Here is a 72,089-nt window from a genome sequence, read left to right on the forward strand (position 1 = left end):
TTTCACGAAGAATCCATAAACCATAATTAGTTTACGGTTCTGATGTGTTACGTACGCCACAGAGACTCATCTCTACCGGTTACCTGATTACCACAAAAATGTGTATTGGATTTCTTGAATTATTTCTCTAACATTTTTCTTTGTGTCTTATGTGAATTGCCTTCATCCACGCTGAATCTGAATCAGTAGAATTGCATGGTGTGTAATGGCGTATGTACGTTGACCTATATATAAATATATATGAGGAAAAAAATTGGTTTAAGATGTTATATTATCTGTCAGTATGGGCGTGCCAATATATATAGATACATATATCTGAATTATGATTCATTAGTTGCACAAGTATGTCTGTCATCTAAAATAGACATTCACATGGAAATAAATGTATTTGCGATCATCCCCATGGCTATTATTTTCCATGCTTAGGAAATGATGCATTTTGCACGAGGCAGAGATGCACAATTATAGAAGAATTACATACATGCAGACACGGCATGCGGACCAGAGCCTGACGTGTTACGTGCGTGTAGGCTCGGGCTACGGAGGTCTCATTTGGGTAACCCTTAAAGTAACGCAGGCTGCCATTTTCCCCTTTGGGTTCGAATCGGCAGCTGAATCCTAGATGCCATTAATGCCCAATCCTCGGCAGTCATTTATCGACCTCGGGAGGATGAAGGGCTACCAGGTTTTGACCAGACCCTGCCGTCAGGGTAGCTGCCAACCAGCTCGAGATCATAGGCCACTTCTTAAAGTATCTTTGTGTTTCTAGCATAACAAATGTAGCATTTACACTCCGACTGGATCCTTACTTTTGACTTTGTGAATCCTCTATGGGATTTCTGGGATGTTCTTTTTTAGGGTCTCAGCTCTCACGCGTCATGGACCACCTAGTGGGATTTACCGCCAGGGCGATGCCATTCATTATGTCTTTTCTTGACGTACCGATACTTTTCATACTTTTCATGTAGCAAATTGATGATTGAACCGCCAATATAAATAATGAACCCCAGCGTTTAGTAATGGGAAATCATTCAGATGTGAACTATATTAGCAGAAATAATAAGTGCGGAAGCAGGAGGGGATATCAAGATTGTTCAATACATGAACTAGTACCCAAAATTGAAAAAAATAAATAAAAAAAACCCACTAAAAGTGCAAACAGACAAGGATTTATTATGTTCCCAGAGCAGCAACAAATATATATATATATATATATACACACAATTATTTAAATGCTTGAATGTTCCTGATCTAGTCACAGTATATATGTATGTATATATATATCTATATATATAGATATATATAGATATATAGATATATATATATCATTATTTAATTTAATACATGAACTAGTATCCAAAATTGAAAAAAAATGAATAAATAAATAAAAACCCTAAAAGTGCAAACAGACAAGGATTTATTATGTTCCCGCAGCAGCAACATATAAATATCATTATTTAATTTGATTTGTTTTAAACTTTTTTTATATATATATATACGCTGTATAATATATGTTCTCATAGCTGTTTTATATATAGCACTAGATGGGTTCAACTACACTAACTCGGACCCTTTGCATAGATGACCCGAGGCACTTTCTCACTTATTTTATCATTTATTTTATAATATTGCTTATTTCTTCATACCCTGTTTGGGTTCTTCTATTTAAATTCACAATATGTTTTTTTTTTTCTTCTATAAAGAAAGTTTTGATAAATTTCTAATAAATTTCCTTCCCCCCCCCCAAGCATTTTTATAAACAGAAAAGCGTAGTAGGATTTTTGACGATGACGATGTATGTAAAACAAGGGAGAGTTCCCCGGTGTCTCGCACACCGCACAACCTAAAGGGTGCAAACGTGGGCAGCTTTTAGCTAAATGGAAGACTTTCTGTTCTACAGATAGAATTACGGTAAAGTAAGAAAAAGAAAAAAACACACATAACGCGTTCCTTTCCTTTTGTCATAATTGTAGATTCCATAAAGCAGAAGTAAGCGATGGTGATTCCCCTGGTGTTTGGCTCAGCTTTCTAAAACATCGCGTTCAGGTGCCCGTCGGGTGAATGAGTTGAAGGTGAAACCAGGGTATTTCCATCAGCAGCAAATAACTATATCCGAGCTGAAACCGAAATTCTGATACATACCGCAAACTAAGAGTTTGATTAAAATCATCCCACAAGCCATTAGAAACAACCCAAAGTGATTTTCTTTTTAATTCTGAAACATAACAGTAATTTCGGGTCATATCGAAATAAAATGCTTATCGACCCCCGGGCGTTAATGCAGACGCATACTGATAATACGTTGAATGGTAACCATTGAGCTGTTGGGTTCCCACGAAGCTTGTCAAAACAGGCTGCTCAGAGAAAGCACTGAAGGAGCATATCAAGGATCCACCCAGAATCAACCTTAGGTTACTGCACATTTAACTGCAAGGCTGTCTGTGGCTGTCTACATACAGAGTGTAGATAGATAGATAGATAGATAGATAGATAGATAGATAGATAGATAGATAGATAGATAGATAGATAGATAGATAGATAGATAGATAGATAGATGGATAGATAGACAGATGGATGGATAGATAGTTGGATGGGTAGATAGATAGATAGATAGATAGATGGATAGATAGATAGATGGATGGATAGATAGTTGGATGGGTAGATAGATAGATGGATAGATAATAGATAGATAGATGGATTGATAGATGTAGATGATAGAGAGATAGATAGATAGATAGATAGATAGATAGATAGATAGATAGATAGATAGATAGATAGATAGATAGATAGATAATAGATAGATAGATAGATAGATAGATAGATAGATAGATAGATAGATAGATAGATAGATAAAAGATAGATGGATAGATAGATAGATAGATAGATAGATAGATAGATAGATAGATAGATAGATAGTTGGATGGGTAGATAGATAGATAGATAGATAGATAGATAGATAGATAGATAGATAGATAGACGGATAGATGGATGGATGGATAGATAGATAGATAGATAGATAGATAGATAGATAGATAGATAGACGGATAGATGGATGGATGGATAGATAGATAGATAGATGGATGGATAGATGGATAGATAGATAGATAGATAGATAGATAGATAGATAGATAGATAGATAGATAGATAGATAGATAGACGGATAGATGGATGGATAGATGGATGGATAGATGGATAGATAGATAGATAGATAGATAGATAGATAGATAGATAGATAGATAGATAGATAGATAGATAGATAGATAGATGTAGATAATAGATAGATAGATGATAGATGTAGATGATGATAGATAGATAGATAGATAGATAGATAGATAATAGATAGATAGATAGATAGATAGATAGATAGATAGATAGATAATAGATAGATAGATAGATAGATAGATAGATAGATAGATAATAGATAGATAGATAGATAGATAGATAGATAGATAGATAGATAGATATATAGATGTAGATAATAGATAGATAGATGATAGATGGATGGATAGATGGATAGATGGATAGACCATTCCATGTGTTTTTAAGTGTAGAGTTATCAATTTATCTAAATTACCTGTTTTTCCCCTCTTTTTATTTCATTCATTCTAGATGAATAGGTGATTACAATAAAAAAAATAAGCACCCACTTAAATTATATACCGAGCCAAGAATGATCAGAATTCTGCCTGCTTTGAGCGAATTGCGCCTGTTTGAACCCGTACAGATGTGGTGCGTTTACCTTTTTGTATTTTTCTTTCTGTGTTGCACATTTAAAGGTCAGAGCGGCGGGGTCAGAACGTAAAGTACAATACACTTTAATAGAATATTGATTCACAAATACCAATTTTAAATAAATTAAATGCGGGGTTCCCGTGAGATTCGAAACGCGACCAATTTCAGCCGAAAAGCTTCTATCTACAAAATACTTTTGCTGACGCTGAGATTCAAAGTTGACAGAGCGCTCGGGTTAATCTAAAGGGAATCTCTGTCAACTCTGAGTTAAACGTCGCTTTCTGTACGTCCAATGTGTAATAGAATTGTCAAATATCAACTGTTTGGGGTGTAAACTGTTTCTCTTGAAGTTATGAAGAATTTTCGGGTCAGGACAAATATATTCCATCCTTTACTTAAAGTCTGACTCCGACTTTTGTTTATGGCCATTGGAAAACCTAAACATATTGAAAATTGCCTTTTATTAACCCCTTAATGGCAAAGCCCGTACATGTACGGGCTCAAAAGGCATTGTTTTCAGTGGGTTTAGGGACCGCCCATTGTCCTTAAGGGGTTAAAGATGGGGCCAAATCAACATGGTATCCATGCTAGCGTATCCAACAATGTCACCGGCCACCGGTTCTGTATCATGTAGTTTACCTGACATTTGCAACAACGCGCGCTATGTACTTACAACCCACATTTTTTTTAGCCTAAAGATCTAATCGCGGTATAATGCCAGTAACATCGGCTCAAGGATATTACACTGTCTATCAACCAATTATATTCAAAACAGTGTTTTTTACTTTGGCATTTTGCCGTTAATTTAGCTTTAAAAAGTCGTCAATGAGCTGTTCTGTTTGAAAGCAATGCGATGACATACCTCGTTACTTAGTGACCCAAGTCTCTCTTATTGTCTCTGAACTCATCGTTCATATGAGTATTCTGAAGATACCAGCTGATGAACCCCTTTAGGAGGTGTAGAGTTTGTGACTATGGGCACCGGGGATGCTAGGTCCTGCTACCGCCCAAAATATCTAAGAAGCACTCTACAAAGGTATGATTTAGGTTCTACTGAACATAGAAACATGGAATTAGACACCATTTTTAACCAGTATACATCAGTGTTTGATTTTTTAAGGCTGTGGTACCACTAGTTGGTTATATTTCAAGAGATAAGGCGCCACCTTTGAATTGAATGCTTAAGATGGTTCACCTGGAGCCCGACGGTATCTTTCAGGGAAAGCTAAAGCTTTGTTGTGCCTGTGGAGTGTCAGTGTTTTAAACCATTCTGGGTCTCATAGTCTGCAAACCAAGTCATAATGATGCATCCGATGATATTCAGATGAAGTGTAACAACGTTTTGCTTTATTTAGACGGTGGTAGATAAGTGGAACAGCCTCCCAGCAGAAGTGGTAGATGTCAATACAGCGAGGGGATTTAAACATGCATGGGATAGGCATATGGCTCCTGAATCTAAGACGAGACCAACGACTGATTAAAGTTATTTATATCAGGAAAAAACTGTCAGAATGCGTTATCTGCCATCAAATTCTGTGTTTCTATTCCTGACAACTGCTTCACCCAACCAGCTGTATTAATATCAGTCAACGGGATTCAGCATGCGCGACCACCCTGGGAAACTGCTGTGCTTTCACACTAACAGCATATAGACAATATATTGTTTGGACTGTCATGCTGTCCCTCTCCCTGCTCCATGGGTAATTTGCTATCCTGTTTGATACGTATCAGGCATCTGAAAAATGCTGTTAAAAAAAACAGCAAAAACTATGAAAAATTCCCCAAAATTCTGAGCTTTAGATTTTGTAACAGTGCCTTTAAATTACTCATGTTATCTGACGCACATTTTCCCTAATTGTTAGAAACACGAGGAGATGTTGCATGTTATCCAAACGTAAAAAAATACATTTTTGGGTGGTGGATTAAATCAACACATTAGACCTAAAAAAACAAAGGTTTTCATGCAGAGTTTTATGCCTGTTGTTAGAAATATGTATGATAAACATATGCATTGTCGCTTAATTGGGGGTTGGGATTACTTGTTACAAGGCATGGAGATTAAGGCATTAATTAGGGGCAGTTTCATGGGTCACAGTATGGATGATAGGACCATGCATGGTCCTTGTGGCTCCTATATATTAAAGCTAGTAGAAGATGTGGAGGCCAGAGCCTGCTTTCTACAGTAGATTCTTCTTGGTGAGGATTTCATTAACAGATTACTCATAGAGTGAATTCAGCCAGCAGTGTTATACCACACGTGACACCCCGGCAGCGGAGAATCGGTAACATCCTAGTGCGTGACATATACAATCTTCACAAGTCAACCACCACATTCACATTCACCCACAATATTGGTTTTACACTACACAAATCTTTATCACACTTGAGATTTACAGTAAACACCATAAAAAAAAAGTATAATAAGGTGTAGGCATCGGTCACCAAGAACCCAACGCCAATGGAAAGTCTTCCATGTCAGGACGAGTCCCAATTTTTATGGTCCTCCATACCGTGAAAGAATACTTTGAATACAGTGATTATCAAAATCCCAATTTCTTTAGTGATAAAGAGGGTTAGACGTTGAATCATTTAAAGAGACAATCCATTGTCCCATACAGCCTTGCCAATGAGTACTTTGTACTCTCCGTGTTCCCATTTTTCTGCCATTGATGTGTCTGCTTGAAGTTATGGGAAAGTACTGCCATTGAAATCCATGTGAGTGCTTTTTGGGCCCGTTCTTGTTAGATCCCTCCACCCGGGCTCACGTTGAGTCAACGCTAGAATCGTCTGGTGGTGAGTATGCCGCGTGGGTACGGGCAGCAGGAGGCCTGAGGCATCTCCTCCAAGCTTTGGCCTGGGGACAAGGAAAAAAGGCAAATTCATATGGAAGGATAACACAGAATCCCACCAATTTGTAAAGGGGACCTCATGAAGACTTTACGTTAGGGAGCAGAACAGAAAGGTAACATCAATACAGTTTTTCCCCAAAAACCTCAGGGTGAAAGAACATAGTGGACAGGAGAGGGTTGGCATTCACAAAACAGAGTCTCCGTCAACATCAGGGCTTTCAGAACGCTTGTGGTGACCCATCAGGGGTCTGTTGAACAAGCGATTCGACTGTAGGAAGCAGCCTATGGTCCCGTGCTTGACTTTGAGTGATAGAAGTGCTATCATTTGTCAAGATCATACCCAAAATATTTCCATCTCTCCCTCTTTTGTACGTGATGGCATGCTACTTGTCCACTGCAGGGGTAAGTGGTCCATAACTGCACTTACTTTAAAACCCCATAGGGGAAAAAAAGGTAAATTTCTGCCACTCAACCGCAAATCCCTAATAATGCTTTGAAGTTCTGGCTTGTCAAAAACCAATGAGAGATTCAGGTATGCATCAAGTGTGTCCAGAGGTGACGGCACAAAGATGGACCTCTATGACTCGGTACAACGTAGGAGTTAATTGCAACTATGTCTAAACTCCCCAGCTGCAGAAGAGTTAAACATTCGGTAGCTCTGCATGTTTCAAATTAAATATGTTACTGGGTGACTGCCAGCAAACCAATTAAGCATTTCAGGAGGTATGATCAATGACTGTATGAATTATTAACAACCTATTTTAGCTGTCTCCAGAAGAAGCGGAAAAGTCAGCTCGTGACACGTGAAAGGCTGTAAGATGGTTTATCGTAGAGCGCGTTTGAAAAATGAGCACACACTGCTACTTTCTGCCAGAGCTCAATACTCCAAGACGGGCAAGCAGACGACGGCAGGTTCCGACTCGCACGAACAGCTGAACGGACGCTTCGCTTTATACCGTGAGGAGAAAAAATATGTGACCTCGCGTGCTCTTTCCAAACGCAATCACGTACGCCCCGGTATCAGAGCAATTAGAAGAGACGTTCATCAGGGAGGCAAATCCTAACGCAGAAAATTATTAAGGGCCGCGGGGCGAATGGGTCGAGGCGGAAAGCGTCTCGGAATGATAAGATTACATGCAATCCATGGAAATGAACATCATGTTAGAATTATCCAATCAATTCTTAGAAGGCCTTCCTTGTTTTTATTTTCAGAACAATAAAATTTTACTAAGAGGGTACTTACAAAGGCTATGTTGGCCAAGGCATAACCAAAATTGAATTATTGGGGTCATCGGGGACCCTCTTGGGGTCAGTAATTAATTCTCAGACGGCCTTCTGAATGTCCAAGTCTCACAATCCATATTACCTGTTTAATATCTCCCTCCCGCATTCTGACAAAATGTATAGAGCAAAACATGCTCCATACATTGATATATTTTATATTTTTTATTCATAAAAATATTTACTTTTAGGGAGGCAAAATCAAATAGAAAATTTAAGGTTTGGAAAGGGGAATGAGAATGTTCCATTTTGGGTCCCGTAACATCCTTAAATCATAAAAAAAATCTATGTGTTTTTTTTCCCCAAATTCAAGACACTTACATTAATATAGTTATGGTATTTTGGTCAACTGAACTGTTTTTTTTAATGTTTTTATTATTTTAATAAATTATTCAACCTGTCCTTGAAAAAAAAAAAAAAATATATAGTTTGTGTGGGTGCGTGAAAAAAATAAAAAAAAAATAGTTAAGAATATATAAAAAATGCTGAAAAATGTACAGATTTTTGGGAAGAAAACACAGTAAAGAAGATCTTATATATTTTTTAAATGTGCACTATGCTTACTAATCACCTAATACGTATCTTAATATGTTATACATATATATATATATATATATATATATATATATATATATATATATACACACACATATTTATATATATATATATATATATATATATATATATATATATATATATATATATATATATATATATGGTTTTCTCTTTTTAAAGTCTATACTGAGAATAATTTGGGAAAATGTAACATTTCAGGGAAGAAGACATGGTAAAGGTGAAAGTACAAAAGAGGTAGGAGCCTGGAACACCATCCGGCAGGAGTGATAAGGTACATTAAAGCAAATAAAAAATGCTTTAGATACACATATGTCTCTCGCTAAGAACAAATATATTATGAGCTTTTAGATAGATGGGGGAAATGTGCCAAATCTATTTTTGTACTAACCTAGTGAATTTTGTTCTCCTGATGCTGCCAACTGTACGCCGGCCAGGAAATAAGCGAAAAAGAGATGGTTTCCAAAATAGAAGCAAGACTATAAAAAATCCCTGAAAAAAGTAAAACAGAGTAAGAAGTGTGATCAGGTCTAGAACGGGTACTTGGCGTGCCAAGCAAATGCCTGGTTGGCCGTGGCCGATGGGGCCACACATTTTCCTCTGACTTGGACCGGCATCGGGCAGGATACATAAGTGTATGAGTATATAATGCGGCCATGTCTATTCAGACAGCAGATGCATGCATGTATGTTTTAAAGTGGCTGCTGGGCCCAGTGACTTATCCCGGCCTAAGCCAACTACAGCCCCTCCGGTGGGTGCAAAACATGAGGGCAGATCGCCCTCTTGGGCTACCAGCCCCCCCAGTGTCATGCTGCTCAATGGGCCAGTGACAGGGCAGATCTGAGTGAAGTTTTACCCTGGCGCTCTGTGTCTGTACAAGGCTAGGCTTCCAACTTTGGAGAAACAGCTTGGGGAAGATCCTTTTCTATTCCAGCACACAAAGAAGGTCAATAAAGAAGAAGCTGACCAGCCGTACAGCGCCCTAACCTGGAACAGAGATTTGGACCCAGAACTTCTCGTCCAACATCAGTGCCTGAATTCCCAGAGAAACTCCCCAAAATCTTGAGGAAATCCTTCCCAGAAGAGTGGAAGCTGTTAGGGGGTGGGGGGGCACTGCATATTAATATCTATGTATTCAGAATGTGATGTCATAAAAGTGGTCAGGTGTCCCAATACTATTGTCCATTTAACATATAACAGCATCTACATTGCGGGTCTTTCTGTAAAAAAACAAACAAAAAAAAAAACATGCTTTCCAAAATCTTACAGGTTTAGCAGGTTGGTGAACTTGTTTAGTGTTAGCAAAGTCTTTAGCAAATTACTGTCCGTTTGACAGGATTATGCAAACAAAATGGTCCTTCTGATACTGCGAGGAGATATCTGTAAGGTTCCAGGTGACAAATCCCCGACCTTAAGGCCAACTCCAGTGATGTTATCCTTCAGGAAGCGAGAAGCGCAGTTATCTTTTTCCGCAAGTAGGGCAGAGCTGCCCCTGCATTAATTATAGGTGAAATGCGGAGACGTCTTAAAAGTCTTCTGATTGATTTAACGATACATAATGCATCCTCCTTTACATAAGACCATTAAACTATTTGTAAAGGGACAGTTTAACGTCCCTGGCAACTCTACTATAGAAGAATGCATGTGAGTTACCCTAAAACCCTCCGCGAGTGCTTTAATTAGCTTTATTCCAAACCAAAAAGTTCCCGACAGTGAAGATTCACTGAAAGTCCCCCATGATTTGGAAAAAAACGTATTTTATTAAAGTATTAAAAAGTGCATATGATGGCGGACGTGTCCCTTTAATGGTCAACCCTATAATTATGAGAAGCCAATAGAGGTCAGTTCTTGTTTGTTACAATGTAGCAAGATAAGGTCTGATATGTAGACATGGTGTAAGTAATTGCTGTAACATGAGCCCAAGTGAATGATGGCAACCAGTACAGACCAATTAGGATGGAATGTAGGGTGGGAAATATATTTAAATAATTGTTTTTAAGTATCAATAATCAAAAGATATAAATTAGCAAAAACAAATCAAATATAAACATCGATCTGAAATCAGTATTCTAAAAATAATGTTCTAAAAGGAGATATTTGTTGTAACGATCGGGTCCCTTTAAATGTGGATAACAACATGAAACTACTATTTATTGTTAAAAAAATAACAATCTAGGAACTCCATATTTAAGTATATTGTTCTAAATCAGTACTATTTTACAGGCTTTTGTATACAATGATTTGTTAACAGAGGAGTTAAGTACATTTCTGTCAAAAAACCTTCATTCTTTACTTCAAGGCTATCATTACCATAAAGATATTGTAGTTGAAATCATAGGTTTCCAGACTCTAAGGGGTTGTAAATTCCTACCTGAAAACCTTGTTTATGCCATAAACATTCTTTTTTTTAAATTAACTGATTTTAAGAAAAATGCTTTTAAAAAGTATTTGTTTAAATTTTAAATTTAAATTACTTGAACTTCATTCATTCGCTTATAATAATTAAGCCGATTTTTTTGTTGTTGTATTTCTGTCTCTCCACGATTGACGTGAAAAATTGTTATAACCTGTATAATTAGTACTTGTCAGACATTTGACTTAATTTTTTTTTAGGCAGGACGATGTGAGCTTAATACCACCTAGCTGTAGGGGAAGAGCTTCATTAGAGACATAGGATAAGGCTGAAGACACGATTAACCCCCAGGTAGGATTATCTAGTCTTTCAAAGGAATTCTTGCTGTCTAATTCCTTTTTGTTCTCCCCGTTGGAGCCCTGTTTGACCTTTCGGTATCATATGGTTTAACCTTTATTATTAGTCATAAATATAAACAGATGTAAAAAGTGGTTTTACTTGTTTAGACAGAAATATGGTATTTTACCGCTCAGTAATGGCCTGTCAAGGAGAATCCCAGCTGACGAGATTTTACCTGTTGCCGTAAAATGGTACTTAGCCAAGGAATTATATCCTTTTTAAAGTGTTTTGTGAATTATTTCCTTATTGTGTATTAGAGGAAGATGGACTCTACTGGAAAACATCATATGTCCGTTACATATTATCTAATACAGACGTAGACTACTTAAATTTGGGGGGGGGGGGTAATAATTTTACTTTAGGTTAAATCAGATTGTTTTAAAAGAAATATGATTCCGAAAGAGAATTTAAAGGGCATCTTATCACCTCTTCAAAACATAACTGTAGAATATGAGATGATGTCATTATATATGAGAATCGTGTCACAGGTGAATAACTAGGTAGAAACATCCATAAAACATCTCTCCCTGAAAGTATCAGATTTTTAGCCAAACATAAGAAATTTCCATCTATTTTTGTTATTGAATGAATACACCGATAATATAATTGGAGGGCTCCGCTTATAACATGCTACATTTGACCCGCGAGAGCCATGCTAGAAGCCCCTGAATATCTCAATTGCATTATAAAACAGAATAACGTTCATTCATTTACCACAATTGAGCAAATTTCATTGAATCGTCACAATATTAACAGTTTTGGTTGGAAGAACAGGTGAATTGGGTGTTTTAAGGGAATTTCTCCATAGCTCGACATATAATCCTTGTTCCATTCTGTGTAATACTATTTTGGTCCATGTCATCTTATTATTTATTTGCCGTGTTTGTAACAACGCTAGTCTACATAAAGCAGAAAACAAAGTATGAGATGGCATATTCAAACTCCATATGGCAAACTTGGATGCTATGAGAAGTAAAGATTATTGAGGCTTAAATCCCCTTCTTCCTGGTGTAGATTTGGTATTGGTGTTGGTATTTGGTGTTGTATATAAGCTTCTCACTTTTCAAAGAGGAATTCATCCCAAAAGCATTTTACCTCTTCTTCGGAATATTGACATTCCATGGAGATGTTGGCCAAACAGACCCTACCATGGGATAGGAGCATATTGAGGATGAGAAATATCGAGGGCCATTGTCCAACTTTGGATCCATGGCGTCTATCCAAGACATACTTGGGGGGTATTGATTGAGCAGAAGCCTTGGAATTATCAGAGAAAGCCTCAATTTAGAAGGTTATTATAAACCCTGCATGACCGATGGAGACGACCTAAACACAAGGTTGATATAATGCGATTCTCAAGAAGAACAACTACTATCCGTTAATACTGGATCTCTTACATTGTTTTGAGAATAGTAAAATTCTTTTTTTTTTCTTAGAAAAATTTAACGAACAATGAAAATAGATAGAGAAGAAACCGGTCATTTTAAGTGAAAAGTGGCAAGCTTCTTCTGTGAAGCTTAAAAATATACAATATGAGAGGAAGGGGATGGGCATGGTTGGAAATATGTAATACGCTCTAAAAAAAAGTGTTAAAGTTAACAAATACAAACTTTTATTTCCAAATAAGCCACAAAATATAAAGAACTTTTTATGACCTGCTGATTAATAAAGTGAAGCCCCGGCATATTACTTTTTTTTTCGTGTAGTGTCTTTCCTCCTTTTTTCAGTTTGTTGCTGTGTAATATAGTGACTGCGGTACACGTTATGTGGCTCTTGGTTGGTTAAAGTGAATTATATTTTGAAACTCTAATAAAATAACAGTTGTCGATTCTGACTAATCTCTTGTGAAACTGTCTTAAACGGTTTTAATATCTTTTATGGGGCTGCTTCTGATATGACAGCATCCTTTCCACCGCTAGTCTGTGCGAAACCCTTCAATCATTTATCTGTTACAATCAGAGGCGCTGGCGCTCAAAGAAAGCAAACCAGCGCTGTATACAATAATATAACCCCCCAGCGCTGTATACAGTAATATAACCCCCAGCGCTGTATACAGTAATATAACCCCCAGCGCTGTATACAGTAATATACCCCCAGCGCTGTATACAGTAATATAACCCCCAGCGCTGTATACAGTAATATAACCCCCAGCGCTGTATACAGTAATATAACCCCCAGCGCTGTATACAGTAATATAACCCCCAGCGCTGTATACAGTAATATAACCCCCAGCGCTGTATACAGTAATATAACCCCCAGCGCTGTATACAGTAATATAACCCCCAGCGCTGTATACAGTAATATAAACCCCAGCGCTATATACAGTAATATAACCCCCAACGCTGTATACAGTAATATAACCCCCAGCGCTGTATACAGTAATATAACCCCCCAGCGCTGTATACAGTAATATAACCCCCCAGCGCTGTATACAGTAATATAACCCCCAGCGCTGTATACAGTAATATAACCCCATCGCTGTATACAGTAATATAACCCCCCCGTGCTGTATACAGTAATATACCCCCCCAGCGCTGTATACAGTAATATAACCCCCAGCGCTGTATACAGTAATATAACCCCCCAGCGCTGTATACAATAATATAACCCCCCAGCGCTGTATACAGTAATATAACCCCCCAGCGCTGTATACAGTAATATAACCCCCAGCGCTGTATACAGTAATATAACCCCCAGCGCTGTATACAGTAATATAACCCCCCAGCACTGTATTCAATAATATAACCCCCAGCGCTGTATACAGTAATATAACCCCCAGCGCTGTATACAATAATATAACCCCCAGCGCTGTATACAGTAATATAACCCCCAGCGCTGTATACAATAATATAACCCCCAGCGCTGTATACAGTAATATAACCCCCAGCGCTGTATACAATAATATAACCCCCCAGCGCTGTATACAGTAATATAACCCCCAGCGCTGTATACAGTAATATAACCCCCCAGCACTGTATACAGTAATATAACCCCCCAGCGCTGTATACAATAATATAACCCCCCAGCGCTGTATACAGTAATATAACCCCCAGCGCTGTATACAGTAATATAACCCCCAGCGCTATATACAGTAATATAACCCCCAGAGCTGTATACAGTAATATAATCACCCAGCACTGTATACAGTAATATAACCCCAGCACTGTATACAGTAATATAACCCCCAGCGCTGTATACAGTAATATAACCCCCCAGCGCTGTATACAGTAATATAACCCCCCAGCGCTGTATACAGTAATAAAACCCCCAGCGCTGTATACAGTAATATAACCCCCCAGCGCTATATACAGTAATATAACCCCCAGCGCTGTATACAGTAATATAACCCCCCAGCGCTGTATACAGTAATATAACCCCCCAGCGCTGTATAAAGTAATATAACCCCCAGTGATGTATACAGTAATATATCCCCCAGCGCTGTATACAGTAATATAACCCCCAGCGCTGTATACAGTAATATAACCCCCCAGCGCTGTATACAGTAATATAACCCCCCAGCGCTATATACAGTAATATAACCCCCAGCGCTGTATACAGTAATATAACCCCCCAGCGCTGTGTACAGTAATATAACCCCCCAGCGCTGTATACAGTAATATAACCCCCAGCGCTGTATACAGTAATATAACCCCCAGCGCTGTATACAGTAATATAACCCCCCAGCGCTGTATACAGTAATATAACCCCCAGCGCTGTATACAGTAATATAATCACCCAGCACTGTATACAGTAATATAACCCCCAGCGCTGTATACAGTAATATAACCCCCAGCGCTGTATACAGTAATATAACCCCCCAGCGCTGTATACAGTAATATAACCCCCAGAGCTGTATACAGTAATATAATCACCCAGCACTGTATACAGTAATATAACCCCCAGCGCTGTATACAGTAATATAACCCCCAGAGCTGTATACAGTAATATAACCCCCAGCGCTGTATACAGTAATATAACAACCAGCGCTGTATACAGTAATATAACCCCCAGCGCTGTATACAATAATATAACCCACAGCGCTGTATACAATAATATAACCCCCAGCGCTGTATACAGTAATATAACCCCCAGCGCTGTATACAGTAATATAACCCCCAGCGCTGTATACAGTAATATAACCCCCAGCGCTGTATACAATAATATAACCCACAGCGCTGTATACAATAATATAACCCCCAGCACTGTATACAGTAATATAACCCCCAGCGCTGTATACAGTAATATAACCCCCAGCGCTGTATACAGTAATATAACCCCCAGCGCTGTATACAATAATATAACCCCCAGCGCTGTATACAGTAATATAACCCCCAGCGCTGTATACAATAATATAACCCCCCAGCGCTGTATACAGTAATATAACCCCCAGCGCTGTATACAGTAATATAACCCCCCAGCACTGTATACAGTAATATAACCCCCCAGCGCTGTATACAATAATATAACCCCCCAGCGCTGTATACAGTAATATAACCCCCAGCGCTGTATACAGTAATATAACCCCCAGCGCTGTATACAGTACTATAACCCCCAGCGCTATATACAGTAATATAACCCCCAGCGCTGTATACAGTAATATAACCCAACAGCGCTGTATACAGTAATATAACCCCCCAGCGCTGTATACAGTAATATAACCCCCAGCGCTGTATACAGTAATATAACCCCCCAGCGCTATATACAGTAATATAACCCCCAGCGCTGTATACAGTAATATAACCCCCCAGCGCTGTATACAGTAATATAACCCCCCAGCGCTGTATACAGTAATATAACCCCCAGCGCTGTATACAGTAATATAACCCCCAGCGCTGTATACAGTAATATAACCCCCCAGCGCTGTATACAGTAATATAACCCCCCAGCGCTATATACAGTAATATAACCCCCAGCGCTGTATACAGTAATATAACCCCCAGCGCTGTATACAGTAATATAACCCCCCAGCGCTGTATACAGTAATATAACCCCCAGCGCTGTATACAGTAATATAACCCCCAGCGCTGTATACAGTAATATAACCCCCCAGCGCTGTATACAGTAATATAACCCCCAGCGCTGTATACAGTAATATAACCCCCAGCGCTGTATACAGTAATATAATCACCCAGCGCTGTATACAGTAATATAACCCCCAGCGCTGTATACAGTAATATAACCCCCAACGCTGTATACAGTAATATAACCCCCCAGCGCTGTATACAGTAATATAACCCCCAGCGCTGTATACAGTAATATAACCCCCAGAGCTGTATACTGTAATATAATCACCCAGCGCTGTATACAGTAATATAACCCCCAGCGCTGTATACAGTAATATAACCCCCAGCACTGTATACAGTAATAACCCCCAGCACTGTATACAGTAATATAACCCCCAGCGCTGTATACAGTAATATAACCCCCAGCGCTGTATACAGTAATATAACCCCCCACCGCTGTATACAGTAATATAACCCCCCAGCGCTGTATACAGTAATATAACCCCCACCGCTGTATACAGTAATATAACCCCCCAGTGCTGTATACAGTAATATAACCCCCGGGCGCTGTATACAGTAATATAACCCCCAGCGCTGTATACAGTAACCCCCCAGCACTGGATACAGTAATATAACCCCCGGGCGCTGTATACAGTAATATAACCCCCAGGCGCTGTATACAGTAATATACCCCCCAGCGCTGTATACAGTAATATAACCCCCGGGCGCTGTATACAGTAATATAACCCCCAGCGCTGTATACAGTAATATAACCCCCAGCGCTGTATACAGTAATATAACCCCTGGGCGCTGTATACAGTAATGTATCCCCCAGTGCTGTATACAGTAATATAACCCCCAGCGCTGTATACAGTAATGTAACCCCCAGTGCTGTATACAGTAATATAACCCCCAGCGCTGTATACAGTAATATAACCCCCGGGCGCTGTATACAGTAATATAACCCCTAGCGCTGTATACAGTAACCCCCCAGCACTGTATACAGTAATATAACCCCCAGCACTGGATACAGTAATATAATCCCCGGGCACTGTATACAGTAATATACCCCCAGCACTGTATACAGTAATATAAAACCACAGCGCTGTATACAGTAACATAACCCCCCAGCGCTGTATACAGTAATATAACCCCTGGGCGCTGTATACAGTAATGTAACCCCCAGTGCTGTATACTGTAATATAACCCCCAGCACTGTATACAGTAATATAACCCCCAGCGCTGTATACAGTAATGTAACCCCCAGTGCTGTATACAGTAATATAACCCCCAGCGCTGTATACAGTAATATAACCCCCAGCGCTGTATACAGTAATATAACCCCCAGCGCTGTATACAATAATATAACACCCAGCGCTGTATACAGTAATATAACCCCCAGCGCTGTATACAGTAATAACCCCCCAGCGCTGTATACAGTAATATAACACCCAGCGCTGTATACAGTAATATAACCCCCAGCGCTGTATACAGTAATATAACCCCCAACGCTGTATACAGTAATATAACCCCCCAGCGCTGTATACAGTAATATAACCCCCAGCGCTGTATACAGTAATATAACCCCCAGAGCTGTATACTGTAATATAATCACCCAGCGCTGTATACAGTAATATAACCCCCAGCGCTGTATACAGTAATATAACCCCCAGCACTGTATACAGTAATAACCCCCAGCACTGTATACAGTAATATAACCCCCAGCGCTGTATACAGTAATATAACCCCCAGCGCTGTATACAGTAATATAACCCCCCACCGCTGTATACAGTAATATAACCCCCCAGCGCTGTATACAGTAATATAACCCCCACCGCTGTATACAGTAATATAACCCCCCAGTGCTGTATACAGTAATATAACCCCCGGGCGCTGTATACAGTAATATAACCCCCAGCGCTGTATACAGTAACCCCCCAGCACTGGATACAGTAATATAACCCCCGGGCGCTGTATACAGTAATATAAAACCACAGCGCTGTATACAGTAACATAACCCCCCAGCGCTGTATACAGTAATATAACCCCTGGGCGCTGTATACAGTAATGTAACCCCCAGTGCTGTTTGCAGTAATATAACCCCCAGCACTGTATACAGTAATATAACCCCCAGCGCTGTATACAGTAATATAACCCCCAGCACTGTATACAGTAATATAACCCCCAGCGCTGTATACAGTAATATAACCCCCAGGCGCTGTATACAGTAATATACCCCCCAGCGCTGTATACAGTAATATAACCCCCGGGCGCTGTATACAGTAATATAACCCCCAGCGCTGTATACAGTAATATAACCCCCAGCGCTGTATACAGTAATATAACCCCTGGGCGCTGTATACAGTAATGTAACCCCCAGTGCTGTATACAGTAATATAACCCCCAGCGCTGTATACAGTAATGTAACCCCCAGTGCTGTATACAGTAATATAACCCCCAGCGCTGTATACAGTAATATAACCCCCGGGCGCTGTATACAGTAATATAACCCCTAGCGCTGTATACAGTAACCCCCCAGCACTGTATACAGTAATATAACCCCCAGCACTGGATACAGTAATATAATCCCCGGGCACTGTATACAGTAATATACCCCCAGCACTGTATACAGTAATATAAAACCACAGCGCTGTATACAGTAACATAACCCCCCAGCGCTGTATACAGTAATATAACCCCTGGGCGCTGTATACAGTAATGTAACCCCCAGTGCTGTATACTGTAATATAACCCCCAGCACTGTATACAGTAATATAACCCCCAGCGCTGTATACAGTAATGTAACCCCCAGTGCTGTATACAGTAATATAACCCCCAGCGCTGTATACAGTAATATAACCCCCAGCGCTGTATACAGTAATATAACCCCCAGCGCTGTATACAATAATATAACACCCAGCGCTGTATACAGTAATATAACACCCAGCGCTGTATACAGTAATAACCCCCCAGCGCTGTATACAGTAATATAACACCCAGCGCTGTATACAGTAATATAACCCCCCAGCGCTGTATACAGTAATATAACCCCCAGCGCTGTATACAATAATATAACACCCAGCGCTGTATACAGTAATATAACCCCCAGCGCTGTATACAGTAATATAACCCCCAGCGCTGTATACAGTAATATAACACCCAGCGCTGTATACAGTAATATAACCCCCCAGCGCTGTATACAGTAATATAACACCCAGCGCTGTATACAGTAATATAACCCCCCAGCGCTGTATACAGTAATATAACACCCAGCGCTGTATGCCCTATTGTATGATATATTTAAACCAACTAAAACAGAATATGCCTAGAGCCCCGATGGTGGACTCTGTGAGACATTTTGATTTGCATTTATTTAGAATTGTATGTACGTTTACATTATATTAGAAGATATTGAATCTCATATAAAATTCTAGGGGGTAATTATTCACTTATTAGCTGCAAAAACAAAAATTACACATACAAATACTGAAATAAACCAAAGAAGCCCGTCACTGGAATTATTGGATATACTGTGTATGCGATCTATTCTCCGGACTACAATCTGGCTCAAGTCTTAACATTATCTCCTCTAAATATTAGCAGCGATGGAATGGCGCGTATCCCCCATCTCCGTGTACCGGGGGGCCCCCGGCTAAAAGGCGGCTTTTAACATTTTCCCAAAGCTCTCTTGTGACCCATTGAATTAACGTATTGTTGGCTTCTGAGCCGTTGCATACCAAAGTCTCACGCAGTTAATGTATACACAACGCCGACTCCCAACAAACAAGCTAAACCCTTCAACGTGTACAGACTGTTTAAAAAAATACAAGGAAGAAAAAAAACCCATTGGAAAAACACATCTCATGTAAGGATGCAAAGTTGGAATTATGAATCATTAGTCCTCTTATGCAGAAAGTTACAGAAGGAAACTTTACTTCACCTCCATTGACCCTATTCAAAAAGCCTTTCATGAAGGGTACATGGAAGAAGAACACGCCGCGATAGAAAGCAAGCGGAGTATCGCTCCACGTCTAACGCTTCTTTATATGCAGTGAAAGGGGAATTATTGGGACGCGCGTTCACCCGCATCGCTCATTAGCCGACGATGTTCCACCGCAACGAAAATATTGGCATAAAGCTTTCTTTGCTGGAGGATTAAGTGGCTGCAGAGTCCGCAAAATACTGGGGGGGGGGGTATTCACGTATCAAATAGCTGCGCGATTGAAGACAAGAGATATTGGATGGTTAATATGATGTAAGATTACAGGAAACCTCGAGTGTTCGTATGATATCAGGAGTAATAGGAGATGTCTCAATTACAATATCTACTGGAATCGTCTGATTCTCCATAAAACCCCTCCCCCGTCTAGTTTCCTAATGTAAAGAATCAAACATTAATCAGTCGTTGGTCTCGTCTTAGATTCAGGAGCCGTATGCCTTTCCTATGCCTTCATTGTATTAATATCAACCACTTCTGCTGAGATGCTGTTCCACTTATCTGCCACTCTGTTAGCAAAGTAAACCTTCCGTACATTGTGTACTTATGTTACATAAAGAAAATATTTCATTGACCTGCTTGTAAAAGATTAAAAGGGGAAGCATTTAATAATAACCGCACTCACTACAGCTCGTACTCTCTTCAGTGTCTGACCTGTTCCACCATAGGTGGGCACACAGTACTCATCGTTAAGCACGTTCTAGCTTATGTCCTTACAAAAAGAGAGATGTATCGAATATCGTGCTCATACCGTAGGATTTTTTATATATTGATTAACTATTTGATACTTCCCACCAGAGGCATAACTAGAAACTACAGGGCCCTGGTGCAAAAATTGTCCCGGGGCCCCGAACTTGAACAGCTGGTCTGTGCTATCATTGCCTCTTGACCTCCCCCCCTCCAACATACACTCTGGCACACATATGTAAACACACACAAAATACACACACTTATTCATACTCATTAACACACACACACACACACACATTCATTCTAACACACACTCCATCTCACTCACTTACACACACACACACAATTATACATCCATTGTCACACACACACAATTACACATCTATGCTCTCACACACACACACAATTATACATCCATTGTCACACACACGCAATTACACATTCATGCACACACACACAATTTCTCATCCATGCTCACACACAATTACACATTCATGCTCACATACATACATATATACAAACACATATACATATATACCTCTCCCCTCTCCGGCAGCTTTTTGTCCGACTGCTCATGCGAGCAGCCTTGGTTTCACCTCGGGGTCAAATGACCCTAATATGTTCCTGTATCCCCTTTCTAAACCATTTTGAAGCACTAAGTGGAGACAGGAACAAGGGGTCGTAGGGGTCGTACTGTCATCAAATTCAGTGTTTCGATCATTCTAGTGGCCGTTGAAGCGAAACAAACACCTTCGCTGCTCTTAGCATAATAAACTAAACTAAATAATTGTGTCAAATCTACCTATAACTTGTTCTTTTGAAGATAAAATAATTTAAATATATTGGATATTAGGAAAATAAGATCTCCCCTTTTCGCATTTATAAAGCCCCTGGAAGACAAATAGACCTGTGTGATTCTAAGCTCAGCTTTGGAAGAATCTCTGGAATTTCTTAAAAATTCACCTTGCCTCAGCATGAAAACGTATAATTCACGATCAGACTTTTAAAGAAATATTATCCCTCGGCAGATTACATCAAGAGGTTAGATGGATCTGGGTCGGCTGAAGTCATCGGTGGTTCTAGAACCTGAAACACGCTTTCGATTGTTACGGGTATAGTGCGGACAAATTTATCGGGAAAAAAAGTATATTTTCCATATGCAAGTAACATGGTCTGTATTCTACCAGGAACGTGGTCCATCGCTTCCGGAAAATCAAGTAACAAGACAAGTCTCTTGTCTGAAGAATGTAACCGAGAATTCTATCAATAGAATCTAGTTCCTAGGGGATAATCCTCGCCGTAAACTGAGAACTTCACATATTTTAACAGTTTCTACAATCTTCAGGGAATGCAGAAAATAGAAATTCCAGGCCTGGAGCGGTTTTTTTTTTCCACTCTGGAGCTTCTCTACAACCCTCTGCTGATGTTCTGAGAAATGTTCTAGAACTTCCAAGAGATGAATCTTCTCCTATGGAATCAAATACGTATGATATTGGTAGAGCGATGAAGCGATGCCTCGGAAAATAGAACAAAGCCTTTTCCATTTCTGTTTTTTGAAACGATTTCATAGAGTCGCTTTACATTATCGATCTTTTAGCTCCTGTTGTGGTTTCAGACGCTACTTGTTTATTTCCAAGCCGCCGAGGTGAGTCGCAATGAGGTAAAACCACTTGAAAAAGAATGAAGGATGTGCAAAACGCGTGGGGGGGGGGGCCTCCGGGTTATTCAAATGAAAAAAAGGTTACAAAGTGTAATTCATTAACTGGCATAACCCCCGATTTAAGGTTTCGGATTTTCCAATTGTTCATTTTCACCGTTTTGAAAAATACCCATTCAAGGTGATTCACTTCACAAAACTTTTCAACATTTTTATACTCCAACGAGGATATTTTTTCTCACGTATCACACCGAAAACAGATGTTTTTTTTTATTAAATAAGCGAATTTTCCATACATCGTTCCATTAGATATATTTGAATCGTAACCTCTCTTTTCTGAGAGAATGTGTAATGCGCATTTTGCCAGCGCTACGGAATTTAATGGCGCCATATAAAACAATAAATAATAATAATAATAATTTACTGATACGGCCCCGCATAGTTTGTTAAATAAAATGTTTTCGGATGAAAATAATACTAGAAATATCATACATTTTAACAAAACACAGGAACAATGGCTTTGTTGCCATAGTAACAGATAAAGCTTCTATCTAGACCCAGCTCTGCATACGTAAGCACTAGTCCTATGGGGGCCATGGTACCATTATAGTGCCCAAGAGGCTCGATCCAGAGAAGACATTTGGCTAACGTGACCATCAATATTATAGATTAGAATTTGATATTTCTTTTTTTAAGGCATTTTTCTGTTTACCAGAATGTAGCGTGGCCAGACTTACATTTTATCTAGCAGACAAAGATAAGATTAGAACTTTATACACGTATCTAAAAAACAAAGATACCTCAGACATAAACAATGCAATTAATGATAATTAATTCTATTATTAAGTCAAAAATAGGAACAATATTTATAAAATGTGTTGCTTTTTTTTCTGGCCCCCATCAATGTTTTTTTGGGGGCGAGTTTATTTTGAAATGTTGTGGAACTTTTAATTCATAGAAATCCTCTTAAATGAAAATATTTACTTGGGTTGTATGTTGTTGGAATGGCCAACTGTTGAGACTATATCATTGAAAACTGGGAGTCATACCTACCATCGTTTAAGGAACCACATCGTGATACAGATGTTGGGGTGTGGCAAAAGTTGATGAGGGGTGGGGCCAGCCCAGGAAGCAGGTGGAGCTGTAGGCATGTTAACCCTCCCACCATACCTGGGAACTCACTTGCTCTGGCTATCTGGGCCCCCCTTGCGGGTTTCAGGTAGGAGGTCATCCTGACGTCAGTGGGTGGTCCCACCAACATCGCAGGACACGCGCCATTTTTGGAGAGGAAGTGGGCAGACACGCCGCACCCTCTGCCTTCCCTGCAGTGACCTGGAGCCCCGGAGAAGGGGTGCTTCACCTGGAATCTCCGGGCAAAACCCGGAGAGTTCCCAGGAATGCCACCTTGTCCTAAGGCGGCCACCTGGGAACTGCGATGGAGGTCTGTGCTACAACATCAAAGACGTCCATTGACTTTACAGATTCCTGGGCCATTTGAGGGAAATTCCCAGCCCATGATCCCCATTATCTTTAAAAAGAGAGCAGCTACCTGGAACAGCAGGATAGTACCTGAAAATCGAGATGGTCCTGTGAGCAGCAGGACAGTTGGTTGGTATGAGAAGGGTTATCTGACTTGTTTAGGCAATGAGTAGGTGAAAAGCAGCTATTATAAAACGCTCCAGGCATCCAGCAGGTTACAAAGGAAGACATTCCAGAGGTGTAACTGTGATGGGATATAACTGGGAGAAAGTGGCTTATTTGGATGTAATTAGAAACAGAATAGTGTAGTGGATTCAGCTACCGGTCGTCTTACATTTTCAGAAACATTAAAAGCACGAGGAAGAACACTTCCAAAACTACCAAACTTCAAAAAACAACTTTTTACTAATATTGTACTTTTAGGTAGAGGTCTAAGTGAAGGAGGGCTCCGTTTCAAAACTATTTTGGGGCCCCTCAACATTGCTGTTGGTTTTTCTTCATCCGTATTCTTTCCATAACAACTGCACCTCCTAAATAGCTTCATCCCTCTACATGTCATACCAGGGCCGGAGGTGGCAATTGGGCACACACACAAACAATACACATCCATTTTCACACACACACATACACACGTACACATCCATGCTCACACACACGTACACATCCATGCTCACATACATACACATGTACACATCCATGCTCACACACACGTACACATCCATGCTCACATACATACACACGTACACATCCATGCTCACACATACACACAATTACACATCCATGCCCTCACACACACACACAGAAGTACACATTCATGATTACATACATTTTATATATCTATATATATATATATATCTATATATATATATATACACACATTAACACATGTACATATATCACGCTTACCTCTCACCGCTCCTGTAGCCTTCCCTCTGGCTGCTTGCGGAGGGGTCGCACCGGTCGCAACCCCCTGTAGTTACGCCAGTGATTGTAGTCAATTAACCTGTATTCCTAATTTCTGTGAGCCATTTCATTCAGGCCGTACGGCGGTCTAGTTAGGACTTGTTACACTTTATAAACCATTGATACAAGCTTTTCTTGCAATCATTTACCTAATCGTTTGTTTTCATGGCCTTGTTGTGTCTTCTGTAGGAATGTTTTTGATGTCTTACAGAATGATGTCATAGAAAATAAGGGGAAGCATCTGCTGTCAATATTTTCCTTTAGCGCAGACAGCAAACACAGAAGCCTTGAGCTATGTAAAAATTCTTAGAATCGATTGAGGATAGAGTGTTTACAAACACGATTCCGTTGGTGTTCCGGCTATAAGCCAAATAGAAGTGTGATGTATCTATTAAACAGGAAAAATGCGCGTCATTACTAGATTACAGGAAACGGGATAATTGTCTACCTAGATAGGTTTACATACTTTTACAACTTAACTGAGGTAGAAGCTGCAGGCCTGCAGTTGCCCTCCCCCACCATGGCCTGACAATTCATGCCACTGAATGGTGGCTTCAAGCATATTTAGGGTAATGTGTTCGGCCAAACACATCTCCTGCGCAGAAAATAACTGGGGGGTGGAGAAAGGGGTAAATGCATATGGGGGGATTCTGCAGAATAAGGGGGATATCACAAACATTTAAAGGGACCACGCAGGTGCGGCTTAAAATAGATATTCAATATATACAAAACCCCTAAACTTCCCACAGGATCCAGCCATCTCAACAGGCAGTTTGCGCCTTGGTAGGAATTTTCTCTAAAATATATGGAAACAAAATATCCTAAAGCAGGGAATAGCAGTCACTACCTAAGTACTGTCTTAAGTGTAGGGCCTTCTTGCCCCTTCCCAAGGGGGGCCGCTAGCGTATTTATCTTAATGCTTACGTCTAACTCAGAGCAGTGCCATCAGCTGCCCCCTCTGTGCCGCCATCTTTGCGGCTGGGCATTGGTATCCGGTATTATATTATATATATATATATATATATATATATATATATATATTATAATGCTGTGTCTGCTCACAGTCCTCCATAGTGTTAACAGGACGGTTGAGGAGATCAGTGATGTCCCTTTTGGTGGTACAGGGAGCCTTATGTATTAAAGGACAGACAAGAGACACATTACCCTGCACTGAGCATTAAGGAGAGTACATTATTATTATTATTATTATTTATTGATTTATATAGCACCATCATATTTCGTAGCGCTGTACAATGGGTAAACAGGACCTAACAAGTAGTGCATCGCATCACAATTTGGATTTACAGAAACAAAAGGTGAGAAGGGCTCTGCTCAAGAGCTTACAATCTAGAAAGACACGACTGGCCCACTAGCTTTACAAGCTCGGGATCTGTATACAGGAGGGGTTCCTTCTCCTTTTCTCAGGTTCCTCGAGGTTTTCATTTGCAGGATGACTGTGGTGTTAATTGCCCTATGGCATTGACATACTCTATATGTACATTTAAATCACCGTAATAGCTGTTTGTTTTTTGTAGTTCTGGGTGTTGGAATTTCTTCATTTTTCTTTTTTCACATCGCCCGCCGAGATTAATGTGTTCTTTTACTTTGTAAACACATATTACAGAGGTCTGCAGCTTCCAAGGTTATTTTTATCCGTCTTCTGGATTTTCTCCGAAGCATTATGAATACTGTTTTCATGCGATGTTTACGGCTCGTGGCCGCTTCGCGATGACCAAGCTTTCAGGACAAAAACACTTTATATTTCATGGTTCTTTTCACTTGTTTAAGTGTAGTCTCGGATTAAAGAGAGAAAAAAGCATTTTATTCAAATTATGGGGTCCGGTATGATTGCGGAGAAGTAATGTTATACTGGGAGCAGTCATCATTACTTACTGTTCTTATAATCTGTACGATTCTTCCTCCCCGTTTTGTTAGGTTTCTGTCCCGGTGTCTTGGGGACATCTGGTCACCCTAGTTTTTGATACATTCTGCGTTGAACTTTATGCTTCCAATGAGTTCTCCTCTGGTGGTTTTCGCCAAGAATCATCACTTCTCAAGTATACTGAATATTGTTTATTATCACTCATAGAGGTGGAGTATATGCCACAAACACAAGTCCAGTAATATGAAATCTAATCTCTTGCCCTTTCTGTATTACACTAATGACTAAAGATCTCTTCTCCAATCCCTTTGAAGTCAAATCATCTTTGTTGGTCATCAACAAAGAATAACGGAAGGAGAAGTTTGTGGGTAAACCAAAAGCCTGTTTGGGGCAACTCAGGAGAACTATAATCACTAATGAAGACATGTCATATATACATATATATACAGAGAGAGAGGGAGAGAGAGGGAGAGAGAGAGGAGAGAGATAGAGAGAGAGAGAGAGAGAGAGAGAGAAGAAAAGAGAGAGAGAAAGGGAGAGAAAGAGACAAGGAGAGAGACAGCAAGAGAGAAGGAGACAGACAGAGAGAAGGAGAGAGAGAGGAGGGGGAGATAGAGAGAGAAAGAAGGAGAGGGAGAGAGAGAAGGAGAGAGACAGACAGAGAAAGAGGAGAGTGAAAGAGAGGCAGAGAAGGAGAGGGAGAGAGAGAAGTAGAGAGATAGACAGAGAGAGAAGAAGAGAGAGGAGGGGGAGAGAGAGAAGGAGAAAGGGAACGAGAAATAATTTAAACACTTTTATGTTCTTTTACACCGTTGCAGTTCATGAAATGTCACAAAGCAGGAATAATGCCCCAGATGGTGTATTGCAGCGCAATAAGGAATCTGTTCAGTTTTCAGTTTTATCAGAGAAAACGTGATTGGGTTTTTTTTAACTGATTTTGACAGTTTGGCAACCTAAATGATTGATCTTTTGCAATAATGTGTACTTTGGTTATGGGACTTAATACACAGGTTCTAGTAGCGTTAATGTTATGGAGGCTGGCGCTTGAAACCATTGATAGCTTTAAATGTAACAGAGGGCCGTAGGTATGTAACGGAGTCCTGCCGTATGGTTTCTAGAAGTACCAACGAAACAATCCTGTTGATTTCACCCCACGTAACACTTTATACAATAGAAACATGGAGTTTGCTGGCATATAAGCCACGTTCTCTCCATTTAGTCTGCCGACTCAGCCGTTGGTCTCGCCTTAGATTCAGTAGCCATATCCCTATCTCATGAATGTTTATCTTCTCTTAATGTAGCCACCGTGGTCCCATTTTATAAACATGGCGTTGTATGTTTTTCTTTATAGCTTTTATCATCCCTACAATGAAAGGAACAAAATGAAGGTGGTCCAGGTGGGCAGGCAACATGGGGCGACTGGTTCTTATCTGCCGTCAAAACACAAAGTCTCTCTGTGTGCAATCGTGGCAAAGCTGTATAAACACCAAATATTACGCGAGTCACATTATAGATTTCTTCCTTTTTAGGATTTATTTGATTAATATGGTCTATACGTTGAGTCTTGTTTTTCTAGCTAATCCCGCTGACATAACACAAGCCCCAAACCATGTCAGGCTTGCCATGTTAGGGTTGGAAGGCATGTTTTACAGATGCCCAAATGTTATTAAAGTGATTTCATCCAAGATTCTATATGACCAAGAATTTGGCTGTAGAACAGGTTCCACCGGCTTTCCCCTGCAATTCCCACAGCAATGACTATTATAAGTGAGGCTCTGCAGAGAGACCACGCACGTCACGTGTCATCACGATGAGGTCATTATTTGACCAATATTGCTGGATACGCCGAGGCTGCCAGGAACAAATTAAATCACGTAAGGCTCATTAGGTTCTCGGCAACATGCAGCCTGTGGGAAGCCTGTTAAGACCAATGGTGGCTTTTTATAACTGCACCTGGAACTTATTTATAGTCCATGAGTTGTAGCAGGTAATGGAACAAGGGAAGCCAATAGAATTTATAATATAAGACATGTCAGCCATTGCGTTGCAGATTCAAATGATAAACCTTCTGAAATCCGGGGCGGCACTTTCTAGAACATGCTATATTTGTTTGGTGAAAACAGGAGTTACAATTTCTACGGGTAGAGAAATTATTTATGGGGAAACTCACATTTAAATTAGATCGCAAGCTCATGAGCGGAGCCCCTTGGAAGCTCATGGACAGGGTCCTTAGCGTGTGTTGTATCTGTATGTGTACATGTATCTTCGTTATGTTAACCCCTATATTTGAATTGAACAGCTCTGTGGAATATGTTGGAGCTCAATAAAGCCACCCATGATCTTCTAGCGCTCTCCCACCTCTTTTGTAAGCGCCTGTCGATGACAACAGCCAGTGCGGTAATGGTTAGGCACAATATAATGCTTACTCACCCTCGGTTGGATGACCTCGGGATGTGACCTTTCTGGACTCCTATAACGAGAGGTCCTATTGGCAGGCCCCGTAGTTGTCCAATGCACAGCTCCACTTGTACACGGCATGCAGTGTGGTCAGTGGGATTTGGAGTCATCCTGGGGTGCTTTCGTGTGCGGACAGGTGGCCGGACTCATGGCGAGACCCAACCATGTCTTTATGGACCTTCCTTTGTGCAGCACTATATGGAAAAAGTATTGGGAAGCACCTCTTAATTATTAAAATCAGGGGTTGGCCCCCATCTTAATGCTTCAGCATACGAAGCCTTTTCGACAATGCTCGTTTTCCAACTTTGTGGGAACAGTTTGGGGAAGACCCTTTCCTATTCCAGCATGACTGTGGCTCCAGAGCACAAAGCGAGCTCCATAAAGCCATGGTTGGATGAGTTTGGGGTGGAAGAACTTGACCGGCCCCACAGAGCCCTGACCTCAACCCCATCTAACACCTTTGGGATGAACTGGAATGGAGATTGTGAGCCGGACGTCGGGTCCAATATCAGTGTCTGACCTCACAAACGCTCTACTGGATGAACGGACAAAAATTCCTACAGAAACTCCCCAAAAACATACAGTATGTCTATGTATTTAGAGTGCAATGTTATAAGTCCCTGTTGGTGTAATGGACAGGTGTCCCAATTCCTTTGTCCATATAGTGTATATCTGTGGAAATGTTATTGTAGAAATCATGTTTTTGGGGGGGAAGTTTCCAAGGTAAAAAAATTGTGTTTTTTTCTTTTTTTCACTTGCTTTGCTCGCAAGCACTCACATTACCTTAAATATTAATCAATATTTGAGGGTTTTTTTGTATTGTATTGTAGTCCACTTGAATTAACCCTTTTAGTGTATTGGCCTCAGATGGGTTTATTCACTAAAGCCACACATTATCTCAGCAAGTCTATGCCTGAAAGCAATCAAAGCAAGCAATCTCTTTAGTGCTGAAACACTGAATCTCTCTGTTCTATGGAAATTTCACTAATTTGTGATTATTATTTTTGGATCCATATGAGTTCCCCTTTTTGGGGGGATTTTTGCCTGTCTTGGGTGCTAGCTTGGGTTATTAATAATAAATATGTAATCATGTTAGCACAGAATGCATTTAAATGCCTGCCCTTGGTATATCTTGTGATAATGCGTAACACTGCATTCTAAAAACAGACACGATAGCCGTCTCAGAATCTCCTGAGTCATCTTCGTACGTTCTGGCGCTGAGTGACTTACAGGAACAATATGTTGGCAGCACCGAGCGGTGACTTCTCTGGCCGATGATCCCTTTGTAACTTCGCCAACCGGAAAACAAAACCACTTTTTATCTTTCCTTGGTTATCAAATCCTTTAATGTCTGATCTGTACAACTATGTTCATTGTCACATTTACTTTTAAAATAACTACGGAAACAAGAGGAGAGGTATGTTAGAAAAGTTAGAAATTGCTTAATTTTTACCAGATTAAAAGAATTATGGAATTAAAAAAATAATTTTTCCTTAAAGAAAATAATGGTTTAATAGTTAAGTCCAGAGGGAAACATTATTTCTTACGTTAATGTAGCAGAACACACGAGTAGCAGCTCATCTATCAAGAACAATAAAAGTATCAATATGTCATCATTTGTGATGATGTCATAAATAGGGCACTATATAAACCAATTGAAAACCCATTTTCTTATGAGGCTGTTGCAATGAACAGATCCCCTTATGAGCTTCACACTCACCGCAAGGACTGTTAAAGCGGCAGTCCCTTTATATCCCTTGGACAATTATTACCCTTGGTCACATAAGGCCTGGAATGAAAATACATTATCCCGCCATTGTTTCTCCATTATCTTGTGCTGAGTGACTTACAGAAACAATATGTTGGCAGAACTTCCCTGGCTGGTTATTTCTCTGTACCTTTGCCAGTTGGAAAACAAGACTATTTCTCATATACCAGGGGTTGTGTCAAATGCTTTGAAGTGTGAGCGCTGTAACCTAGCTCACTGTGAACTTTGTCACGTTTTCTGTCATGATAACCACTGGAATGGAAGAAAGTTGCAACTTTTCCTTCTGATGTTACCTAAACTAACAACGCTTTGTTTTAAACATAATTCATACTCAAAGGTTAGAGAGTGTATTATACCTGCCAAGTCTACGTGATTTGGAAAGATAGTCCCTTTTCCAATAACAAGTTCTGTCCGTCCATCTTGAACCCTAATAGCACTAAAACACACACTAACCATGTGTAAATTGTACCAGCTGGGGAAATGAGTTTAAATTGTGTTCTATTTTATTATTTGTTAGTCCAACTGTCCCATGTTCTTCTTCTTAATGCTGAATTCAGTTACATAAATACCCAAACAACACCTGAAAGCTCTTGGATAAACCTTGCTCCTTCCCAAAGGAAATTTGCATTCTAACCACCACTAAGCACAAGGGCCATTGGCGCTCCTAGTGGTCTTTCTTTGAAGAGTATTCGGAGGAGAGGCATATTCATTCATGGCAGTGCTACGACTAAACCTCACCTCGACCTAGAACAAAGAAAAAAGATTGAAGGAGAAAAAACATTGTCTATCCTCCTCTGGAAAATAGTCTACAGTATACCTGCCTTACCCTACTCTTTTAAGAGCTAAGGTAATGGGCACTGCTCATCATTTTAGGATTTAGGTCAGTTATCGGCCATGGCCAATAAACATTTTATGAGTTACGAGTACAGCTAGAGGAGATAAATCATCATTATGCTAAGAACAGATTATGAATCTCAGAAGGTAACATTGTATCCCGGTAGACTCCTGTCTTAAAGCCTGAGTCATACATTCTGGTACATTTTTTAGATTAGGCTGGAGTCCGATAATGTTTTTTTCAGCACAATCAATGTAAGAGTATCCAGGAACAGCTATAGAACAAATACAGAAAGCTCATTAAAATTGAAGCCACACTGACGTTGACACAATAATTACATTATCCATGCACGTTGTCCACTCTGCATGCTTTGGCCAGCAATTCCTTCAAACCACTAATGCTTTTATCATTAATATAATTTAATGGAGCTTTCGGTATTGGCATTAAAGAGAAGCTGATTAGGAAGTAAAAGCATATCACATGCACTAGTTGGATCCTCACTGTCATACTTGCTATCACACATCAAGATTGTTAAATTGTTGTACGCTTTTTTTTTATTTTTTTTTTATGTAGGAAGATGTTTTTGGAATGTATCCCTGCATTTCAACTCAGCTAACAGAAAAAAGTAGAATAGTAGAAATCGAGGTTTTCGCTAGAAAGCTACGACGGGATAAAAACAAACTGAAGAGTACTTTTGGAGATGCGGCAATAGTGGAAGGCAGAGAAGAAGTCAAGGGAAATATGACCAAGCCAGAAGGATCTATACTGGAGTCTACAAGAAGAAGTTTGTCATCACCTTATGTTTAATGTTCTACCAATAAATAAGAGAAGAAAGGAGTCCTGTAGACAGGATTCAGAAGATATAATGGTTAATAAAGTTAATAAAACTCTAATCAAAACTGATTGATAACCAGGTATCTTTAAATTTTAGCATTACTGGCGGAAAGGACAATATTCACATGAGTGTCCCCACCAGCTCAAAGGGCATTTGTTTCGGAGGATCCAAAATCAGACCTGATCACAGACTCATCACAGGTAATTTAAATAACATTCCCACCGTTGTGGAGGCTCTGAATTGGTGGACGATCGTGGTCCTTGTATCAGTATGCAATGCAATCTCTGAACGCACAGGTCAGCAAGAAATGATCACGGATAAAAAGGCATATTGACTCACCGCAATAAAAACATGCATTCCTCTTTATGAATAAGTAATAAGACAGTACTTGAAAATTCAGTGCAATTTTGATCGATAGTTCATAAAAAAGACATTATGAAATTGAAAAAGGTGACATAAATATCGTTTTTGCCATGTTTTATATTTACCTTCATTTTGCTTTGAACTTCAGTTACAACGTTACTAATATTCATCTTGCGACCCATTATGTCACACAATTGCCTGTGCGGATTACGTGTTACAAAGACGAAAGAGATATGACAGGCTCCTCCGTCAATAAAACCTTTTACTACTAAGAGAAAAGAAAACAATAATTAGTTGGCTTTCTTGACAATGTCAGAATAAGTATATATAGTCAGGAACACCAATATGAGGATGCTATACGAAGCAAACTGCTTACGAATTTCACATGGAAACCATAGCAGACGAGGAAGACACCACACACGTCAAAAAGTGGATGCCACATTCAAGGTTTTCTTTGTGCTACTGGCTGTTAATTACATGTCTTCATATATGTGTATCCAAGGAAACTAATTGGTAAGCCAGGTATATGAGATCAGGTTCGTCCACTCCTACATTTAATGACGCTATATGAGCTATCAAAGTCTTCCATTGTTAGTGTTTCCCTGAAAATGATACACTCAAAAAGCAGTTAGGTATAATTACTTTTATGAAATGTGTAGTGCGTTCCCACCACCAGCCTTTTGATGTCCACGGTTGTCTCTTGTTCATGTATATAAATGTATCAAACTACGTCCACCACGACTACAAGGAGACATCTTGCTTTGTAACCCTTAATATATTATAGGTTAGAAGGAAACCAGTTGACATTTATGGCGAGGATCATGGCTTTGCTCCTGGTTTGCTTTTCTTTGGATACTTGGTTTTTAATCCTTGGCTTGACTCTTGGCTTCCAGCAGACTTGGCATCACATCGATCTGCCTCACTGGTCCTGATCCCAAGCCTGCTTCTGTCTTCCACTTGCTTTATCCAGGTTTCTGACCCCTGACTCAGCTCCTGACCTTACCCCCTGCATTCAAACTCTCATCACACTGGTGCTCAGTCCTCTACTTGTTTTGGTTCCATCCAACTTGTCTCCTCGGGCTGGTAAAAAGAGACTCCCACCGTACCTGTTGTCAATGAACATTATTACTTCAAGATTTTAATCACCTACTCTGAAAATTGCTCTGATTTAGATATTTATGGGATATATATATATATATATATATATATATATATATTATAATATAAAGCAAATATGTTCAGCTGAGATGAGACAAGACAATACTCTAAACCTTGACTTAGAATGTTGACCTTGAAACCCTTTTAAGAGTATCCTAAACAGCCCCATCTGTACTATAACATATTATAGGTGCCATTGTTTATGTGGGGTAACTAATTTCCCTAGGTTTCAATGCCTTTTGCTTTTCTGTACACAAGAGCAAAGTTGGATTACGAAGGCATTACATTTAGTTTTACATTCTACTTTTACTTTTATTCGCAGGGTTAGGCAGATTTAAAATATTTATGAGTAAAAAAAAAAAAAAACACATTAATTCTGCCATATCAGCATATCCCGGGCCTGAGATTTTCCTTCGCTCTGTTTTTTACAGGTCAGTGCAACCTGCCCTTTTTTCCTCTGGCTGGAAGATCAAGGAAGTGAAGCGTCGAGACCGGAATAGCAGAGCATTCATTCACTTTCCACATTCTGCATTCCTTCTACACAACCGAGAAACATCACTCTTACTGATTAAACTGCAGGTTGCTCAATGTGACATGAATACACCATATCTTTCAATGTTCTTTGGTACTCAGCTGAGATAAACAGCGTTTTTCCTTTATTTTTTGCGACAAAGGTAACTGCCAAATGACAATAAATGCACAATAATAGGCATGGATCCTTCAGGCGTCACATGCCATTTGGACATAATTGGCTGATGTTTGTTGCAGAACACCACTGCGTAATAATGTTTCTAATAAAACAAACAAAAATTATATATATATATATATATATATAGTATATGCAATATTAAATATAAAATATATTTTATTAATATTTTATTATTTATTAATATATATGTATATATTATGGTATAGAAAATATATCATATAATATTATTAATACTATATGTGCGTGTATATATATATGTATATATAAAAATATAATGTTCTAGCAAGATCCTCTTATTTTATGTATCATTTTAAGATTAAATGTGGTCGCCAATATTATCCACATTTTGTGTCTTTATTCTTGAAAACTTTATTCTTCGCTGCAGGCGCTCATTGAAATAAATAGAATTATACTATTCTGCAGTTTTGTAATTACAGGATAGCATTATCTCTTTAGAATTATCCCTGATTACATGTAAACATGAAAACTTATGTTTAGAGGCATTTTCTTTTTTTTTTTCACAAATAGCAATTATACAAGATTACTGGGGTGATGTTTAAAACTGACCGTGGCAAAGGTATGATGTCATTATCATCCGCGCATATGTATTAGGTTAGCTCTTGCTATATAAAAGCGATTTACTATTCGTACAGTTTAAAATTTTTGTTGTGTGCAATATATCCAAAAAATTATCTCTCTTCATGTGGGAGCGGCTTCATCTGGGGGCAGGGCTAGGTGCACAGGGAGGTGGGGCTAGCGACAGTTTACTTTAAGTTAACTGTAAGTGGGAGGGAAAGTGGGCGTGGAAGTGGGCATGGCCATTCACCGCTACCATGCTTGGAGAAAAAGGAAAGGGACCTGGAGACCATAGGAAGCAGAGCTTCCCCAGGAGACTCTGGGTCAAACTATGAGAGTTCCCAGGTATGATGTTAAGTGATTGGGGTGGGCATTTCACTGTATGATCTACACAAACCACAGAGTTCCCTAAAATGTGTCTGGAACATCCACAATTCCCATTTTGGGGTTTACTCACCACGGGCAGCTGTTATCCATCCAAGAAGGAAAAAAAGTCAACCTTTCAATCCCGCTTACCTTAACCTGCAAGGAAAACTAAGCTTTCCCAGTATAATGCATAGTAATATCACTGGTGGAACCAGGGCTTTACTGGGTAAGACTTGGCAGTAAATATGGTGCCCTGTTGGCCCACTGGTACACCAGATGGCCAGCAGAGTCACCTTGGATGTTCATGCAGGAGAAGCGCCATGTACACTGAAATCAGGGAGATGAAATGTTTAACTCCCATGCAATCTCCCATTCTGGTGCCTTGGATGTACACTGAGGGATGCTGTTTATCTAGCATCAGATTATACAGGATCCCTGCTGTGGTTAATTCCTAAAAATCACACCTCTGCTTTTGTGAAGCCTGCAAGAAGTTGTACCTGCAGAAAATTAAAACATAGGTCACCCGAGTTGCTACTGGCGTGATCACTGACATTGTCTCCTTCTTCATGCTACGGTCTAATGTCACATTGTATCTGCATATCTTCCTCTACTTTGCCACCCCTGATCTAGAATGAATGTACTGGGTCTTAACCCAGGCTAACCCAGGCTAACCATGGCAGCAGGTGCTCTGGTCTAAACTGCCAATGGCCATGATGGGACTTTTAGTCCATAGCTGAGCTGATGGTGTTTGCTAACGCATGACCATTGGCCTAAGAGAACAGTTAATGAGTTAGGGTTAATAGTCTCAATGTCACACAAAAGTGTCCCGTGCATGGTTGACCCTTCCATTGTTTGGCCAGAACCTTCCTACATTTACTTATTTCCTTTTGATGTCTGGCAGTGTTTGTTTATAAGCGCCAGTGGGTTTGTGTTAACTCCAAACGACTAAATTGCTTTCTCCTCCCTAGTCCTTGCACAGACCTTTGAGCTGATAAATCTCCTTTTTCTACTCTTTCGGGCCTGTGTGGTTAAACATGAACTTCCCTGAGTTCTCAATTCTTTTATTTGCTTCCCTCGATTAATAGAAGAGTGGTTAAGCCAAAGGCAAGACCTCTCACAAACAAAAATACACAAGACAGGATTTTTTTTTTCTCTTTGTTCTTTTGATATGATTGTGTTCTGAAACATGACAGCGCTGCTCCCTCTTTGAGGTTTATTCTTGTGGGGGGGAAAAAAAGCTGTGGTCTCATGTTTTGCACTTAAGGGTACAAGAATTAATTTTCATTCACATACGTTCACACGATAGAACAAACAACACTTTTAATGACTTTTAGTTGTACTTTCTGATTATAGTTAATTGAAGAAGCACAAATTTAATAAGTAATAAAAAAAGCTTTTTAATAATTTTCCTGCTTATTGATTCTATATATGAGAAAAATATTCTGCTAAGTGATAAGTCATGTCAAACGATACAATAAAACATATAAAAAGTGTCATTAGGACATGTTTTACATCATTTTCATGTTTTTTTTGTCTCTTCTACCAGTGGAAGATAAATAGCTCAGTTTCTTGGGGGAGACTCTTGTTTATTTTAAACTTTCCTATGAACGTGTAATGTTCTTAAATTAAAAATGACTGCTTAGTAGAAATAATGGAGTTTAACATAAGTGATGCGAGTAAAATTATTTATTTTTTTAGCATATTTTTCTGTGAGTTTTTCTGTAATTTCAAGCTTTTTTTTGTTTGGTATCATTTGAAAAATATGTTTTACTACAGGCAAGAAAATTATAGAATTCTAATCATCTGTCAGACCCTGCGGCCGGTCCACATACAGGGCCGCGCAGCAGCATCCTATGACGAAATAGGCTGCACCCCCGGGGAGTGCGGTGTGACTCCTCTCCTACCAGCAGGGGGCGTGTCTTCCTGCCTCCCTATTGGTCTCTGAGGTCGTGGGAGGTGGAGCCCTCCTCTCCTGACCCTATAAAACCCCATCAACTGCAGTAGTCTACGCTTGAGTGTTACCAGCTCTGGCGTCTGACCTAGTGCAGACGCCATTTTCCATTATGCTAGCTTACTATTTTGTTGTCCCTGCTTGACTCTCACCTTCGCTGCTCGACTTCCCTGTTGCTGACCTTGGCCTTATGACTATCCCAGCTGTCTCCTGCCCCTCGACTGTGGCTTGTTCCTCGACTACGGCTACCTGTTCTACCAGCCTCGTCCTACAGTTTGCCTGGTTTAGCCCACATGACATCCTCGGGCTATCTGCAAGGGCCCAGTGCCCAGACCTAACTCTTCCAGCCGTGCCCTGATATTATGATGTTGTTCTATTAATGTTATTTATTAATATGTGCCACAATATCTACTCTATCAATTTTATAAACCATACATTTACCCAGTTTTAAGATGTTGTGTCAAATTCTCATGTACCGCTGACCAACGCATTTCTTTTTTTAAATTCATTTCTAGCACACCTCCCAAGTGTCCCACTTCAGCAGTGGCAGTCTCTCCTTCCTCCCCTGATGGCCCTCTTTACCAGGAGCTCAGAATGTTTTCTGGATATAATTGTATCGCAAGGCTCTGTGGTCCTAAAAACCACACCAACATGCATAAAAATAAAAACATGATGTGTCTATCAATGGAAAAGTGTAAAGAAATCAAATAATTATTTTCCTAATTCCTTTTTTCAGTTTCATAAATAGAGGTGACTAAGACGTTATGTTTAATAGGGTATTCAGGATCTTTGAGTCATTCTATATTATACCAATACTCCAAAAAGCCGTACTAGGCCCTCAACCCAACTGCTCTAATGGAATGGTCAAATGTATACATTGTTTCACGGGTGGTGATGTTGAGCTTATGTCATCACTACACAGGAAGAATAAGAATCAGATAGTTCACCATATCTTGTGCCTGACAGGTCATGCTGCCTTTATGATATACTATCTTCATGGATCATTCTACATGGTTTAACTGACAATATGTTAAACAAATTAATTAGTTACATCAAAGAGCTCTGCAGACAGGGACATGACTTAATGTATATTTAAGATGTAGGATTTTCGCAATTAGTAACATGGATGTTCTCTGACCACCGTGAGATTCACTCAGCTACACTATCCTAAAACGAATGAAAGATAAACCATACAAGATTAACTTCATACAAGTGGGCAGATACCTTGGTGTCTTTCACCGCCATTGTCTAGTGGGAAAGAGGTAAGCCTCTCTACGTAATCCATGCACACCTGAAACAAAGTTGCAGGCAACCCGGCAATGAAGAAACTGCTGGCATGTCCTTAGAAGCCCACCTTTCCTATTGGCCCATTTGCTTCTTTCACATACACTTTTTATAATTTTATATTATGAGAGTGCCCATGAACTCATAGAATAAGATTTAGGTCTCCATGAGTATACAAATCCTGGTCCCTTACCCATTGTAAATCTGGCACCACTTAGCTCTTTGGACCTGCGGGGATCTAATGATGACCCATTACACAATCTGAAAAATCTTTAATAATATCTTTAAAAAATATAAGCTAAAACACCACATTTTAATAGCGATGTGGAAAGATATGGAAGAAAAAAATCTCAGAGATTCTGTGGACCTCAAGCTACTTCTGTTTATCAGCCACCCTTTGTAAAGTAAATCTTCCTTACATTAATTAAAACTTTCTTACATTAAACAACAGTACAAATGTACAAAAGTAATAAAAGTACATTAGTACAATAATAGTACATCTTAGATTATAACAGAGGATAATTAATATGCAAACTGCAATTAAACATTTCAGTGCCTGTAAGGAAAGCTGCACATTAATTTACCTCTACAGACAAGCAAGGGTCATATTATAATTTAAGACAGCTTCTATTGCAGGCACTGTGTTTGTGTGTGCACTACTCCCGTCATTTTTTCTCTGCAGCAGCATAATCTTTCACGTACTGACCCTCCTCCTCCCCTCTCATGCTCGCCCTCGCCTTTCCTGTCAGTATGGTCTCTGCAGCAGCATTGAGAGATCAGAGGAGACCAGACAACAGTCGGAGAAGGTAAGTAATCAGGTGGGGGTGGACACAAGGCAAGGGGGGTCTGCAGAAGGCTTATACAGGACTGAGGAGAGTGCGGAGGGCACAGAGAGAGAGAGAGAGAGATATAGTTTTGGGCAACAAATTTAGATTCTGAATTTAAAAAAAAGGTCCCTCGATTTTGTCTGAACCAAAAACAAAAAGAAGATTATTCCAGGCCATGTGCACAAGTCTAGTACTTTTCACAGTTCTGTAGATCAAGATGGAAAATTAGTATAAACACTACCAAAACTTATTCACATAGGAGCTGAGACATCTTGGCAGGGTGCAGATGTATGGTTATCCTAAGCTCTTTCCTTGGACATACTTCTCTCTTCATTTGATGAGATATTTGGCTAATTCCAGTTTACTGACCCTATATTCTGTCTGCTATTTCGTGTCACTTTGTAGCTCCCGTGTTGTGTATTTTAAGACCTCTTATCAGAGACGCACACTGCCCAGGTATCAAAAATGTATTTTTGGAAAAATGAATTTCCAACACCTCAGATCTAGGTAAAAAATAGATATTTTCCTTATGCAAGGGATTGCTGTGAAAAAGTCCCACAAATAAATATTGAAGTCTCTTGTCCTTCATGGGGTGTATTATAATTGGATTTCATATTTTTGCCTTACACAGCTTTCTGACTCTTTGGAAACACTGGTCACTGCAGAAAAAAGTATTTTTGTGATGCATGTTAGATTGTATTTTGCATGGACTCAAATATATTTAAATTGGAACAGGCACTCTTTAGTTACCACGTAGGTCATCACTGGCCCCTACCGAAACCCGGATGCATTAGTATGTAAGCTTCTTGCACATGCTCAGAAGCGCCCCACGTTGAAGTCATACCTGCACAGCAGCTAATCACACATATGCTAGCAAAACATCAGTATACAGATACAATCAATATGATTGGTTAATGGCTGCTACTACGCCTTTTAATTTCAATGGCTGTTATACGGAGCATTTGGAAGAAGCATACTGAGGTATTCTCCATGTCTTTAGTAAAGGCAGCTGGGGGCAGAACCCTCGTTACCTAATGAATCGGTTTGAATCGGACCCTTTGAATGTAGGGACCGGAAATTGTTAGCGCTATATAAATAAAAGATAATAGTAATAAAAATCAGCACATTTCCTAAATATTGGGAAACGCTCTTACTTGGACTAAGTGAGGGAAAGCCTACTATTCCATTTTCTCAAAAAGGTCACCGTGTCTGTCATTAAAGCATATATTTACTGTCATAAAGACCAAGTACAGGCCCTGGTCACCATTGCGGACACCATGTCTGACACCAAAGACTATCCTCCTTGGAGACGCCCACTGGGGGTGTGGCTTGCCTCACTTTGGGCTGCGGCGCACTATTTTAACGAGCCAGTGTGTTCCTGAGGCGATCCCGTTCCTTGGGACTCCTGAGATTCTTGTCTTGACCTCACTCTTGTTTTGTGCTTTGAAGTTGCGGCTTGTGAGACTATTGACCTCGGCTTGTCCGACCCGTGCTTTCAGACCAGACCTTCATTTTTTTGGGTTGGACCTTGCCTGACTTCCTCAACAGCTCTTAGGGGCCCCAATGCTTCTTTGTGCAGAAGGGAATCTTTGAAACCGACCTAATGAGGTCATATATTTTATTGCGAGGCCATTTGTTAACATAGCATTGGCTCATATTTTTGAGCGTAATATGTTGATCTACTCTATAATATATGTGCACATAAATGAGCGATAAATTCACGTTTCCAAAACACAATCATTTGGATCCAAAGCAGGATCAGTGCTTGGGGAAGAGCTTGCACGGGGCCCCAGGATTTTGTGTCATACCCAAAATGATACCTTAGCATCGCGAAATGTGGCTTTGATCAACATGTGGGGAAGCCGAGGCCGTCTCTACGTTTGATTCATCGGATCTACCGGGTAGTTTAATTCTCCTCAATTTCTGAAAAATAAAAACTTGTTTGCTTTTGTGGCTTAGACGACTTGGCTTTCAACTACTGTTTATTATTCATCCCAATAATTAATGGGTTCTTCTTAGAACAGAATATGTTTCCACTGGTACATCAAATAGTTTAAAGCCACAAGTAAAGCACGGCGGCCATCGTGATGCATATACAAGTAATTCCTTATGTATTTTTACGCCATTGGCAACGGGTACACTGGTGCTGTGTGAGTCCGTAAACTGTGAGTTTGTTTAGGATAATTTAAGACCTTCGTTGTTGGCACAAAAGTAATTCGGCCTATTTGTCATTACTCAAGGTTTTGGATCGTTTTCATACATTGATACCTTGCAGCTGCCTGCGCGTCTTGACACAAAATATCTTTTTTGCAAATGAAAGCTAATATTAATAATACTAATAATAATAATATTAGTGATTGGCTACATCGGGGCTCACACCTCAACTTTATATGCCCATTCAGTTAGAAAAATGTGATTTGGGTCGTTCTTTCCTGATGCCCCTTTTTTTTTAGGACTTCCCCCCCTAAAAAGATTTGAAATAAATGGTATCAATACAATTTTTGAGTGTTTTATTTTATTTTATTTGTTCATGTAATAAGTCAATTATCTACTTTGATGTACAAATATAATTATGAATTTTAACAAAAACCATAACGCGCTAGCTGCCGGCCAAACCACACAGCTAGAAAAAGAGGGAGACGATCTTTGCGTACGATGTTTCGAGTAATGTTGCTTGCGAGTCCTGCTGAGTAATCCGTGCTGAGAGCGTTCGCCGCTAAGTATTATGTAATGCACTGTATCAATCAGACCTTTCTTCAAGTTTCACAAGAATTCTTTGGTAGTACAGTCGGTCTTTAAGGCACCAAAACGCGTGGGGGTTACTGAGGCGCTGGAACACTGTGTGTGAATTCCAGAGCAAAGAACATCTGGTGAATATTACTGGATGGTTTCAAATGGCTGTTACATATTTTGCGGCTGCTTTATGACGACTTAGGAGAGACAAAAATAGAGGCAGGCAGGCAGACAGGCAGGCAGGCAGGCAGGCTTACACTCTGCTAGGGGCAAAGGGGGATGTAATATGAAATATGTGAATGAGTTAAGAGAATATTCGACTCATAAAACAGAGTAGATGCAATTATATTTCTGAATATGTTTTGTACTATTCCATACCTCCCAAATGCCCCGGAATCAACAAGACAGTCCTGATTAAGGAACAAGTGTGTGCTTACAATGAACTATCACACTCCCGACGAGATGCCCATTATTGTAAATGCCCTTGTATGGAGGTATACAATATTACAGCGCTGTGGAATATGATGGCGCTATATAAAACAATAAATAATAATAAGAATAAGAATAATTAATATGAACAAAAATCAGACATGTTTAAAATAAGGGGGTGTATTTAATGCCCATAAAAAATATAAGTTATAGGCATACCTGGGAACTTCTGAGCTCCGGCTACCCGGAGCCTTCCCTTGCGGCCAGGACTGCCCGATGAAGTCAATGGGCGGTCCTGCTGATGTCGGTGGGAGGTCCCGTGATGTTGGTGAGCGTTCCCACTGACATCAGTGGGCGGTTCCCACTGACAGGAATGAACCCCATTTAAAGGGAAAATGGGCGGGGGGGGCGGGGCGTGTCAAGACCCCGCTCCCGTGATGCGGAGGATTCGGGTCTTGACCTGGAGAACCGGAGAAGTGATGCTTCCCCCGGAGATCTCCGGGTCAAACCCGGAGAGTTCTCAGGTACGGTTATGGGGACCTAATGCTGTGTCTATTCTGGCCATATAAACGATAATATCTCTTTCTGAAAGCAGTGTAATTGTAGTTGACCCCAATTACCGAGCAATTTAGGGTCACTCTGGATGTGCTGCGTGTTCCCTAAAGTGAGAGATTGTGGGGAGAGTAATGGGGAGGGTTGAATGTTTTGATCTCATGACTTTTCAAGGCATTATGAAGGGCTAGTGAGCTTGCAGGAAAGGACGACCCTGTATTATGTATAGTTCAATGTAAGGAACATAGCGGGTATCACTGGCCAAGAAACTCAAAAAATGATGGTGATCTGGGTGGAAAGGGCGAATTTTAGATTACGGACGGATGTTTTCTGTGCCTCCATTATTGCGTAATAACAGGTTGCTTCTTGCCGTACTCTGTATTTATTGACTTTATAAAAGTTGATATTCCACAATCGGTGAACGTTCTACATTCGTTTTATCAGCTTTGTCTCCGTAGGGCCGTTAATCAAGCAAATAAATGTTATAATTATTCTACAAACAGATAAGTACATTCTAAACATGGGAAATGAACTAGTTCAATAAACCTTTTGTTCTTCGCGTTCTTTCACCATTGACAGCCGTGCCTTAAGTTTTTCGAGGTCATTTACAATAGTTTTCATCTCTTTTAAATGTGCCGTTCCGCCTGGACAAAACAGTAACTATTTTCATGCGGCATGTAGAGCAAATAAACTTTAGCAAATCTGCCATTTTACTCTTTTTCCCTTAAGTTTAATCACATAAGAACATTTAAGATAATTTTTTAAAGTTTCTATGCTAAGAACCAATCAGTTCTTATTTGTATACCATGTGACGATTAAGTATTCCCTAAAAAAAAAAAAAAAAAAAAAAATGTATTCATTAAAGAATTATTTCTGGGGTGTGGACGGGTTATTCAACATAACCAGGAATGATTCTTCCAGTGCTGCATTTAGTTATAAAAGTGTTCAATTAAGTAAGTGGAACAGCACCTTTATTACATCTCCTGCTCACCTTAGTATATTTTATGATGTCATCTAAAAGGTAAGAGAGTTAAACGATGAAGCGTATTGCACTGCTTACCTCTCTGGCACTGAAATGGTTACGCAATGCCACGCCGCTTTCCGCTAATAAACAAAAGTTATATATTTATAAGTCCTTACAGTGTTTGTTAATAAAATATTAAAATATTTTGAATACAAAAACATTCTGTTTTTGTTTACTGGAATGACATCACACATTGTCACATGTTCCTGCTTCTTCTTACCTCGTCCAGCGTGCGTTTTTATTGATGGGGGAGGGAATGTTAATTCGACTGGCATGTTCGACGGTGACAATTAATGTGTTCTGTCTGGCTTCCGTCCTGGGCATGGTGTCCTGAAATCCCTGAACAAAAGCACAGACAGTGAGGTCATACGATTGTATGAAATAAATGAAACCAATTACAGACCAGTCCCACTCTATTGTTTTTAGATCTCGTTAGAGCTTTGAATGTGTTGATACAATGTATGTGTTGTAATGTGTTGATACAATGTTTTACCAAGAGGGTGGTGGATAAATGGAACAGCCTCACAGCAGAAGTGGTAGAGGCTAAAACAAAATGGAAATTCTGACTTGATTAAGGTTAGATATAATGTAAAGACGGGAAAAAGAGGCAGACTAGACGGGCCGAATGGTTCTTATTTGCCATCAAATTCTATGTTTCTGTGCAAACATGTTTTGGGAAATATTACCATGCAAACACAATTAATAAATGAAAATTATGTAAAAAAATGTAAACAAAGCTTTTAAAAAAATACATTTTTATTTATTTTTATTTATTCCTATGTATTTGTTGGGAAATTCAGCAAAACAATTAAGATAATTTTATAATAATTTTTAGATTAATTGAGTAATAATAATAATAATAATTATTATTATATTACTATTCTTACTATTATTACCCAATTAATCTAAAATAATAATAATAATTATTATTACTATTATTACTCAATTAATCTAAAAATAAATTGTTTGTTGCCAGTTATTAACAGCACAAATGATCAAATGGCATGACTTTGTTAAATATCAGCGTAGTTTAATGTAATCAGGTGAAGTAATCCGAACCATTGGAAGAGGCGAGATAAGCCCTGTCACCTGTGTAAAAGAATGTTGAGAGAAAATCCCCCGATTTGGGAATTTATAGAGAGGCATTACCTATTATTTGTTCATATTTCCATTGTATTTGCTGAAGGTCAGTTTCTTACAAAGAACATTAACTAGACTAAAAAAAAAAAGTTGCCCTTTGTTTCTTTAGTAAACAGGTCAGGAGTCCAGACCACCCACTCTATAAACACACATTTCACCAAAATTATCAGGGCAAAGGAAAGCCTGACAGGGACGTCGATTCACGGGAGATGGATGGATCTGGGAGTGGAGCAGGACATTGTCTGAACAACCTGCCTTCTACACAAACCTGTTCTACCTGTTCCCATCATGGGAAGATTGGCTCCACCAATCGCTCGCCCCAATAAGTGACCCAACGAGATGCCACTGATACGCAAACACTCTACAATGCTATCTCGCTTAGATTACCAACAACCTCTTGGACAAGCACACGTGGAGACAAAGGTCAGTAGACATTCAGGCAGACGGCTTCATTCAAGATGGAAAACACCTTCCACAACCTCTTAGCCCAGAAGCTTCCGTGGACTAAGCACACCGTGGACTGTAGGAGGAGGTGTAATATCAAAAATGGCACCTATTAATCCCTGAATGTATTTAAAACCGTGTTGAAAGAATTAAACATTATTATTAAATAAAATAAAAAATTGGCGTGGAATTCAAATAGAATATGGAGACGTTGGATTTTTTTTTTTTTTGACCAATACAGCATACAACTAATAGAAGTAAGTATATCATTAAATATAAGGTAAGATGTGTGGCTAAATGGGCCAAATTGCTCTCATCTGACCCTGATAAGATAAAAAATATTTTTATTCTCACATGGTCCAAAACAAAAAACTCCTCTCTTCTCTCGTCCTAAAAAGTGGCCAACACAGCAGGTGTTTTCGTCTAAAAATCAAATTATAAATAGAATTTGCAGTCAAAACAATGTGAAATCATTAAAAGCACTCAGTGGCAGTGGTGTATTTAGGGTTGGCACTGGCCGTTGTCTGACCCAGGGCAGCACTCCAATCTTTATAGTCTGGGTCATTCAGGAAGCCCCTTACTCTAGGGTTTACCCCGTTTTATCCAGGAGCTCCGTGTCTCTATGGTTCTGGCTCGGCACAGCCTCCTTAGTATAAATGGGCCAGATGGAGAGATCAGAGATCTGTCCTGTATCCGGCCCATTGAGGAGCAGCACACCACGGAGCCTGATTACCCCTAACTGCCGCAATCAACCCCCTGGTTTTGCAGCCCCCCCCCCCAGACCGGCAGTCCTAGGCCAGGATACATCACTGCTCATTGGGGATTCTTTATAAAGAATGATTCTGGCAAAATTTGAAAAATGCCATTATCACCATAATAATGCCCTGAACGGTACAATCAGCAGGGGCATTTGGCTTGAAGGCATGAAGGGTTACTATGTCTTTAATATATCTTAATACCAGATTTATTCTCCGTGAGTCTATGGATCAGAAAGAGGGTTACGCATTCCATTTTTTACCTAATGCTGAAGAACGTATTCACCGCAGTCCAGATTATTGTAACCCTGTAGTGTCTTTACTTACGTTCTGTCTTGGAATGTTCAGTTAGATAATTTACATCACGGAATTCACTTAATAATAATCCCTTTATTGCTCAAAGACTCCTTCTGATTCCGATCAGGCAGCGCACGATTACATTTTAAAGAATTCTCAATAACGGAAATATTTTCCAGCTAACTGCAGGGAAATCATCTTAAACCAGGCGTGACTCAGAAATTCAAGGGAAGCATTGTGAAACGTTATTCTGTGGTTGTTATCTCGATAACAGCGATGCGATACAAGAAATACACGCATGGTGGAAGGGTTAAGGGTTTTATGAGCCCTGAGAAAAATACATATTACCAAACGAAATCTCCACTTCTCAGAAATTGCTGAGTTGCTCTGTCGTCCTGCCAAGTTTAGTTGAGTCAAGACACCGTTGACCTCAGTTTTTTGGGTTAAACTTGGCCGCGAGCTTGTTAACGGGTGTTGGCTGTTGGACCTTCAATCATAGGGGGGAAATTCCCAATAATAAAGCCTCCCAAAAAACATTTAACATACACAGACTACCCAATGCATCAGAACTGCTGGCTTGGACTGGCCAATGCCCGGTGGGCCGCTGGACGGCATCTCTCCATATGCACCAGCTTTGAAAGGAAATTGCTTTCTTTCTATTAGACTTGGGTGCCGGCCAACTCCTCGTGTTCATCGCATTCGCATTCCACGAATATTCGCCCGTTCCTATGTTTGGTTCGGGTGAATATTCGTGTACATTCTTCGTGTTCGTGGCTTTTTTTCTTTGTTTTTTGCCTTTTGTAGAAGAGGTTAATTTGGGATTAAAGTGGTACTCACTTCACAGCAGCTTTGGTGCCAGGATTTTAAATGTCCGTACGAGCAACTCTGTTGGTCGCCTGCAGGGGCCTCCATCAACCAATGAGTCACTCGTACAGACTTTTAAAATCCTGGTGCCCCAACTTTGCAGTTTGGCAGGGAGAGACCACTGTGTAACAATCCGACAAGAGACAGGTCCCGTTTGCAGAATGGTGAGCTATCAGGACGAGTAGTTGTAGGAGGAATAGTGGGACAACAGCAGGAAAGTCCCAATAGCATAAAGTTCTAAAGCAATCCGAAGTCAATCCAGGCGGCGATCAGAGAGTAGTCAGGAACAAAGCAGGAGTCAGAAAACCAGTAAATCAGAATATAACACACTGAGACAGTGATAACGTTTATACCACACAAGGGCTCAGATTAGAGTGAGCAGGGGGTTTAAATTTGGTGGCAAACAGCTGCATCAAATAATTAGCCAATCAGATAAATAGTGGGAGGACCCGCCCCCTAGCGTGACGTACACTGTTGCCGGGTATGGGATTCCCGGCCGCCATGACGGCGTGCACGTGTGCACACTTCCAGCACATCGAGGACAGTAGAAGAACCTCTCCAGGACCCCCGCCGCAGATGCCAGGGGAGGTCCCTGCTGGCGACCAATAGAGTCGCTTGCATGGCCCTTTAACGGCACAACTTGGCCTGTCTCCCCTCTACAAGAATTAAATGTCTTTAACTCCTGACAGCGGACTTACGGATTTCCGCTCTTGTTATCTACGGAGCATCGCAGGGGTTAATAGGAGCGGAAATCCGTAGGTTGGCATGTTTCTACGCGCCTTCAATAGTTTCCTAATTTGCCCTTGAAGAGAGCCTTTCTGTTGCCATCTCTTTCCGTTCTGATAGAGCTCTCACACTTCGGAATATACTGGTCAAAATCCAACTCAATTACCGCAGGACTCAGAAATGACACCAGAAAACAGGTTTTCGATCTCTGTTAAGTTACCATATTTCCACGCAAGCATTTTTATAATAACTGGAAGAGATTAAAAGGATACGCTCTTCTATAGATTATTGGATTTCTCTAGATTTGTGTGAAGTTACTTAAATTTCATATTCATTGCTTTGCATTAAAGCACATTCCGTTTAAAAATATCCCACAAGACAAATTGTCCAGGCAGCGTTTCCTTGCAGAATCTGGTTTAACCCTCAAAAGCATTTTTAATCACGGACAATGCTTCTCGTTAAATTATATATGAAATGAGATTTTAGCGTCTGTTAACTAAATTGTCAAGGCGTTACAAAAAACTCATTTGCCCCTATAGTGGTTACAGTTTAGATTCCATAACATTGGTGATTCCGTCATACTATATGGCCATATATTGCTTAGCCCCCCACTACGTCAAAGTACCCCAATTCTGACCTTTACATATATATCCTTCTGAACGAATGGCTGATCTCACCCTATATAATGTATCATCATACCTGGTAACTTTCCGGGTTTGACCCGGAGATTTCCGGGTGAGCGCTGCTCCTCCGGTTCTCCGGGTCAAGACCCGAATCCTCCGGGTCGCGGGAGCGGGGTCTTGACACGCACCGATCCCCGCCCATTTTCCATTTAAATGGGGGTGTTTCCCGCTGACATCAGCGGGAACGCCTCCGATGTCAGCGGGAACACCCCCAATGTCAATGGGACCGCCCACCGATGTCATCAGGACCACCCCCGGCATCAGCAGCACCGCCCACCGACACCGGTTTCTTTTTGATCTTCCCTTCCCACATTACCCACCATTTCATTTCCATCCGGTGTCTCTCTCTCCTCTACACCTCTTAGCTCCTTTTTTTTAATTAAGTTCTTTCAAGATCTCCTTTTATCATTCCACTCCCAGCATATTTCCGCTGAAACCCGCTTTTCTCCCCTCTCTCTCTTTATCACAAAACATTACGAAATGTGCCAGTTCAGCTGACGCTCTATTGAGTGAATGTTGCCGTCGCGCGTGTCTCAGAATGAAAATAATCCTGGAACGCATACGGAGAATGAATGGCATTCGAAGCATGCCACATATTCAATGTGAATTTAATTTATCAACTTTCATCAGTTCAAACAAATTCATATTTGTTTTTAGGTGGTAAATCATGCAAAATAGGCGAAAACGTTTACTCATAACTAACTTTCACGTTAAACAAGCAACGGTAGAGCTATGACACAACAGCTGCTTGGGAATCGCTTCATAGCTCCTTTCAAAGCCTTACAAGCTTGACAGTGTTGTATCAATGCAATGTTTGATCCGATATAGTAACGACATAATGGCTGCTTTCTCTAGACGTAAATTGGTGAATCACCTTGTTTGTATGAACTAGTAAGCTGTAGAGCCATTGAAGAACCTGTCACTTCCCCAAACGTTGACACTTCATGGATTAACATACTTCGTGGAGCCATAGAATGTGTCGCAAAGATTCAAATAACAAAGACATGCTCATTAAAATGAAACTTTCCAGTTTGACGGGGAGAGTAGCCATGAGAGAGAATTCTAATGATTATTCATTTGTTGATTACCTCTCCAGTTGGTTGACGTTGAGTAAGAACCCGAGTAGAATTTTGAGGTCTTCTAGACTGATCAGAGAGCAACAATGTGCAAGTCAATGATGAAAGAAGATCAGAAGAAAGTTTGAGAGCAAAAAGAATTGTATTCTATTAAAGAAGCAAAAATAAAACACAAATCGGAAGTCTTGAAGGAAAAGGTAAGTCATGAGCCTGAAAGAAAGGAGAGTTTGGGAGTCCACCTTGACAATCTACTCATTCTTACAGATGTCTTCTGGTAAGTGACAAGATAAATGGACCTATCAACCCTTCAAAGAGGACAACACGCACATGCAAGCAAATAAAGCAAAATCAATGGTTGATGAAGAACACCAACTGGTTGAGCCACCGTCTTGATTGGAGAGATGTACTAAGAAAATAAGGTGCAGATGAAACCTTTATCCTGGGATCTATGGTTGTTGATGATACAAAACAGCAAATCACTCATGGTATTGGACAAAAGTATGTGGATGTTTATGTAGAGCGTAACTACGACTTTGCAGAGAAGAATGCGGTGTTTCGGACCGGTACGAACGATAACGATCAGAATTCTCATCTGCTGTTATTTAAGGAGGTATATGAGGGTGAAAACGTACAACTTGTCAACAAGCACACAACCGAGCAGTGAAGCAATGAGTTCCTAATGACCGAGGGAACAAAAAACAATAACCTCATGTTCTTAAAACATCGCTCAGCGCGATGGCACGGAACACGGAGTTATTATCTTTGTCATTCGTAACGTGTCAGATTGGAAAGGAGATTATCAGGGTTTGGAATGAAGACCCACATATTCAGGAACTCTTAACGCAAGCTTATCTTTCTACTGAGTTTTCTAGTTACTACTGCATAATGACCATCATTACTTCATGATGATTACATCATGATGACATTTTGTATATGACGGAAAGCTTGTGGTGTTGAAAATTGCTGTAATCAGGGAGGGTTTTCTAAAATAAAAAATAATTATAAAGTACCAGGTCACTTCTTTTTGGGCTATCCCGGCCTATACGTAAGTGTTGTACTTATTGATGTCCCAGGACGATATGGTATAATCGACGCTGTAGGCCACACATTCATCTTAAAACGGGTCTTGGGGAAAGCTGGACCTAGAATAGTGGGGCGCAGAGGTTTAGTCTACATAATAACCACCGTCCCAAAGATTATATGGCTTTAGGTACAGTAAACGCAGCAGTCCCTGCTCATGAATGAATAGTCAAGCATGAGGACATGTGCACCTCCACGCAGAACATTTAAATCCAGGCTAGCAGAAGACAATACACACTGGCACAGTTCATGGCAATATATTATACTAAGGCTAATCATCTCAAAATATGTTAAAAAAAAATAACAAAAAAACATATAGAAAAATATTCTTATTCTAAAAATAGCCTAATTTATTCATGATATTCCACCTAAAATTTGGCAAAATCCCATAGTTTCAACATTAGAAGTTTCTTTTTTTTATCCCTACAAAAAAAAGTTGATGTTTTACCAGTTTGTAGACGTTCACGTCTGTACAGATACAAAATTATTGAAATAGAAACATAATTTCAATTATTTTTTTCACCTGGATAATTATTTGCCCTTTATATAGGCTTACGGAATTTTATATGGTTATTTTATTTTATGTTTTTGGGGGTTTTTTATATATTGTTATTCCGCAATTTTTTTTTCCTACAGTCAAGTTTCAACCAAGAATTTGCTAGAAATATGTCTTTTTTACTCAAATAATAATAATGAAAAAAAAAAAATCAGATGTGAAAGGTTAGCTGTTGGTGGCAATGGTAAAGTGTTGAAGGATGTCAAACAGGTTTTACTTATTTCACTTCCCAGCAAGACACAAAGGATTTCCTTGGCCCGCTTCAAAGGAGATTCGATCGTAACGATATAAGAGCATTTGCTGAACTTGAATGAGCAAATACCTGCTTGACAAGCGATAGTATTACCATATTACCATAACGCTCACATCCCACCCCATCTGTCTTAAAGATTTTGCAGAACCAGAAATTAATTTAAAGTTGACATGTTTTTAATGAGGAATTTTACTTTTTGTCGCAGCTGGAATTTTTTTTGGGGGGGGGGTAAAAAATTGGTAAGTTCTGCACGAATTTGGTTCTATACTAGTGGTTTTCTGTTGCTAGCGGAAAGAGTTAAACCGTTACAGAATTTTAAAAGGCCTTTTTTTTATTTCAGGAGTCCTGGGGTTCTACTCTTAGTCGACAGATCTAATAGATCGTAAGCTTCCAGGCACAGGGTCTCATCTCCACCTGAACGTGTGTTAACATTATTGTCCATTTTTTTATATTTTTTATGTTAATGTTGTCTTTAACAGCGTTACGGAATCAGCTGCTGTGTAATTAAGGGCAAAATGTTCCTTCTCAATACAAAAAAACCCCAAAACACAGAATAAAACAAAGCGTGACGTATTATTATTTATTGATTTATATAGCGCCGTCATATTCTGCAGCGATGTAATATGGGAAAATTAGACATTTAATGCAACGTATCACATAAAAATGTGCACTTACGGAAAGAAAAGTGCCTTGGTCAACTAAGCGTAAAATCTCGAAATGTTCTCAATAAGTAATATTGTGCAATGGTTCCAATGAATAAATAAGTACTAGTATTGTGAACATTATAAAGCTACTGAAATAGGAAAACAAAGAGGAAATGGTGTATTAAAACTCAAACCGGGAAGAATCCCCTAAAAAACATACAATATTAATGCATTGCTTTTGCTATGATTGGGACCACATTTTGTTGACTTAAACAAGTCTCGCCTAATAGCCTGTCCTAGGATATGTTTTTTCCGCTTCTTTAAGACTGATATCCCCTAGTCGGCTGCAGCGCCTTAAACTTTTTTATTAAAGTGCAAGTTCCAGTAGCCACAGTTTGATGGCACAGCAACTATAGAGAGCTGACATCTTGGACAATATGTTTCCAGACAGGACAATGGGCGGTCCCTAAACCCATTGAAAACAATGCATTTTGAGCCCGTACATGTACGGGCTTCGTCATTAAGGGGTTAAAATATATATATATATATATATATATATATATATGTCCTCCTATATATACACATATACAGTAGAGATTTGTGCCAATGTAGATTTCTCTTACCTGCTCCCTCACTCCTGGAGGGTGGCAGGTTGGACACCTTTGCTCTAAATGAAGCATTGGGAGAACATGCATATGTCATGCAACGTACACCCTGGCCACTAGAGGGGGCTATTAAGCATCAGAAGGGGAGTCCACCTTAGCAAGGTAAAAGTGGGGGGTCATCATGGGACCTTGGGGGAGCACATTTAGTTTGGAGGGGGCAACTTTGTTATGTGTTGTATGTTAAGCCTAAGGCAGCACCCCTCATAAATGCATCGCTGTATGTAAAATGAAAGACTAACCACTCTGGTGGGTTTCTCTTGTGAGAAGAGCCAGTTTCGGATTTTGGTGTCACAGCTTTGCCCTTGAAAAAAAGCGTGATGTCATCAAAAGGTCCAGCTGCAGAACAGGCCCATTTCCTTGAAGGAGGCGAGACCTTGCAGTGTCCTGATCAAAGATACAATAAAGCATTAAGGACCGTGTGGGTAGACATCAAAGAGTTAAATCTTTGGAGTTCTGAGGGTTACAGATTACCATATAATGCATTTGCTCACCGTGTTGCCTCACAAAAAGCTTTAGAGAATTCCTGGGGTGAAATAAATGTATAGGCATATCTGAAGTACTGCTTCTTTTTCTGCGAAGAACGTCGTATTCTCATGTTACCCGTACTATAATATTTCAGTGCCTTCTCCCTAAAGATTTATTATCGATAATGATACGTACATATTAAGTATAAGCTATCATAAGCCAAAAATAACTCATATTTCAAATGTTTTCTGGGAAATCCGTTCACTTAATAAAAAAGAGCAGATAACCATCGCATATCCTGATTTCCTTTTTTGAAATTTCCTTGTATTAAAGAGCACAGAATGGATCCAGCCATTGCGTAAAGGCTGTTTGACGGATTTGCTACTCTAGTGTCCCTGTTGGCTGTTTGCGGTATTACAGGTAAAGTACACAGAAAAGGTTTTCAGGCAGTGGCCCTAATGCTTTAATTTAAAGATCATGATTTTATTCAATCATCACCCAACTACTTATGAAATCATTAAAAATAATTACGCAGATCCCGAGAACAGAAAGTTACAATCGCCGCTCCTCAGGTGTGTTTCTAGTGCATTTTTTTTTAATTATTATTATTTTAGTGGCATTTTGATTCCAATGTATTTGAATTCTAGATTTTGCAAGATTTTCCCACACCCCTGGCCTCTGTAACATATGGCAACATCTGGAAATGTGAAAAAAAAAACACTTTTCTTTCCCCTCTCATTATTGGAATTTGGTGCATTTTGCATCACTTTCAGTAAATCTGTTAGAAACATCAAAATCGTTCGTTCTTTCGGAGCTGTGTAAGGGCAGTCGGGGCTGAGGCGGCTCCAGATCTGGCTGCGTTTCCAAATGCCCAATAAAATGTAGATTGAAAAATATAAAAGTATTAAAACTGAGTTTGTCCCATTTGGGTTACATTCCTGCCAAATTCCTTCAGGGGGCTACAAAGTCTATTAGTATAACACATGATCACTTTTTTTTTTCCAAGGGTACCTATGCGAAAAATCACTAAAGTAGCCGACAGAAAAATCTAACCAAATGACGTCAGTTCCATAAATATAACTTACTGGACATTTAAACATCCAGGGTGGATACAGAATTTCAATGATCATTTTAAAAGTTATCCAAAGGAAGCTCAGATTTCTGTTCTCCGCCCCCACCCTCACAAAGGCTGCCTGAATCAATCAACAGCAATCAGCAACTTCACAGCAGGGTGAGGGAGATAACAATGGGGGGGAATAATCATGGACGTCCTGAAAGCAGGAAGTTCAAATGCTTCCTCGGTAAACACATTAGGTGTGTTTATAATATACATCTTGTTGTATCTCCCTCCACCTTCTGCTTACCTATTTCCCCCTCGCTCTTTAACATATAGTTTATTTTTAATTGTTAACACCATCACATAAAGTCACCGCACAACCCTATTGGGTGACCGGGCTCCCGGGCACACCGGTGCTCCATGGTCCAGTCAGGGACCATCACAGCACATCGCCATAGGGCAGCCCTAGGCCGGCCGCTTATCACGATGGGGATTCCGCTTGGGACAGTTTTGGGAATATTGAAGCTGCACGGTAAATAGCAAATTAGCTTAACGCTTTCTCTTTGAGGGGGCATCGACCCCCCCCAGCTATTCTCAGTCTTGGTTTCTACTACTGACCATAAACAGCCTCAATTCCCCCCAAACTAAAAAGGCATGTTACAAAAATGTGAAGTCTCTAAAACAGCTCCCAGATAGAGCTGAAACGTACCTACTCTTACAGTAAGCAGTCGCCGTTCTATACCACGCGTGATGTACAACGTGTAACGTGTCATAATGCTGATGGATGGTATCACTCGCTATGTAAAAACGAGCTGAACTCAACTGAAAAAAAAATTATCATATATGCACTCACTTCACCCACCATGAGAAAAAGGAGACAGAGGAAGACAGTAAAGCTAAAATTACGTAATGACAAAACTATACAAATCATTGTTTTTTCTATATTTTGGTATCGACTAACCCAGCAGTGATGAGAGTGTAGAATGACACGTTCCGTGATAATGGTCGGTGACATCGCTTGGTGTTAGTCTGCGATTTTGTACACGTTAATTTTCCCATAGTATTTCACCAGCCGGCGCATTCCGCTTGTTTTATCAAGCATGGATAATTGACTCTGTAAAGTGTATGGTGGTAGATTGCTTTACAGGGCAATTCACAACCTCTTCCGTGAAACTAATCCAGTGTGAAGACACTTCTAAAAAAAAAAAAGAAAAGAAAACCCGCGTGTGAGCGAGGTGTGAAAAAACCCAACGCTTTGCAAGACTAATTCTCAGAAGGTTAAACTCTTCTGAACTCGGACACCGAAGTCATGAAGCAAAAAGCTGGCGGAAATCTGTGAAGTAGAAGGACATGATACCTAAAGCATGAAAAGCTCCCGACATCAAACCACAAATTCATATTCCAATTCAACTGGGGTTTCCAAAATACTGGAAACAGAAAGGTCAGATAAGCAAGGAAAAGCTTTACCCGAAAAATAAAAACAACTCATTCCTACACTTTGGGTAACTTGAGGTGTCCCAGATATTTCTTTCTGCCCCCACCATGACCCAATAAAAAATATCCAATAATTAAAAAAAAGAATCTTTTGGTCGTCATAATAAAAGTCAGATGATAAAACTGAAGGATCATAGTTTTGCCTTGAAAAGTCTCAGAATCCCCAGATGAGGAGGGCACTCTGACCACAATTATTGGGATCTTCTGAATTTTGGCCACCAGGTCTGCAAGATTTCCAGCGATGTGATGATTTTCTTAATTAAAGAAAACTCTCAAAACACAAAATTATCCTACTTTTATTTTCAAAATATTCCAGTTCATCCATGAGAGCCTGGATTGTGGTGGCCTACGTCAACATTTCCCACTGCAATTGTTGCTCATCTCTGTCTTTGCTCCGTAAGTGTATGATTAACAATATTGTTTGCTTCTGATGTTATCACTTTTGGTTTAACTCATTAATGGTCAGTGTTAAAACAGTATGCTGGAATCAGGAGCACAAACTGGCAAAGAGCAGGCAACCAGCACCTGTCTAACCCAGAACCAGGACAATAAAGGAGACTTCCCGGGTTGTATGATCTTAGTAGGTGGGTTTGCAAATATTAAAAAAATGAAGAAAACATTCTGCCCCATGGACAATTTTGTGGCGAAAACTCTTTCTGCCCATAGCTTTGGTGGGCTGTCTTGTTAACATTTGCCATGGTTCTTCCATCCCAACACTAAGTAGAATTGCCGTATGATATGCAAAGTTGGCTACTTTTCGCAGTGGAGGTTTCATGAAAAGTAAAAAGTGATGAAGTAATCGTGAATTGTCCCACGGGAAAAAACTCCTCCTTCTAACTCTAGCCTTAGGCAAGACACCACGGTTCAACTGATGGCAATACTCAAAAAACAAACTCAAAACAAAACTCTGATGTAGTGGCTTGAAAGCAAAAAGTTACATCAAACGCTCAGGGCCTCATGTCATTTTTTCTGGGCACAAAAATAAAAGTTTTTCAAGTTCACACTGCCCAGAATGCGGTTGTACCTTCAACAACATTACTACAACTGGTGAGTAACCTGAATTTGTACTACGCAGGCATAGACAACAATAAAGATGCAGCGACCTCACATAATACCGACAGAAACATCACAAAGCACAGACAGACGCTTTACGGAGACAGCACAAAGCACAGACAGCTTACAGCTGATGCAAAGTCTCACTTGGAAACTCTCTGGGTCTCCGGGTGAAGAACTGTTTTTCGTTGTGCCCACTTCTTGACCTCTCCTCCCTCTCCCAACCCAATTAATATTATCTATCAGACATGTGTAAATGGGCCAAAAAATATTTGGTACATTTTTGGCCCATTCACTTTTGGGCTACAAACTACATTCCCTGCCCATTCAGTTCGGACGAAAATCAGGGGGCATTTTTTATATGAGAATGAAATTTATTGACCGGTGTCTCATTCATTCTCTCACACTTTCACTCACTATCTCACATTCTCGTTTTCTCTCTCTCTCATGCTCTCCAGATGTTTCCCTACCTTCTCCGTTGACCACTTCTGCTGGAGGATTGGGGACAGGGCATGACTGAAAGCGCAACCATTTTGATGGAAGTTCGCGGCAGTTATGTCAGTGGAGATGCAGATGAAGATAGAAGACAGACGATGAATGAGCGAATATAGAAGATAGAAGATGAAGAACAAGAAGATGCGCTAACGGAAGTGGTCAGCAGACGCGGAAGTGGTCGGCAGAGAAGGTAGGGAAACAATGAGAAAGCGTAAGAGAATGTGAATAAGGAATGAGAGTGAATGAGAGTGTGAGAGTGTGTAAGTGAATGGGCCCACAAATTTTGGATGAAAATTCTAAGCTTTTTGCTTCACTTTCCACTTTTTTATTTATTTCCCCAAATAATTCAGATGTTACAATTCAATTTGTTCTATGATTTATAAATGTGGATTTTTTATTCTTTTTTTTTTTCTCTCTCTCTTTGAACAGATGACAAAAAAAAGACTCATTCATGACACACTAGCTTTTACTCACAATCCAGCGTCGGAATTGTGGCGATACTTCAGACGAAATCCGTTGGAGCAGCATGACATAAGACGTATAATTATGAAATAAGACACAGTAGACATGCTGTAGAGGTTTGCGTAGGTCATGGGACATCCCAGAGGAACGGCAGGAGCCTAACATAATACCGTTATTTAAGCCTAATCTATGGATCTATGGACATAATAGCAAATGATGGATCCGCAGGGATTCCTATAAGGAAACATAGTGGGAGTAGATCAGGGTAAAAAGCATGAGTTCATTCGGAATATCAATAAGGGTATTATTTCAGGAAGAGAAAGTTATGCATCAGTAGCTTCCTGAAATTCCGTGAGGTTATATTGGCAGGACGTGGATGTAGTGGGTGCTTTTTACAGTAAAAAAAAAATGCTAAAAGCTGAATTCCGTAGTATTTATGGTTAGAAGGACCGGGTCACAGAATTCTGAGGGTAGTTTCGTGAAGCAAGCCATTGTTAGAATCCCGGACGACCTACGGGGGATCTCACTCTCTATGGAAATTTGTTGACCTCGAATGACTCCCACCATCTACTATAAAACATTTACTATACTATAAACCGTTTACTATACGGCGTAATACAAGCCTCAGTGGCGTTTACTGTTTGGTAATACGGTGTTCCAGATATTAGACAGGCCAACCTTCCTGGCCATGCATGGGACACGGCTGAGAAGATCTGAAGTGGGGAAGGGGTGTCTGAGGACACTTTAATTATCATAAAAGTACACGAGTGTGATCACAAACCACTATAGACTTAATCTAAGGATGTTTTGGTTTACTGAGAGGGTGGTAGATAAATGAAACTGCCTCCCAGCAGAAGTGGTAGGTGTTAATATATCGTGCATGGCCTTTACATCAGGAAGAATGGGCAGACTAGGTGGGCCGAATGGATCTTATCTGTCGTCAAATTTTACATTTCAATGACACCATAAACTATATTATTACTGTAAATTTCTTCTTTTTCCTTGGGAAATTAGCCTGACCTAAATTCCAATAAGTCTCAATTTGTAGTACTTTTTCCTTAGCGTTCGAAAGCTGAGCGCCCAACAGCACATATAAATAGTATGATTACAAAGCCGGATGCAATGAACAGCACTTAACATGTCGCCATGACCTGCGGTTTGGAGAAAATAACTAGAACTTATAATTCAAGAAGATAGGCAAAGGAAAAGAGCGAGGAAACGGCTCAATAAGAGCGCGGCCAAGAATTACAGTTTCCTGAATTTTAAACTGAATTTCTAAAGACAGTTTTATTTGGGCGGGGGACAAATCACAGAGAATTAAAAGTTTGTTCTTTAAAAAGTTTTGTGTTTTTATTATGGTCGACGTACATGTAAGCTCCTCGGGCAAGACCCTTCTCACCTTTTTTTCTGTAATACGACGCACTACTTGTTATGTGCTGTTTGCCCATTGTACAGCGCTGTGGAATAGGATGGCGCTATACAAAATAATAACAATCAGGTCACTCCAGAAAAAGAGGGTTATATCAAGGGATTTCATCATTTCTAGATTTTTAACTCCTTCTAGACTGTAAGCTCCTTTGAGCCGGGCCCTTCTCACCTGTTGTCTCTGTTAGTCAATTTGTTATGTTATATACTACTTGTTATGTCCTGTCTACCCATTGTACAGCGCTACGGAATTTGGTGGCGCTATATAAAACAATACATAATAATTTTCTAAAATGACCTGCAGGAAGTTCTTGATTCCAGATCAGGAGCGTCATCATGCAGAGTTTTCCCAGCTCTGGAAGGTCCTTCTTGGTTAGTGGATCTACCTACGTCTCAATGTTTTAAGAATGATGGATTTTAGACTTTTATCATTAAAAAATCTAGAGTCTCCAACAAAAGGTAACATTCGGCAGGAACAGCTCCCCCATCTCTAGAATCTCTCCATGTGTCGCAGGATAAAGGAGAGCAATAAGTATTTATTATTGCGCAACAAAAAAACATTGCAACCTATTGAGCAATGGCCAATGCATGCTAAGGGTTAACCGAATACCTAGAAGTTTGAATCGCTGCATCGGTTTATAAAAACAAAGCATATTTAACATATTATTCCAACTAATCGCTCCATCATCAAAAGGGTTACTGGAGTTCCCAAGAAGCGCACACCACGTTCAGTGATTTATACCCGAATTCATCTGGTATAATCCGGTTCACAAACGTTTAAACTGACATGGAAACTTCTGGCTGTAACATAATTGCAAAAGGGTTTTCTAACAATCTATTAACCTTTTAAACTTGGATCAGCGAACACAACGTGCCATTGGAACACAGGAGTGATGGGAGTGATAAAGGGCCATTGGAACACAGGAGTGATGGGAGTGATAAAGGGCCATTGGAACACAGGAGTGATGGGAGTGATAAAGGAGTGATGGGAGTGATAAAGGGCCATTGGAACACAGGAGTGATGGGAGTGATAAAGGAGTGATGGGAGTGATAAAAATCAGCCGTTTCCAGCTACATATTTAATTGGGCCACAGTTATAAAATAATGAATAATCTTATTAGAAGAAAACATATTGTTATATAAATCTGAGAATATTTATGCACACAGTTATTGGATTGTTTCTTACTGATAATTAACACAGAAACAATATGACGGCCCCATCTAGTCTACCCAGATTGACCGACGCAGACCTTAATCAGTCCTTGGTATTGTCTTAGATTCAGGATAGCTTTATTCTTTTTTATTGGATCCACTAGGCCAACCACCCACAATTCACAATGCAACAGGATACAAGTTCCCGGAAGATTACTATATATAAAAGTAAAAAAAATCTAAAATATAATTTATTTTTTTCAAGGTACCTTCTGTAAATCGCTGGCCCCTACCCATGAATGTTAAAAACTTTCCAAAAGACACGGTTCTTGATGATTTGGAATCCTGCGATGAGCCATCAGCATAGAACGCGCATTAAGCCTCAAGACGGATAAAGCGATTTAAATTGTATAAACCTTAAGTGAGAGATGGCATAAATTAAGAATTATGTTTTTGGGGCGTTTTAAGACTTCGCATTTTTTATACAGAAGGAAATGCTTTTAATCTAAATGGATTTTTAATTGATTCTGAAATACAGTGTCTCGGAATATTTCCCCAGAGTGAGATACATTTAAAGACAATAAACAGATAATTCCGTAAAACGAATATATTAGAAGGCGTTTTGTCAGCGTAAATGCTGCAGAGGAAAAAAAAAAATACATCTGACTTATAACAGGAATGTGCGGATATGCCATTGATTATCGGCTAGTGAATTACAATTATTGGTTCATTTACAACAGATTAACAAATCTTTGTCTCTTTATAAACCTTAAATTCTGACGAACGCCAAGGAGTGCACATCAATCACTAGGCGGAAAAGACAAAAGTGATTTTCTTTCATCTGCAACCCTTGCCAGGTTGTCTTTAGAATGAACTAGGTTCGTATCTCAGCGTGACCTTGGTGAAGTTTCGCATTGCAGAACATTGGATCTTTTCCACCGAAGCAGGAATATGTAGATGTCTTGCTGTCAGTTAAAAGATTTAATCCCAGCGGCGGCATTATGAGTTATGAAGGGGCGGCACCGTCAAATTTCTCCGACGTGAAGGGCAAAGTTGACCTTGTGTTACGTACGTTTGGTGTATTGAAGTTAGAAAGTGAGCCTTTTCTCACACTTTTCTCACTTCCTGTCTGCTTTTACTGAAGCAGGAAGTGTACTTAAGTATGCCCCCCCCCATTTGTGAGGCAACCGAATTTGAACAGCCATCAACCTGAGAGTTCAATTCAAACACTTGTGAGTGTTTGCCACTCAGATCTCAGAACTACGTTAGTTGAACGCACGTTGGTTTCCATGGCAGCTTGACTCCCATGCTTGGGGGCCAGTGCTGGCCCTTCCATATAGACAAACTTGGGCCCTGAGCTGGGTATCTTATGTCAGAAAGCAAGTACTTGGAGTGGAGATCCAGCGACATAGTCCACCAAGGATTCTACGAAACGCGATAAACCCTATGACTGGCCCTTCGGTAGAAACAGGCAGGGCAAGGAAGAAGACACAAAAAGACTAATTCTGCAAATTGAATCCAATATTCATGAAAAAATAAATAAATTAACATTGGAGAGGGCTAGATTATTCATAGACCCAAAAAATCTTCAAATCGAAAAAGACCCTTCCAGACCAGAGCCCAGTTCCGGCACTTAAACAAAATTAATTTTATCTACTAACGTCCATAAATCTTCTCAGTAAACCGCCCCTTCGGTATTTAATAATGAAGCTAATAAAATACCGTCATTTATATATTTATTATATATTATGCAATTCCCTAAAGCATACGATTTCAGATAGAATAGTAAATTCAAGCTAATTCGCTTTTCGCAGGCGACATTTAATGTGGATTTTTATGCGCGTTGAAACATTATTGAAACATTTTCAAACTGCCTGTTTTTTTTTTAAGTCTGGCCAGAGGACAGAAATACTGAAAACTCATCATTTTCTAAATAATGTTTTTTATTAGAGGATTTCGAGACGAGATTAATGCTCGGAATCTGTTTCTCTTCGTTACGATGTGACGGCACGCAAGTGTACTGGTCTTAGGAGACTGATCGATCCATCTCATCTTTCTCTCAATATAAATAAAATACCAGGACAGGTAAAATTATTATTACACAAAAAAATATAAAAGTACGCCAGAATTCTGCCTTTCAAAGAATGCCCAATATATACCCTTCTCTGGGGAAAAAATGGGGATTTTTAGAAAAACCCTGACGTTTTACTGCATTTGTACTTCACTGTACTGCAGGTTTACTGCACATTTACCGCACTTTTTTTATATTGCAAACCTACAGTTGTAATTCAATATACTGCAGCTTTATTGCATTTGCACTTCCTTACAAAAATAACTGCCGTAAAACTGCAGTACAGTGAAGTACAAATGTAGTAAAACTGCAGTAAATGTGCAGTATTGCAGTTTTTTCATGTCCAAAAAACTGCAGTATTACTTCAGAAAAACTGAAGTAATACTGCAGTATTTTTTTGCAAGGGAAGCTTTTGTATCATTTACTAAATCTACTTTAAGCGTCGTGGTCTGCTTTCCCATGTTGGTGTCAGTTTAACGGACGCGTTCCTATTGTAGATGGCTGTTGCACCACCTGTGTGAGGTAAATAAACGATGCCTGGGAACCTTTGTCACAAAGTCACAATTCAGGAGAAAAATCCCCCCCGTTGTGTGATTGTGTGATTGTGTAAACACACTGCAGTGCTCTTGGCTTTTGAAAACCCAAATACAGCAGGCCCACCCTTAAATTTTCACAGTCACAACGATATACCTGAAAAGTTTGTTTTTCGGCTTGCTTTAGCCCACAAAAATATATGAATCGGTTAGAACAGCGCATTAGCAAAAACCTGAAATTCAGATTTGAAGAACCGGGGAGTTTTACGTTGGACCACATGCTCTGCTAGTCTAGGTCGTGATCCGGTGAATCACAAATTAAATATAAAGCAATTTGGGTTTTTTTTATGAATATGTTACATAATGTATGCTCTCGACCAATATTATTACCGTTATCTTTTATTTATATAGCGCCAACAATTTCTTACAGTCCCTACATTCAAAGAGTCTGACAGAACTAGAACTGACAGACTAAGACGGACCGAGACATTGGTATAAAAGGTGTGAAGAATATACAATAGATAGTGTTCTAGATGAATGTGGTTCTAGATGATAGTGTTCTAGATGAATGTGTGTATTTGTGGCAGATAAGATAGTTTCTAGCCAAAAAGATTGTACGTGGTAGATACGGTATGCGCAACGGGCCAAAAAACACAAAAAGACAATTTTTTTGCTTCCTTTTTGGTCCATTCGTTCTCAGGCAACAAATTTCGTTCCCTGCCCATTCAGTTCAGCCGAAAAAATTCAGGGGGCATTTTTAGTACGGGAATGAAATTCGTTGCCCGGTGCCCACATTCACTCTCTCGTCAATCTTCTACCTTTAATCTTCCTTCTTGGAGAATATCGGGGCGAGGAGGTCACTACAGGCCACATTTTGCCCCGAGTTCAAGCAAAGGAAAAATGACGGCGCTTTTGGGGAAGGATGGGAAGGCTTATTTGAATATATAATCGGAATATAGGTGATACTGGATGCTAAATGAGTTGATTTTTAGAACATAAATTAATACTACTAATTCAAACGTTATCTGAATAAATAACTTAATATAAGTTAAATTGTGATTTTTTTTTTATATTGTGTGCAATTATTTGTTGTTATATTTCTCCCGATAATACTAATATAGTATTCTAAACCCACTCGTTAATGATTAACAATCTGCCCTATATGACTATACGTGATGACGCTTCAGGTTTGACCAGGTCTCCGAATCGGTTTCTTCTTTCTCCCCGCAGGGGAGCAGGAAGTTCCCTCTCATGCTATAGAAAATATATACTCAATCGAAATGCAACTGTACGATGATGCCATAATCATACCATAATGACATCATCATATGGTTTAGTTTCAATCAAGTATATACTGTATATTCTCCACCAAAATAGCTTTTTCCTTATTTTCATTTAAGTTGGCTTTCTGCCAGAAAGGTCGCCAATAGTGGAAATAAACTCCCAAAACGATTTTGGTTTTGACCCTTTGAGTATAAGAACGTTTATTTTCTTGTAAGAGGTCATGTGTCGCTATGTCAACAAGGGATTAATTGCTAAATATAACTGGCACATGCCTACTATGCCCTGAGACGTAAGGGTGAACGTAGGCAGCCATGTTTTGGAAATCCTTTGGAATCGAGCCTAAAGCCTCTTGGATAGTCAGCAGCTATGCGATGGTACATGACAAATTGTGGTTGTGACGTGTATTATTGATAGAAATGCATCCATTAAACTATAATAATAGCACTGGGATCAATATCTAATTGCGATGATAATTACAAGCTGAACTCATTTCACTATATGCTGTTTCTTTAATGATAATGAGACACAGTTGGAGTTTATTAAGCAATCAGAATGTGTGCAAACAGAGCAATAACTATATATCTGTTATGCATTAAGGTGTGAAAATGACTGCCTTATCTCTCTAAAGGAAAGTACGAAGGATATTATTCCCAGTAGTTTAATCAATGGGAAATGTTAACGCTATCTCTACCTCCGTAGCTTTTACCTGGAGCAATTGCTTCTTTGGATACATTGTAAATTAAGGAGACATGCTTTCATTTAGGATATTTCACCCCAAGAAATCCCTTGATTGAATATTTGGCTGGATTTAATCTTTGGAGGTTGACTTAACATAATTGCACTTCGGTAAGGAACCATTCTTCCACCTTCGTCTTTGGGTGTAGAAGACAAAAAGAAGTATCTTGGAGACTTGTATAGAAATCAAGATATTTCTCTCCTATAAAAGGTTATATCTCAGGTTAGACTTATTTTATTGCCCAAAGCGTTGGATGACCAACAAGTCAAATTGTATTCATCGTGCATATAGAGTATAGGATCATCTCATGTGTCCACCAATGGTTAGAGTAGGAAAAGGAAAATATGTTCATGAAAGTAAAGACCAGATGAGAGTACATGGGGAGCACAAAAAAATACAGAATAGGGGAGCGCACAACATAAAAAGCAAAGAGATGAGCGACCAGAGAAGGGCTGGCACCTTCTGGGCTGGGGGTGAGTAAAGTCCATCGGCCCCTTGCCCCCCCTCCCCCATACAGTACGCACTGGCACACATATGTATACACAGTTACACAAACTTATACACTCACGCTAACAAAAACTTACACTAACATACACATAGTCCTTATTAAACACACATACTCATGCAAACACACACTCCCTTAGACACACTTACACACATGAATTCATTCTCTCACATACATACACATTCATGCTCACACATAATATACACATTCATGCTCACACACACCTACACATTTAGGCTCACACACAAACCCTTATGCATACACTCTTATCCAAACATCCATATATTCATTCATTCATTTAAAAATACTCCCTCTCACCATAATCCCTTACTTCACTCTTTTACAGTGAGACCACGTAACCTTGCATTATTCAACCCAGCTTCATTCCTGTTTCCCTTGGGCAGGCCCTTTGTAAACAATTTTGGATCAGCTATTGCCCCCCTGCCACTGGGCCAGCCTGGCCCCTGAGCCACCCATTAGGATTTATATATATATATAGGCATGTGCTTCTAAGAACTTCAATATCTCTTAGATGTTCCAGAACCATGTTCTATGAGGTCATTAAATCCTCAGGAATGAGCTACCGTGTAGGGGATGGCTCCAGATAAGGGTATCGAAGACGTATGAGATTGAAATATTTTAAATCAGTGGAAGAAATTGATCTAAGGAATCCAAAGCTGTATTTTGGAGATAAGCGTTATTTTTCTTTTTTCACTTAGGAAATACTGACCATTATCTTTTTTAGGTTTTATTGTGAAGCAGGAAGAACATTATTAATTACTCATTAGTCCTATTTCTAATTGGCAAGGTCAACTACATATACTCACAAAAAACTTAGTGAATATTCAAGTTGGTTTTAACCTCAATCTAGTCCCAACAGACCTTTAACTAACCACTCGATTTTTTATACATCCTTATCGAGACATTACATTAGTACGCATCATATAATTTAAAAATAATAAATAATTTTTGGCCATTTTTATGTAAAATTATACGTAAAAACGCATTTTCCTTCCTACGTTTTTCTCAGCATGTACGTAAATATTTTTGTATAAGTCACACATATTCAGTAAGGTTCCAATTGCACCAACAATATGCGTTCTTCCAAGGGCAAGCCGCGCAGGTGCAGCACATCTGTGTTCTCCATGTAGCATCATCTGCTATTTTAAACGAGAAAAATGTGAAAGCTCAGCTTCTTTCTTGGTACCGGTCAGGAATAGTAAACAGAAGGAAACAGCTGATTTGTGGACCAGGTATAAAAAGAACAGTGATTGAGGTCAAACTTGTTTATATATTAAAGCCTGATTTCTATTGGGACCAGTCGAAGGGCAATACCGCTTAGCATTAACCCTTTGAATCATTTAATCACGTTATGTTAGCGTGGCTCATTAAATGAAATGCAGGCTGGGAATTCATGTTGCGAATGCAGAGATCCTGTTGTAAAAATACCAATAGATTGTAAGCTCTCAAGAGCGGTACCCTCATCTCCTTCTGCATTATTTTCATTACCCCTTATTATAACAACGCTACAGAATCTGCTGGCGCTATATAAATCAATGTGATGGAAAATGAGTCAGGTAAAGCAGGAATATTAAAACCCTTTTGTCTAGACAGTTATTTCTCAAAGGAAATCAGCGTTTATTAACAAGCTTCAACATACATATGTTTAAATGTGTATCTTGTTGTATAACACACATTTATAAAGACCAATTTTAAAGTTTTGAGCATCTCATAATGATCAAAGCATAAGAATGTCAAGTACTGGCCACCTTCATTTAAAGTACACTTTTACTTAAAGGGTTATTTAACCTCGTAAGGACCGATGCTGTTTAACATCTGTTCGGACATTTAAACCCCTTCATTGTAACAGTGCTCGCATGCTGGCTCCTTCTGAAAGAGGGGAGACCAGGTTGTCCCTGAAAGCCTTATCTCCCATGGATCTCCAGGAGTATCTCTCTGCAGATGTGATATACAGAAGGACGTAATATTACACCCCCGTTGTTAAAAGCGGGCTCTATGTGATCTGGTCATTAAAGAGTTAAAGAGAGACCTCAAGGCAGCATGTGTTTTAAGATTTAAAAAATGTATCTAGTTTTACATCATGCATAGGAACATAGAGTTTGATGGCAGACAAGACCCATACCGCCCATGTAGTCTTATCCCATACACGTTTCAATTTCCTTACTGCATTAGCCTCTACCGCTTCTGCTGGGAAGCTTCTCCACTTATCTGCCACCCTCTAAGTAAAGTAAAGTGTATGTGTTTCCGCCTGCCCTTACAACAAATCATAACCCGGTTATTCATATGATATATTAGCTGATCTATAGCTTTACTATTGCTTTTATTTTTACAGCAATGCAGAGAATCTGGTTTTTTTTTCACTGCTTTGGAGGAGTTCTGTGATTGACCACATCGGTTCTCCGGGGACCATTTATCAAAGAGCTGATACTGCTAGAAAGCCACATAAATTACACACGATGCACCTCTGCTGCATTCTGCCGCTCGCGTGTGCCTGTGCTGAATGTCAATGCACAGACTCTAATTAAAGAGGCTTATTAGTATGTTTAATGCTTCATTGATGATCAGTCAAAATACAGCATGAAAACACGGCATCATCAATTCACTTTAAACTTAACACACAGACGGAAGCGATGCATTAAAAGGAACCTGGAGGAATCGCGCAACAACAAATGCCATTGAACCTTCTAAAATGTTAATTATTGAGCGCCAGATTATTTATTATTGTTATTATTATTATTAAAATAAAGATTGAAAATTAATAATATCATTAACATGAGCCCTGATCTTCCGAGCTTACAATCAGGCCATCATGAACCAAGTTTGGTTTTCTTAGGAGGGATACTCTCCCCACATAAAGATAAGAGAGTCTGAATGTTCTGTTTAGGCAGCTTAAAGATATGTCTGCCTAAGCCCAAAAAGCATATTAACCTTGTGGCCCCCAGTGGCCACCCTTCCCGGCTGCCGTCTTCACCTGCCTACAGTCGAGGTTGTGCCATCTTGGCACAGCCTTCCATAATTATAAATGGACCAGTTGGGGAGATTAGAGATCTCATTTACCATGGGCCTATTGAGCAGTGGATGAGCCACAGAGGACCTACCAACCTAGACCTACCAACCTAGACCTACCAACCTAGACCTACCAACCAAGACCTACCAACCTAGACCTACCAACCTAGACCTACCAACCAAGACCTACCAACCTAGACCTACCAACCTAGACCTACCAACCTAAACCTACCAACCAAGACCTACCAACCTAGACCTACCAACCTAGACCTACCAACCAAGACCTACCAACCTAGACCTACCAACCTAGACCTACCAACCTAGACCTACCAACCTAGACCTATCATCCTAGACCTACCAACCTAGACCTACCAACATAGACCTACCAACCTAGACCTACCAACCTAGGCTTAGTCAGCCTTTGCCAGAATATACAGCTGTCAGCAAGGTCAAAATATATCTTAAACATGTCTTTGCAACAGGATTGTGCCCAATGAAAAAAAAATATTAATTTGACGTTAATGACGCTAGATTCCGTTCATTCCACGTGAGTTTTTTTTTATGCCTACACATCAGTAAAGCTCCGTCGTTGAGCCCCCTGATTGGCTGGCTTTCCCGCAATAGGATAATCTCTACCCTTCAAACAAAAATACATTGTCCTCATAAGGTGGATGATATCCTTGTTGGTAATTACTCCCATGAAATACGATAGTGAAGGGAGGTTTGCTGATGGAAGTGTAACACAACATTTAATATCCTGAATTTCTTCTGGACTCTTAATTATCTCCATGGCTTTGAAGACTCAAGTGAAACCTTGTTTTCTCTGTAACTAAATCATGGTCATTAATGATAACTTAACTATACACGGAGACTGAAAACTTAAGGCATTCCAATTAACAAAAAATGAGATTTTTAATTGTTCTTTTATTATTTATAGTCTTTATTTCTATAGATCCAAGGGGTGCTCAAGTAAATTATATAAAAGTAGATCGGCACAATATTTCTTATAGAAAATTCAATGCTTAAACAGCTGCCACAAAACACGATCGGTCTCTGAGTATAAAATGTTAACAAAAACAAAAACTGTCTGCGCTTCTCACCCTAATAAAGTTGGCAACAAATATATAAACATAATATAAATGAGAGGTTTTGGTTATATGAATTGGCCAAAGCATAATTAAGCTCACCCGCCACGTCAAGGCACACTCTCAATAGGGTGAGAACCTACTCTCACCTCCTACATAGTGGGCACACAAAGCAGTTTATACTGCTACCAAAACCTTATTAATGTGTTGGGGGAGGTGCAATTAAACCTCCTCCCAATTAACCCCTGGATAGCAAGCTGCAACCAGACAAACAAGAAGCCAACAACCTCACATATGTCCCATGCTCAACATGAAAACTGTAAATATTACAAAATAAAATAGAGTCTGGTCAAAATAAGCGATCCCCAACTTCAAACGTTGTTGACTTAGTGACCTCAAAATGTCAATAAAATTCCTTTGCCATGGATGTAGGCATTTAAGGAGATATTAATATGTCATTGAAAAGTAAGCTTGGAAACATTATCATCGTACATGAGGTTACCCAGTGCTGAACATCCTAGCAGTTGATGTTTGAGTTCATTTTGCTAACATGGGAAACGTATATATGGCTGTATCGTGGAGGATGGAGCATTTGGTAGAAGGTGATTGGGTCTACAGATAAATGGATGGAGAGTCACCTAAGCTTTTAGGACCTCTGAGTTCTCTTCTTCTATGAATGATTTCGGGCAGGGCCGGCCCAAGACAAAATGCCACCTGGGGTGAAGTTTTAAATGCCCCCCCCCCATTATCTACCCTCCCCCCCCCCATACTTACCTTGCAGCAGTCCTGCAGCAAGTCTCCCTGCTCGGTCTCGGTGCCGGCTTGTAATGCTGAGCGCCGGAAAATGACGTCCCCCACTCGGCTCCATTGTCGGGCCGGCCCTGATTTTGGGCAATTAACAGGAACTTTACCCATCAGACTTTACTTAACCCAACCCAGTGTACTGATGCTAACACATTGTGCAGGTTTGTTTAATATGAGATATCATGATATATTCATTTGGATAACTTCTAAAATCCAAAGCCAACTTATTATATGAAGCAAATAACATATCTTTTAGCATAGCACTTGTCCCGTACTATGATGAAACTAATAGCAGACTCCAATGAAAATGCAGTTAGTGGTTTCCAAGACTATTTTAGGTGTCCCGAGAGCAATTAGTCTTCCTTCGCTCAATTTTAGCTTTCGTTCACACTCTCTGCCAAAGCGTTTTGTAGAGATTGATTTGTACCAAAGAACATTTCAAACCATGTTTAAGAAGTAAGTGCTTTCCACTTCCACATCGAATCAATGATCATCATTTAAACTGGTAGTAAAAATCACTTAAGAACCCTATA

Source organism: Spea bombifrons, chromosome 5 (genome assembly GCF_027358695.1).
Source record: "Spea bombifrons isolate aSpeBom1 chromosome 5, aSpeBom1.2.pri, whole genome shotgun sequence".
Classification (NCBI taxonomy): Eukaryota; Metazoa; Chordata; class Amphibia; order Anura; family Pelobatidae; genus Spea; species Spea bombifrons.